This window comes from Balaenoptera borealis (genome assembly GCF_965194805.1).
Source record: "Balaenoptera borealis genome assembly, chromosome: 1".
Lineage (NCBI taxonomy): Eukaryota > Metazoa > Chordata > Mammalia > Artiodactyla > Balaenopteridae > Balaenoptera > Balaenoptera borealis.
The window spans coordinates 33,558,233-33,627,656 of NC_138860.1; the positions used below are offsets into that span (position 1 = coordinate 33,558,233).

Sequence of the window (69,424 nt, forward strand, 5' to 3'; positions counted from 1 at the left end):
AGGCATCTGCTCCTGCCATTTGCAAATCTTAAGTAATCCTCTATCGACAGCCGCCTGGCACTCCTTCCTGCCCACTTAGACTGTCCCTCCCTGCAGTGCCCTCTCATGTCAGGCCCCCTATTTTACTGCTCTAATTCAATGGCTTCTTATTGGAGGCTCTGCCTGGCTAATGGCTTCTTCCCAACTGCAGAGCTGACATTTACTTACTTGATTTCCACCCCTCCCTGTCCTCTCTGGCCTCCTTTGTGAGCAGAGCTTAGATCAGGCAGGATTTCAGATCCAGCACCTTTTTATATTCCAGTTTGGGCCTCCTTTTTTGGGAAGAGGAGGATGGCTAAGTTGAGAAGAGCATTGGAAATAGACCCTGGGCTGATCAATCCTGACACCTGCAGATAAACCCAGCTTTGTGACTTATCTGTATTCCAGAACCCCAGCTGACTCTGGGCTACCTTCCTTCGTTTGCTCTTTAACCTGGACCCCAGCCTGCTAATTTCAACTGGAACACGCTTTCTGTAGTTCATCACCTAGCATCAGACCACTGCCAAAAGAGCCGTTGCTCATTTTCATCATTGGAAAGGTTCCGGGCTGAACATTAGACCCTCTCGTCACTAGGATTTCACATTCAGAACTGCAATTTAGAGCTATGATCTTCTTAATCTGCTATCTTAGTTGTCACAATCCCAACTCATCCCCTTCTCTTCCCTGTCCCTAGATGTGAGCAGCTTTGGAGAGATGAGGGAAGTAATTCTGAAAGGATTTCACATTTGAAACATCTTCACCGTATCATCATCTTTGCATTTGTCTCTCACTCAGTCTTGTATCCCCAAACAATACAGAGAAGGAAGAAGAGCCAGTATCCCCGAAAACTTGCTCAGAATGGATAGCCACAGATTGAGTTTAAAATTCTTCTCAGATTACGGATTACGGTATGTATTTATTTATAGGCATCACTCCATAGGACAAACGAACAAGGAAGCTCCCCTTTGGTCTGGGGCCGTTTGGCAGCACGGCTTCCATCTCCAGCATCGCCTGAGCAGCTATCATTCAGGCAAGCTGTTTGCTTGCGGTCTATCATCTGTCCCCAGGGATCAGTTTTACTTGATTCTTAATTATATTCTACTCTCCACCCCCTCCAGTCCCTTTACACATGTGCCCGTGTGCTCACACATGCATATACACACACAATTCCTCTTTAATTGGGCTGTAGCAATCCCTCTCAGGCGCTTCTAATGTGGCAGACAGTTCATTCTTGGGCTGCTCTAATGGACAGCTGTCTCCCCGGGCCAACACTTCATTAGGTGTGACAGCCTGCAGCCAATAGTCACCATGCCACTCTGCTCAGGGGCTCAGGTGCAGCTCAGGAGGGAGTTTGGGAGACAAAGGGCAGAGGCAGTGGTGGTGGGATGGCCCCTGGAGCAGATGTATAAAGCAAACTGGAGTGCAGTTCACTTTCTTATACCAGGTTATGAAATTAGGAGCTGGGTTAATAAAGGAAACTCGCTTACCCAGGTGTTGCCACTGTAACCCAGAGATTGACGTTCAAGCCTCAGGAAACATCCAGAATAGCTGAGTCTTCATAGGTGGCCCACTACCTGCAAAATCAATGTGGCCTGTGTACAAACACCTCCACCCTGTGCAATCCCCCTCTTCTACTTCTAACATTCACTCTCTCTTTCCTGTCTTTGTGGGGAGAGGTCAGGGAATTAGAATATCTCCTATGTTCTAGACACTTATTACTGATATACTTGTTTATATAAACATATAAACATCAGAGTGTCGTTTACATACAATAAAATCCACAGTTTGATGGGTTTTGACAAATGCATATACCCTGATAACCACCACGCCATAAAGTATAATCTCATAACCCTCACATTTAATCCCTGTGAGATAGATTGGTGTTATTGGCTCACTTTTATAGCTGCAGAAACAGAGGACCAGAAAGATTAATAACAGTAGCAATAAGAATGGTAAACACCATATATACAATGGAATATTACTCAGCCATAAAAAGAAATGAAATGGAGGTATTTGTAATGAGGTGGATGGAGTTAGAGTCTGTCATACAGAGTGAAGTAAGTCAGAAAGAGAAAAACAAATACAGTATGCTAACACATATATACGGAATCTAAGGGGGAAAAAAAAGCCATGAAGAACCTAGTGGCAAGACGGGAATAAAGACACAGACCTACTAGAGAATGGACTTGAGGATATGGGGAGGGGGTGGGGTGAGATGTGACAGGGTAAGAGAGTGTCATGGACATATATACACTACCAAATGTAAAATAGATAGCTAGTGGGAAGCAGCCACATAGCACAGGGAGATCAGCTCGGTGCTTTGTGACCACCTAGAGGGGTGGGATGGGGAGGGTGGGAGGGAGGGAGATGCAAGAGGGAAGAGATATGGGAACATATTGTATGTGTATAACTGATTCACTTTGTTATAAAGCAGAAGCTAACACACCATTGTAAGGCAATTATACTTCAATAGAGATGTTAAAAAAAAAAAAAAAAAAAAAGAATGGTAAACACCAAGGGCCGGGCACTGTTCTGTGTACTTTACACACATATTACCTCACTTAATCCTCTCCACAATCCCATTAGTCCCATTTTACAGATGAAGAAACTTGTCCAAAGTCTCACAGCTGAATAATTGGAGTGGGATTTCTGGTGCTCAGTTGACGTTCTTACCTCAGAGAATAAAAAAATGTTCCCCTAGTTAGATTTTCTTTCACTCCAGAGAGACAATCCCCCCAAAACAGAACTCAGAGTCATAGAATGGAGAAGCCACGCGTACCACATCTCTGCCATTCCCCCCACTGGCTTTCTTTAAGCTCTGGACAGTCTGCTCTACCCTCATGGACAGAGGAGATGGGTCTTAAAATGCAGCCTTGTTTGTTTACCCCTTGAAACCCTGCACTTTTCATCTAAGAAATTTCTGTGAGCTAGCTCCTCAAGCAAAGTGATCCAAATTGCCCTAAAATGTTGGGCGTGAACTGGTAGAATGTGTCTAGCTTTGCTAGCAGTGTTGAGCTTTTTGAGGGAGCTGCTCTCCCTCTCTGAACGCTGATGCCTGCTCTATGCACAGAAGGACAAAGGTGTGGGGTGGCTATTTGGGACTCTAATACCAAAAGGTCAACCCACGCCTCTGCCTTTTATTCACAGCCCCAGCACCCCAGAACAGGGAAACCGGCAATGGTTGGATAAGGGCTGAGGTAGACATTATCTCTTTGCATAAAAGCCCTGGCCGTGAGGCTAAGGACGGCCCCTTTCTCTCTTCCCTCCTTTCTCTCCCATCTGGCAGAGGAGTCCGGCTCCCTAAATCTTTTTGTTGGTTAGTTTCCATGGCAGTTATTGTCTGTGTGTGTGAACATGTCCACCCCCTCACCCTCTCTCCCTACAGAGCAGGCCCTCACAGCTGAGGCTCGGTAGAGAGGGAGGCAGGCAAAGCCGCCAGGGCTCTGCAAGCAGGCTGAGTTCCTCCTGGTGGGGGGATCACGCCTCCTGAGCTCAGAGACCCCCCGTGCTTCCGTGCATTCAGGATGGGGCCCCCTGCGTAGGGCCTGGCTGCATCCCAGTTCATCAGCCAGAGGCAGCTGCAGGGGACTCATAATCCTGGAGGAAGCCCTTGGGATCCTAGGGACACTGTAGTCCCTGCCCCCAGCCTGCTCCTAGGAGGAGCCTCAAGCCGACCCCTACCGGGTCCTCTCCAGCCCCCTCTCCTCCTTTGTCTTTGGCAGATGATCACCTGATGTCCTTTTCCCCTGGTCAGGTAAGTTTTATTTCAATCCGTGTATGCAGAGTGTGACCTTGGCATTCCCAGTGCCTGCTGCTGGGGAGACAGGTGGCAGTGTTAGAGACAGACTGGCATGGGATTGGGAAGGGTGAGGGTCTCTAAGTGCCTTTCTTCCTCAGCTCGGCCACTCTGGCTTTGCAGTTAAAGATTCCTTCCCAGCTAGTTGTAACCTAATTAACTTCCAAGATCCCTGTCTTGGGCACAGACTGACCAACATACAGCCAACATCCAGAACTTCTAGTTCTGGTCTAAATTAAGCTCTACTTATTGAATATGAACTATGTACAAATTGCTGTGCTTGGCTTCAAAGGAATTGCAAGAATGACACACAACAGCGGTTCCCACCTTCAAAATGCTTACCACCTGGTCAGACAAATAGAACCTCTACACAAATGGTATGTGGACTCGGGGGTCAGACAATCTTGATTTCGCACCCTATTCTGGCTCTGTGACCTTGAGCAGGTCACTTAACCTCTCTAAGTCTCAGTTTCCTCATCTGCAAAATGGGGATAATAGTGCCTACCTTATAGGCTAAATTATACACACATATATATATAAAACTTAGATCTGGGGGCTTCCCTGGTGGCGCAGTGGTTGAGAATCTGCCTGCCAATGCAGGGCACACGGGTTCGAGCCCTGGTCTGGGAGGATCCCACATGCCGCGGAGCAACTGGGCCCGTGAGCCACAATTACTGAGCCTGCGCGTCTGGAGCCTGTGCTCCGCAACAAGAGAGGCCGCGATAGTGAGAGGCCCGAGCACCGCGATGAAGAGTGGCCCCCACTTGCCACAACTAGAGAAAGCCCTCGCATGGAAACGAAGACCCAACACAGCCATAAATAAAAATAAATAAATAAATAATTAAAAAAAAAAAAACTTAGATCCGTTCATGACATTAATAATCACCATATATTTGTTAACTATTATTATTAAACTCATATGAAATTTAAATTATATAAAATATGTAAAGAATTTGGAATAGTGCTCTGAATATCAGTGGTGGTTATTATCATGGAAGGCAGTTGTAAGTGCTCACACAGTTACAGATAAAGTTCTAGGAAACATGAAAAGATTGCTCTTGCCTGCCAGGATCATGCAAGGCTCCTGGAGGAGGTGGCATTGAGTTTGAGCACTGAAGAGGGAATAGGATTTCAACAAGCAGGGATGCATAAATGTAGCAGAGAGCACCAAGCCATGGTGTGGCACTAAGAAATGAGCGTTCTACTGGGTGTCAGCTCTAGAGCAGTTTGGCTGGAGACCAGGCACCGAGCCTGGCCGAGAGGCTGAGCTGGACTTTGGACCCCAGCATCTTGAGGACAAGGGCCAAGTTTGGGGTGTGACACTGTGAATACCGGAGTAACTAGCCCACCCCGGGAGGAGGGGGAGTGTGACACTTGAAAGAGATCCAGGCTGGGAACCCCAAGACCAAGGTTCAGGTCCTGGGTGAGCTTCCAGTTGAACTGGGTGCTCTGAGGTTCATGTCTTCTCCTCCTCTCGGTTTGTTTTCTCACCTGTGAAATGGGAATAATAAAACTTGGTACACCTCTCAATTTTGTTATAATTATTAACCATGGCTTATGAATGTGAAAGTATAAATCAATATGTAAAATGCAAAGTACTATTCTTCAAGATAAAGAAGAATTAGTATATCATCTGCACAGCTCTGGGGGAAATGCAGAGGAATAAATCATTTAACAAGGAGACATGAAAATCATCTAGCATAACACCTGACTCATAACAGTAGTTGAATGAATGATCTCTCCCATAACTGACTGATTGGTTAACTTATTCATTCATTAACTCAACAAGTATTCCTGGAGTCTCCACTGCATGCCAGACTTTAGGCTTGGTGATGGGAGGGAGTGGTATATAAGAGAGGTACAGACCCTGCCCTGAGACCCTTATAAGCAATTCAGGGAACTAGCAACCTGAGGACATCCCTCTGCCCCATACTAGCAGCTTCCATCCTGCTGGCCATCTTCTAGTTTCTTTCAAGGATTATTGCTATTGGACATTTATTTTATTTATTTTTAAATCAGTGTTCTTTTTTTAAAAAACTAATTTATTTAATTTATTTTTGGCTGCATTGGGTCTTCGTTGCTGCGCAGGGGCTTTCTCTAGTCGCAGTGAGCAGGGTCTACTTTTCATTGTGGTGCGCAGTCTTCTCATTGCAGTGGTTTCTCTTGTTGCAGAGCACGGGCTCTAGGGCGCGCGGGCTTCAGTAGTTGTGTCACACGGGCTCAGTAGTTGTGGCTTGCAGGCTTTAGAGTGCAGGCTTAGTAGTTGGGGAGCATGGGCTTAGTTTCTCTGCAGCATATGAGATCTTTCCAGATCTGGGCTCGAACCCATGTCTCCTGCATTGCCAGGCAGATTCTTAACCACTGCGCCACAAGAGAAGCCCCAAGATGTTTCTTTTTCATTGATTTTAGGCTCCTAAGACACACACCCCTCCGTGGGTCTTGAGAACACCTCCTCTCTGCCCTCTGCTGGTGGGGAATTGTAAGGGCTTTGCAATAAACAGCTCAATGTTCATTACTTATAAATACCACGCATTCCTGCTGCCTTCCATCACCCCTGAGATGAACTGAAATGCTTTAATCTTTAAAGAGGAATGAATTTGTAATTAGCACCTTAACTGTTATATCTGAGCCATTCCGGAGGTTTTCTATTTAAATGCAAATTGAATCTTCCCGAAGGAAAGCTAATAAGTGATGAAAGTAGATAGCAAGAGATGAGGAAGCAGGAGGAGGGAGGTGGTGCTGATGTGGAGTTGTCACCATTGTGTTGTACTCCCCACACCCATAGACCAGGCCCTGAGGCTGAGGGAGCCTGAGGTGGGGTTTGGGTCCCTGGAGCCTGAGTCTCAAGTCCACTGTTTGTGGGGATGCCCAAATCAGCAGCCATTTGGGCGGGTCCTCACTGGGCTGCTGGAAGTCATCTTAGCCTCATGGTGGCCTGGAGAAGATATTGGCTTTGGAAGAAGATATTTTCAGACAGAACTGGGTTTGAATCCAGAATCCTCTTCCAATTAGCCGTAAGAGCTTGGGCGAGTTTCCGAATTCCTCTGAGCCTCCATGCCTTCATAATGTAAGCAGCCGTTAGTGCTTGTTCCTCTCAAGATTGCTGTAAAGAGTATGTGATAAACAGAGAAAATGTGCCAAGTATACAGTAGGTGTCCAGCAAATGTTAGTTTCCTTCCATTGTCATAAGATATTGCTATGCCAACTTAACACGTCAAGGTAAGCGAGAAGCAGGTTGTCAAGAAAAAGGTGGTATAGCTCTATTTCCCTTTAAAGTAGCGTAAGTGGGGGGGGGCACAAACTTTTTCTGTAAAGGGCCAGGTAGTAAATATTTCACACTTTTCGGGCCATACACTCTCTGTTGCAACTATTCCACTCCACCATTGTAGTGGGAAAGCAGCCACAGACAACACATAAACGAATGAGTGAATGAGCATGGCTGTGTTCCAATATAACCTTATTTATAGATGATGAAATGTGAATTTCGCATAATTTTCACATATCACAAAATATTTTTCTTTGGATTTTTTTCCAACGATTAAAAATGTAAAAACCGTTCTTAGATCACATGCCATACAAAAACAGGTGGAGGGCTGGATTTGGCCCATGAGTCATGTTTGCTCATCCCTGCCCTAAAGTATTACAAGAGGCCTTCACCTAAGATTTGGGAGACTCTGCACCAAGGAACCTCTCAGAACATAACTCCTGAGGCTGGGACCACAGGGGAGGGATGTCACCCAAGGAAGGAAATAGCCCTTTGGGCCAGGACTTCCAAGGACTAAAGGATGCACAGGATCCCTGGTGATGGTCTCTGCTGGGGGGCCAGCCATTGGGTCAAGGCATGAATAGAGGTGTCATTCTACTTCTTGCCTAGTGATGTCCAGGAAGGACTGAGGGCTCGTGGGTGCTGAGCAGGCAGCCATCTCCTGGTGACAGGCTAGGGATGGGGGCTCAAGGGCTGTATCCTCAACTGGGAAAGCAGTGCAAGCTCCTTGGGCTCCTCAGACCTCCCAGGGGCACACCTGCTGAGGACAGGCCGGCCCTCTGATTCACCCAAGGCTCCGCCTGTTTCTCCCCTTTCCTGGGCTCTCTTACATCTATTCTTAAACACACACAAAGCCTGCTTGCAGCCAGCCTGTCATGCCTCTCCCCCTTCTCTGTCTCTAGCACAGAGAGAACACAGGTCACTACACCAGATGGCAACTTTGCTGCTGAGGCAGACTGCCGGTCTCCCATGGGAGGAAGGGTTAAATCAGGGGAAAGGATGATGCCAGCTCTGCAGTCCCCACCCCTTCCTCTTTAATGTGCCTCTGCCTGGTCCCTTCTCCAGAACCCCTGGGGAGGAGGGCGTGTGTGTGTCTGTGTCTGTGTGTGTGTGTGTGTGAGATGTGATGCACCAGAGGACAAGGGGAAGAGGAGAGGAGAGACAGTGCCAGAGGGAAAACCACCCTGTACCTCTATAAATGTCCCAACCAGGGTGGACAGGCACCTCTTTCCAGCTGGAGGGTGAGCCAGACATGCTTCTCTGGCACCCATGGAGGATCGTGGGCTCCCGGAGGTGGAGGTGAGCAGAGCCACGGGCTGGAGAATGAGGCTGCTCTGTTAGAAGCTGCCTGAGGCCTGGCAGGAGGAGAGAGGCAAAGAGGGCTGGGACCTCTGAGGGTAACTGCTCTCAGTTCCTGGCTCTCTAGAGGCCCCAGACTGAGTGTCATCTCACACCAGTCCAACTTGCGGGTCCCCCTCCTCCTCCTCCCAGCCCCGTAAAAGGGCCTGGAGCCTTGGATCCCACTGCACGTCAGGTTCAGCCAAAATCTGGTGCTAACAGGGAGGCGGGGAAGGAGAGTCAGGCCATGAGAAGCCCTCCTCCTAATGTAAGCAGTGATGATCAATAGAAAACTAGTAAGTGTGATTTACCAGGTGAGCAATACCCACCTGGAAACAAGGGGACTCCCCAGGGAGTGCGCCAGGACGAAGATGAGACAGCAGCCTTGCAGCCTGAGCTTTTGTCCTCCGGATGAGACAGCTTTGCTGGGAAGTGGGGGCCCATGCAGGAGGTGAGCAGGTGAGGCTTCTGTTTGAGGCAGGCCTCATTCCTGGACCTCAGAGCTCTGTGGACCGGGCTCTGTGTCCACCGCGCTGCTCACTCAGAGCCTGTCAGCAGGAGAGCCAGCCCCCCGACCTTGCCCCCTAAGTGCACACACGCAGGCACCATCCATGACAGGCAGGCTGGCCCATCTGCCAATCAATCTTCCTTGCCGATTTCCCAGCTGGAGCAGCGAGGCTGGTGTGTAAATCATTCAGAGCCCTCTCTCAGCTCTGCCAGGACATGGAGCTCTTTTTAATTAAGAAGAATGGAGGGTGATGCTGGCTCTGGAGATGGCGGTATTAACTTACTAATGGGCATTTAAAGAGCTGTGTTTGAGAGCCCTGCTGCTGCCTTCCCTAGCCTACAGCCTCTTGCTCCTCTGCAGAGCCACCCGGACCCCCGTGAAGGCTCTGCTATCCTCTACATTAGAAGCGGTAGACAATAAGCCCCCCCAGTCCCCAGCCAGGCCCTGGCCTGGTGACCTGGGACAAACGGGCCCATTTTTGCTTTTAGAGGAAGGGCCAGAACCGGGATGACTTGAGCCCTGAGTCCTCTGCCTCCTGTTCTTGCAGCTTGTGGGAGGGCAACAGGCACCCCGGAAATGTCAGGGCCCAGCAGGAAGCATGATTAGGCTTCCAGGTGGGTGCCCAGGGTCTTCAAGAAGGCAGCCCATTAGCCATAGCTGCAGCTATCACAGGCTCTATCACAGGTCCCTGTGTCCCCGGCTGAGCTGGGGGAAAATGCAGGTGGTGGCAACAACAGCGCCAAGGGAAGGCCCCCAGTAAAGTCCCTTCCGGTGACAGAACCTTGGGTAGTGGGCAGTGCCTACGACAGCCGGTGAGGCCAGACCTCTGTGTGTTTGCACCGCTCGGAAGAATGTGAGGATGTCCATTCTGGAAACTGCTGCTTTGTCACTATGGTTAAACGATTCTTTCTCTAGGGCTTGCCACCCTGCACGCCCTCTGTGGAAGAACACTCCAGCTGGGAGAGACCTCAGGCTGCCGTCTTCTTCCTCTTCTTTCTAATTTTACAGACGCCAGAATGGATATGACTCGCCCAGAGGTGCACAGCCCGGTTATGACAAGACAATGGGCTGGAACAAAGGTTTCCTGACTCACAGTCCTGTGTCTTTCCCGTTTCCAGTACCTCCCAGGGGAGGTGACACCATGGTCTCTCACCTCACCTCCTGCTGGTGTTTTAATTTTCTGATGCTCCTGGGCAGGAAATTCTTCCTTTTTTATAACCCAGATCCTCAGGCTTTATTATAAGCCCCATTTCCTCTTACAATTTCCTCAATAAACACAGGGAAGTTGCCAAGGTCTTTCAGAGAAGGTTTCTCTTCCTGCTGTCATTGTCATCCTATGCATTAAACAGAAGAGTATGCACTTCCCAATTCTTTCTTCTAAATCGTGCATTTTGTGAGTCTGAAAATCAAGATGACCACCCCCCCCTCCCCGCCCTGCCAATCCCTTACCTGTGATCCATTTTACACTTAGGTAAAATGTCCCAATTTTACCTAAATAGGCAGAAGTTGCTCGCAGGTGGACAGATGCATTTAAAACTGATACCCATTAAGTCCCTCTAGGCTCCAGGCTCTATGCTGTGTGCTCTGTGCTCTGTACTATGTACTACACTATGTGCTATGTGCTCTATGCTATACTCTGGAGTAGGAGCAAGGAGCAAGGTGGGTACTGGAAGGAGTGTGGCTAACTCAACTCTCTAATCAAGGCTGCATGGTCAGGAGGGGAAGCCCTGTTGTCTGAGGCCATCCTGTGGGACCTCAGACTGACACCCTAAGGGTGGCAGTGCCATATGAACAGATGCAGATTATGGTTGTGACTGCTGGCACCTGTGTTGCACCAGCTCCAATCAAGTCCACTTGAGCCCTAAATCCTTCCTCTGGGCTGATGTCAGGACTGGGCAGGGGGGGCTCTAATGAGGCTTTTCCATGTTGGGGGAGGAATCTACCCTTGCCTTGGTCTGCTGGCAGCCTCAGTCCTAATTGGATGAGTCACCTTCCCTCCCCAGTCCCTGAATACCAGAAGCCCAAGCTTCTGGTGAGGAATAAGAATGTGATTATCTAAAGGAGGGGCACCAGCTGTTCTCCAGATCACTATGCTGTTTAGGCTGCAGTGGAAGGAATTCCAGTTAGCTAGGAGGAAATATCCTGTCCAAGACATAGGCCCAGAAATGGTTGGATACAGGAGGGTGTGGGCCCTGGTAAGGTGCCTACCACGTGAGATTGGCACATGCTATTCGACACACTGCCTGGAGTATACAGAAAGTCAGAGGTCTGGAAACCTGCCGTCACAAGGGAGGAAAGCTCTACTCTTTATAGAGGACCTATGCCTGCCCAGGAGCCATGCCGGGCATCTCATTCCCCCCATAATGCTAGAAAGTAGATTTTCTTCTTCCCTTTTTCACAGATGAGGAACTGAGATTCAGGATGTAAGTGATTTATTAACGGTCACACAGCCAGGGGGCGGCTGAGCCAGGATTCAGGCGTCTGTCTGATTCCAGAGTCCACACACCTTCCCACTGCCCTGCGACTGTGGGGCACTGCAGAGAGAGAACTACACAGGGGAGGTGACCCAGCCTCAGGGGGCTCCGGGTGCACCCCTCCCGCAGCGTGGTACCCACAGAGGGAGTTCCATGGTGTCCACTGACAGGAGGGTAAACTGTATTTCTGAGGAGGGAGAAAGGAGCTACTGTAGAATTTAATAGCTAAACAACCCCTCTTTCCCCACCCCCACCCCAGTGTGCTCTACACTTGGAATCCCACCAGTCCCTTGAGGCCCTACACACAGATACTCCATCCATAGTCTGCCACACTGGGAATCTGCCTAGTTTACTGGGAAGAGACTGTCACCTCACCACACCCTCAGCTTCCCCAAAACCTACCACAGAGTTCAGTGAAGGCCGGCCCCTGAATAGGTAATAGACTCAATCGATGCTGAGTCAGACTGTGCATTTTCATGTATATAAATTAAGCCTTAATAAACCCAAATTGAGACTTTAAAAAAAAAATACTTACTAAGTATTTCTTGGGCTGAGCACCCCTTCAACCAATTTGACTGATGCGTTATCACAATAATTAAGACTCCAAAGTACCAAAGCCTTCATCTTTAGAGGCTTTCACAAACTTTCCCCTCCCCACTTTCCTACCTTCCCAGTACCACCTTGTAACCAAGGCAAAAACTCAAACGCTTTCTGAGAGAGAAGAGAAACCCAGACCCGATGCAACACAAGGTCTTAAAGCAGAATGATTTAGGTTGACATGAGGAAGAACTTCCTGACGGGGAAAGTGGTTACCCACTGGAATGAGCTGGTGAAGAATTAAAGGGGGTCACTGGACTCCCCACCTCTGCTTGGCACTCCACAAGTCCCCAGCTTGGTGCACTCAGCCCAGGCATGGAAACCGCAGGTGACTCAGGGAATCTTAAGTGGCGGTTGCTAGGTTACAAGCTTCCTCAACGTGCATTCAGTGTAAGGACTAAAGGATGTCACCTGGCTGGGAGGAAGAGCTATGGGGGAAGGAGTGGGGGAGATGGAGAAAAGCCAGGACTTCCAAAACAAGGAATTAGGCCATGGCCTGGAAGGCATCCTGTTCTTAGTACTTTTCCAAGGGTCTGAGTCCCACAGTCCTCACAGAGGGTGTTGCTTGCAGGACATGAACAGTGAGTTAGAATGGGGCCTATTCTGGGGCTGGATTCTAGTCCTTTCCCAGCTATGCTGCCTGGCACAGACAGTATGGCAATGGGGAGAGGACAGTCACTGAAACCTTTGCGGTCTGGGCTCCTTCCTTCACTGTAATTGGACAGAAAGCCACGTGAGAGTAGTGAAGTTTGATGTCCTTAATAATGCACAATTCTTTCATTTGTGATTTAATTATGATAAAGTGAAAGAGCACTGGATTTGGAATTCACAAACTAGACCCACCCTGAACGGCTCACATGGTCATAAGTCAGTTACTTCATTTCACTAAGTCTCAGAGTCCTCATCTGTAAAAAAGGGGTGCTAATACCTGCCTGACAACCTTTCCTAGGGTTTTTAAGATTACGAGAAAGTGGGTGTGCGAGGGCTTAGTTTAGCTTGAGTTATGCAAACATAAAGTAGTATGAACTTTATATACCTGCTCACTGAGCTGTCCCAGCTGGGGTGGGTGGAGGTACAAGAAGCCTTGCCTCACTGCTTTGGGAAAAGGCTCCATGGGCAAGAGAGGCTGAAGGTGGACCCTCAACAAGCCCCTCTGAGGAACGCGTATGGCTTTCAATCCTCTTGATCACCCTGTCGTGATTTTGTGAAGACAGTTTAAATTGATGGTTGAGGGTTTGTTCCCTGTTCCTCCAGGCAGATTGTGATCTCCAGGAAGAAGAGAAATGTTTGATGTTTCCTGTGAAACTTCATTAATTCAGACCACATTTTTTGGAATTTGTGTTCTTATTGAATAAACAGAACACAAATTTCGGGGAGGGGGAAATTTCCCCCCTTACTCCTCTTGAGTTCTTTTGGCTGGTCTAATAATTAAATTGACAAGATTATCAGGAGGGGAAAAAAACCCAATTTAATTCACATGCACAGAGGTCCCATAGAAACGGGACCCCCGAAGTGCCAAAGCAGGCTGTTTATATATCATTTTTAGACAAACAGTTATTTGTGAAGACGTACCAAAGGGGCTTGCGCTTGGGGTACAGACTAATGAAGTAACAAAATCTGTTTATACAGTTTTCTTAGCCTTGAATTCCCTAACTCTGCTGATAAGTAAGGATGCTTTCTCTCTCCTGGTATGAGGAGGATACTTTCACATGGGAGATTTTTTCCCACTTTTGGGGGAAAGAAGGGGTACAGAGTGTTTTTTTAATATCAAATGTTTTTTCCCACCGGCTGTTTCTCAAGTAACTTTAACTTAAAATAATCAATATGCCATTGTGGTATACCTTGGGGTGGCCTGCTCTGAGCCCCAACACAACTGTCCTCTGTGAAGGTTCTTAGAGGTACTTACTATGTAAGTACAGAGAATTCGAACTAAAAAGCAGTGGAATTTCTAAGCCAAGAACTCAAGATGTTAAGATGGGCCTATGAGCTGTTAAGAGGTACTGTGACCTCTGTTTCTCACAGGAAGCCATTTCTAAGTGAGGGGCAAAATGTTTGCGCTTGTTCTCAGTTTTTCTTTTTCTTGGTTTTGTTGACAGTAGTTGTAGTAGTAATGGTATTCATAGTGATTTACCAGCCCCTTGCTGTGTGTCAGGAGCTGAACTGAACACTTTACAAATATCATCTCATTTTTAAAAAAAATAAATTTATTTATTTATTTATTTTTGGCTGTGTTGGGTCTCCATTGCTGTGCGTGGGCTTCCTCTAGTTGCGACGAGCAGGGGCTACTCTTCGTTGTGGTGCTCGGGCTCTAGGCGTGCGGGCTCCCGTAGTTGTGGCTCACGGGCTCTAGAGAGCAGGCTCAGTAGTTGTGGTGCACGGGCTTAGTTGCTCCGCAGCATGTGGGATCTTCCCGGACCAGGACTTGAACCCGTGTCCCCTGCATTGGCAGGCAGATTCTTAACCGCTGCACCATCAGGGAAGTCCCAAAAATATCATCTCATTTAATCTTCACAAAAATCTACAAGGATATATCTATACCATGGAATGCTACTCAGAAATAAAAAGGAATGAACTAGTGATACATGCAACAACTTGGATGAATCTCCACAGAATTATGCTGGGAGCAAAAAAAGCCAATACCCAAAGGTTACATACTGTAAGTTTCTGTTTATATAACGTTCTTGAAATGACAAAATTATGGAAATGGAGAACAGATTAGTGGTTGCCAGGGGTTGGAGAGAGAGGGGTGAGAGGGAAGAAGGTATGGGTATAAAAAGGCAAAATGTACACCTGAAACTAACACAGTGTTGTAAATCAACTATACTTCAATTAAAAAAAAAAAAGGCAACGTGAAGGGTTCTTGTGGTGATGGAAATATTCTAAATCTTGACTGATCAATTTCCATATCCTGGCTATGATATTATTGTACTATATGTTTTGCAAGATGTTACCATTGAGAGAAAATGGGTAAAAGGTGTTATTTCTTACAACTGCATGTGAATCCACAATTTATCTCAAAATACAAAGTTTAATCTAAATAAAATAAGGAAACTGAGCCTCGGAGTAGTTAAATAATTTCAGAGCCAGAATTCAAACCCAGGTCTGTCAGACTCCCAAGCCTGAGCATTTCAACACTTGGTTCTATTCAAGGGAACCATGTGGGAGGACCCCACAAGCCTGCAGTTCATCACACCAGGTGGCTCACTGGTGTCATGGGCAATTTTTTTACTGGGGACTACTGTCCTGATAAGGCCATTACAGAATGGCTTGAAAGAATTATTTGGCAAGACCTGTGGGTTGGTGCTGAGGGCCAAGATTTGATAACCAGGTTTTCCCTTCCTAAGGTGTGATGTGGGAGGGACCACTCACGTGTTTGCGTTTCCACTTTTGTCTCTGGCTGTGTGTCCACATAACTGTGCACTTTCTGTCAGTTTCTCCGTGGATATGACCATTTCCGGGTGGAGGGTGAGGTGATGTGTAAATTATGCATCTGTACGCAGGTCGGTGTGTACATTGTTCGGATGCACCCGTGTCAGGTCTGCGTGCGTCACACCCACATAACTTGCTTCTATTAGGTTAAACCATTTGATAATACCTCCCCCAAAGCAAAGCCGACTATTGAGCCAGGCTGTCACGAACTGGGTTTGTGTACTGTAGATAAACTGGGTAATTGGACTCTCCGCCTCCTCATCCAAAACAAACACTCACAAACCGCCCACCCCCACCCTGGAGGGAGTCTAGTCCCCGTCATCTGGGTACTTGGCTCTAGTGCCCCGCTTTCCCTGAACAGTAGGCAAGGTGAGCGTCTCCCACCGGGCCCTTTCCCTCCCCCGCAGGCCGGGCGCCGCCAGGGCTTCTGTAAAGAGGTCAGGGCTCGCTTCGCCGCGGGCGCACGCGGGTTCCTGCACAGGTGTGGCGGCTGATGGTGGGGATGTGCGTGGAGCAGGCTCGCCGGCCTCCCCGCACCCCACCCTCCGGCGGCGGCTCCGCTTCTCCTTCCTGCTGCTCATTTAGTCTCCTCTTCTGCGTGTGACAGCGGTGTGCGGACCGGGGAAGGACAGAGCGCCCTCTACCCTGCTCCCCGCGTCGCTCTCGGGTAATGCGCTGCTTGCGCCTCGCCGCCGCACTCCTCTGGCCTGGCTGTGTAAGTGGCGCGGGGGCAGGGACGGGAGTTGGCGGGGAGGAAGAGCCGGGGGAGGCAGGCGGCGGCGCCGAAAGGTGTTAACTCCTTGCTTCGCCGGGAGGCAGCCTGGCACCCTGAACCCCGGAACGCCCCCGACCCCGGACGCGTTCCACGCGTTCCACGGGTTTCCGACCAGCTGGCTGGGAGCGGCGGGGGACAAAGCGGTGCGGGTTTGATGCCGCCGCGGGGTGGCGCCCTCGCCGCCGCGTCTTCCCTTGAAAGTTGGCGGGGGGTTGGGAGCCCGCTCGCCCGCCCACGCCAGGAGGCCCGGGCGCCGGGCCCGGCTGCCCTTGATTCGCCCCATTCCTCCCGCAGGGCCAGGCTCGGACGCCGCCGGACCGCTGAGTCTTGAGGGACAGTGAAGCGCTGGCCGGCGTCGGGGCCCTTGCCGGGGGTCGGGCGGGAGCCGGCGAACAGGAGCGAGATGGAGGCGGCGAGAGGGGGCGCGGAGTAGCCGGCGGACCCCTGGCTCGCACCTCCCCCGGCGCTCCGCGGGGGCGCGGCGGGCGGGGCCCCCGGGGCTGCCATGGAGGTGCCCAACGTCAAGGACTTCCAGTGGAAGCGCCTGGCGCCACTGCCCAGCCGCCGGGTCTACTGCTCCCTGCTGGAAACCGGGGGGCAGGTCTATGCCATCGGGGGATGTGACGACAAAGGCGTCCCCGTGGACTGCTTTGAGGTCTACTCCCCCGAGGCCGACCAGTGGACCGACCTGCGCCCCCTGCCCACAGCCCGGGCCGGGGTGGCTGTCACCGCCCTGGGGAAGCGGATCATGGTGATCGGGGGTGTGGGCACCAGTCAGCTGCCTCTGAAGGTCGTGGAGATGTACAACATCGATGAGGGCAAGTGGAAGAAGAGGAGCATGCTGCGCGAGGCCGCCATGGGCATTTCTGTCACGGCCAAAGGCGAGTGGGGCCAGGGCTGAGGGCGGGCAGAGAGAAGGGAGCGGGGGGCCACGGGGAAAGGGATGGAAGCCAACACCGAGTTGGAGGCCACTATCACACTCCTGATCCCCAGTTGATCTTTACAATGGACACTAAAACTAGAGACCCGCTGGCCTTATTTTACAGATGGGAAAATTGAGACTCAGCAAGTGAAGCGTCTAGTAAATCCATATGATGCCAGAGCTCCACTCCACCCCACCAGGTTCCTCCCAGCAAGCTGGGCAGGCCGGGCCAGAGGGGAGAGCCAAAGGGGGTTAGTGCAATGTCCCTGTACATCCCTTCATTCAGCAGAATGATTGGGCCTTCCACCCACAGCACCAAATCCCCTGAAATCTTCCTTGCAAGCGCCACCACCTCCAGACAATTATTTGGGGCCCTGGGGATGTTCATGCCATCCTCGTACCATCACCAGGCCCCACTGGGAGGGCTTTGGGACCTGATTCCAGGACCTTCTCCCCACCATCTGCCTCCTAATCTCAGAGACACTGATGAGTGGACACCAGAATGTTCCTGAGGGTCGTGCTTCTGTGGCATCTTGCCCAGGTTCACTAGGTTCTCAGGGCATGCATGTGCTGATCACATAGCTTTGATTCTCATTTTGCTTTTTCCAAGCCCATCATTTCTTCCTTTTCAGGCCTGGTACAGCCCAGAGCACAGAGGGGGGCTCTGAAAGCTCTTTTGCTAAAACACACAGGGTTTTATGGAAAATGGCCCAGCAGGAGTTAGGAGACCCCAAGTTCAGATCAGACAGGCTTAGTGGGATGCAACCTTCCCTTCTTCTCTTGCAAAACCATTTCAGCTGCCTGTCAGGTCTACTGTAGATCAGAAACCAGTATTTCTTGAGCACCTGCTCTGTCCCTGGCACAGTTCTAGGTCCCAGGGAGGAAGGAAAGAGGCAGAAGATCTGATCCCTGCCTTTAGGAGCCCGGGTCTTACCAATGAAGGTCAGAGAGAGAAACTCTTAACTCAAAATCCCTGAGGGCAGAGTAGCCAATGGGGCCTCCTGAATTCCCAGTAAGAAAGATGGAAGGCACGGAGGCCCATGGGGAAATAGAGAGGGAAAGGGTAGTCCTTTATCTGCAGATCTCAATAAGTGGGGCTGAATGATTAAGAACCAACATTTATTGAGTCCTTACCATAGGTGCCTTATAGGTATTAACCCCTTTGACCCTCACAACCTGTCTGATGAGGTAAGTGCTATTATTATCCTCATTTTAGAGAGAAGCAATGTGAGGCCCAGAGAGGTTAAGTAACTTGCCCAAGGTTACGCAGCTAGCAGGTGATGGTCGAGTCTGTGCTCTTAACTATGGCATTGAATGGGTTCAATAGTTAGTTTACTAAGAATTTACATGCCTGTGTGCCATGCTTTCTAGCAGATGCTGGGGCCACAGATTAACAAATCTCAAAAACCTAACAATCTATTGAAAGAAGAAACATACAAAGGTTATTTCAGTAACGTGTGGCAAGTAGGGTGATGCAGGTGCCACAGGAGGTCCTGAGCCGCCGCTCTCAGCCCAGCCTTGCAGTTCAGGGACACCCAGGTGACTCTGAAAGAATGAGTAAGAATTGGGTGCAGGAATGGTAATGTGGTCTGGATGTGAGGGTTCCCAGCTGGAGGTGTCCGGGTGAAAACAGGAATAGAAGAGGCGGAGTTTGTGTAAGGTAAATTTCTCATTAGCAGGCCCCATCTCCCAGCCACAGGCTAGGGTTGGGATTTTTTTCCCTCTCTTTAGTAAGATTGGAAAGTAGAAAGAAGTAGTACTCATCCCTGCAATCCCCTTGAAGAATGAAAGTCTCATAGAGCCAGAAGCGGGGAGGACTGGCTACTAGGAGACAGAATCCCGGGTAGGGGTGAGTCCCTGGGTAAAAAGAGGGCCCTGGGGGTAGGGCTGTGTCCTTAACAGGCTGCGTGAGGTACTGGGGTGAGGCCCAGGGAAACATGGAGGCGTTGCCTATCCTCTCTGCTGCGCTGTGTCACCTGCAGCCAAGAGCAGTAGAGAGTGGGGGGGAACTCACTTCTCTGGGCAGGGCTTCTTATAGGGGCCAGTTTTCTCTCCTCCAAAGCCTCTCTCCCTCATTCACCCCTAGCCCATTCAGTGCAGGGTGCCTCCTGGAGCCCAGAGCTTTCCTGTGCATGAAGGAGGATAGCCTTCTCCTATCCGGACAAAGAAAGAGACGGCAGCAGGCCAGTGTCCCACAAGGCCAATAACAGCAGGGCTGACCTCATTTCCAAAGGCTCCTGCTAGGTCTAGAGAGTTCTGATCTGGGAGTGCCTGGGGAAGAGGCCACTATTGGAGGGTATCAGAGGAATACCCCTCCTCTTTGGCATCCCTCTGGCTGCCCAGGAAGGAGGAGAATGGAGGGGATAAGACCTGCAAAGTGTTGTCCAGGCCCAGACTCCACTGCAGTCTACCTCTGTGCGAGTATTTCGGGTTTAACCAAGGGCCAGACACCAAGGGAGGCTAAGGCATGTAGGCCTGACATGGCTTCAAGAAGACCCAGGCTTGACTGTGGCAGGAACTTTTAATGGTGCCACCAACCCATTCTCGGGCAGAGCGGTGGTTGGGACCTGGCCGGGCTTCAGTGCTTGTGTTCCAGGGGTTAACAGAGCCTGGCCATGGTAGGAGCTGAGTACAGTGGGCCTGTCTCATAGTGTCTGTTGTATGGCCTTTCTCCTTAGATTACCGAGTGTACGCGGCAGGCGGGATGGGCCTGGACCTCCGTCCACACAACCACCTCCAACACTATGACATGCTCAAGGACATGTGGGTGTCTCTAGCACCCATGCCCACCCCGAGATATGCTGCCACCTCATTCTTGCGAGGTTCCAAGATCTATGTGCTGGGTAAGGACAGGTTGTCTGGCCCACGTCTGGCCCTTCTTCCCTCCCCCGGGTCAGTTCCGGTTGGAAGCAGTGCCTGTGTGCTGAGCATCTCCTGGGCAGTGGGGGTTAATCATGCTGCCCCACCCCTCAGGGAGCTTCCTATATGATCTGATAACAGTCAGAAGGGGAAACCCAGCCCCAGTCCTCAGGGACTTACTCTTCTGCCCAACCTTCGCCCTACTCTGGCCTCCAGGGGGACGACAGTCCAAGTACGCGGTCAACGCCTTCGAGGTCTTTGACATCGAGACTCGCTCCTGGACCAAGTTCCCCAACATTCCCTGCAAGCGGGCCTTCTCCAGCTTTGTGACCCTAGATGACCGCTTGTACAGCCTGGGTGGCCTGCGGCAGGGTCGGCTCTACCAGCAGCCCAAGTTCCTCCGGACAATGGACGTGTTCGACATGGAACAGGGTAAGCTGGGCACCAGTCCCCGGCTGCGCACCTCCCTTCTGGCTGAATCCCCCACCTTACCCCCATCCCATCCATCCACCCAGGCTCACTTACCCAGCTGGGTGAGCCTTTCAGAGTCTGAACACCCTTCTCCATTCAAGGCTACTCCTGGGATCAAATTCTTTCATCTGTACAGGGTTCCCTTTGATTGGTTGGTTGGTTGTTTTTATCAAAGCCTTTTCCACCTATTGTCCATTCTTACAACATCCAGCCATAGTCAGGTGAGGAAGGGCTTTTTCCTGTTTTTTACTCGTGAAAAAACAGAAGGATCCTGACTCTGACGCTCTCTGCCTCTAGTCAGCCTCCTTTCCAGCTTAAAGCCCATGAGAACAGAGGTAGAACAAGGTGATTTGTCATAAGAGATTATGGTTCCTTGGATTGCAGCAAGCATGGGAGAGGGTAGAGTGTCATTTCAAACAGCAGGAGACATTGTATGTGCACTGAGCACACAGGGTAGATGGAGTGGAGATGCTGCCTTGGGTGAGAGCAGTTTGGGACTCATGTGTATTTGGAGGAGCAGGTGGTCAGCATCTGATTCTCTCTGTGTATCTCCTGCCATCATGCATGGCCTGTAGGGGGATGGCTGAAGATGGAGCGCTCATTCTTCCTTAAGAAGCGGCGGGCAGACTTTGTGGCCGGCTCTCTGAGTGGACGGGTCATAGTGGCTGGAGGACTTGGTAAGGATAGATCTTCCGGGCTGGCACTGTGGTTCTGGTGCTTGGATTCTAGGCACTCTGCATGAGCAGGAGAGGGTGCTGGCTCCTTGCACACCACCTGCCTACTGCTTTACTCCAAAGAATTTCAAAGCACTCCCCTCCTCCCAGCCTAGATGTCATGTCTCCATGGACGGGCCTCAGTTGCTGTCTATCTGTCCTCTTACACAGGAGAAACTGAGGCCCAGAGAGCATAAGGGGCATACTGATAACCATGTGACACAGGCTTGCCAAGCACAGGTCCCTGGGGCCCTATCCAGGAATGACTGGAGGTGAAAGTGTGGCAGGGATTGGCCTTGGTCCTCTTTCTCTTCTCCCTGGATACCCAGCTCTCTCACAGAGTAGAAAAGCAGTCTGATCAAATCAGTTATTCTAATGAATTCAGGATTTGCTGTATAAGACCTCCCAGAGATTAGGGTATTTTGAAGGCGGGACCCCAACATCAACAGGGGAGAGACAGATGGGCAGCGGAGCTTCCAGGAACCCAGAGTTTACTCAGTGTGGACAGACACCCTATTTACCCACACAGGAAAGCAGCTTGATGTAAGCTAGACCATGTGAGCAGCTTTCTTAGTAAAGGGCAGAAGAGAGGCAGTAGTGTCTAGAAACTTCTGGTAAAAGCAGGCGGTGGGGAAAGAAAGTTACTCTTGAGATGAAAAGACAGAGAAGGCAGGAAGAACAAAGCAGCTGTTTGACAAAAGGGTGGGGAAGGAGCAATTCTGTAGCCAAGGAATTTGAGGTTGATTGGCTTCTGCTTGCGCTTCCAGAGGCGGGGAGCCAGATGGGGGGACTTCCCCGGGGCAGATAGGTGACTGGACTCCTTTGTAAGGTCCGGTTCCCTTGGCACTTTCAGGGAACCAACCCACTGTCCTGGAGACGGCAGAGGCTTTCCACCCGGGGAAAAACAAGTGGGAGGTCCTCCCCGCCATGCCCACGCCCCGCTGTGCCTGCTCCAGCATCGTTGTCAAGAACTGCCTCCTGGCCGTGGGGGGTGTCAACCAGGGTCTGAGCGATGCGGTGGAAGCCCTGTGTGTCTCTGACTCCTAGCTGGCTCTGGGCCCAGCCACCGTGTCCTGGACCGGATCACCCCACTCTGGACAAGAGGAATGATCTCATCAAAGTAGTTTGGGCTGCTTCCCCGGATGCCAGCTCCTGTCAGCAGCCAGTGGGGTTAGGCCCTAGGGCTCTAAATGACCTCTCCACCTCCAAACCCTACCAATCCGAGAAAACTGTAAGAAGTCTCGATGACTCTGCCATCCCCCTTCCCCTGTTGGAGCTCAGGTGACCTCTGGGGAGAGTCCTCACTTACTGCTCAAGCAGAGAAAGGTAGGTAGCAGGAGTATATGCTACCTCCCTTCCTGTGGGTTTACCTCTCCCATCTCCAGGATAGGGGGTAGGCAGGGCAGTTCTGACCCAGAGGATAGCTACTTGTAGCTGTCCTTTCCCTGGATCTGCGCTAGTCTGAAGGTCTCTTGGGATGGAAGATGGAGAAGGGTTGCAGGGGTCCCAACCCCTCTTCTCTCCATTGGTCTACATCCCTTCCCCCTTTGGTGACCAACTGTGGGCCTGCCCTGGACCTCATCTACTCAGCAAGAATTGGCCCTGAAGCTGGAGGCGGCTGACTTGGAAGGGAAGTCGGGTTCACGTGCACTGGTCCAGGTCAGAAGCCCTGGCCAGGAAGGACCCATGCCTCTCGGGGTCCTGATGGGAATGTAATGATGGGACTGGAGCAGACTCCCAGCCCAGGGTCTGCTCCCCACTCTTCTCCTCACTTCATTTCTCCTTCGGTCACCCCTCCCCACCAGAGGCACCAGAGGCACCCCTCCCCTTTGTCACTGACAGCCCCAGAGTGTTTCTGTGTGAAACCTTATTTACACTGTGGCATCAAAATCCACAAAGGATGGATTAATTGCACTCTGGTTAACAGCAGCAGCACAATGATTAAAATCTATATTCCTATCTTCTGTGGCACGCTGATGCAGGGGCGGGGTGGACGGTGTCTTGATATGCGGAGGGGACCGCATGAAACAGTCCCTCTGACATTCTCAGGCTAAATGGGGCCCCAAGGGACCACTTGTTCTTGGCTGTTCCCTCTGAGGAGGTTCTACCTTCAAACCACCCTGCCCCGACCAGTCACCTCACTCCTAGGAAAACAGCACACTTTCCTCTCCTGAGCGTTGATGCCCACAGGCGTGTTGGGAAAAGGCTGCACTCATTAACTGACTTCTTCGCTGGGTTACTCCTATGACTGGCCTCAGTTCATTCAGCTCGAGCTCATTTCTGTCTTGCCCACAGTAGAAAGGTAATTGCTCACTGATGTAAAAACGTGAAGGACATGCCTCCTTTTAGCTGGTATAGCCGCTTTCTGATTCCAAGTTATTTTTAAAAGCTGTGCTAACAAGGGGGATACAAAGATGAAAAAAATACGTGCCCTGGAGGGGTGGGGGGGGGGTCAGAGAGCACTCACCACACGCTGGTATGATTATTTCTCCTGAAGCAGGAACACCCGTCTGAGGGGTCAGGGGGAGACTCCTGGAGGAGGTAACACCTCCACTGAACCTTCACAGACAAGCGGAACCAGGGTCCTTATGGGACAGTCGTTTTGCCTCCCTTTCTCTCGTACCTGATCTTTTTCTTTACTTGGGCACTGGAAGGACACTGCCACCTGCTGGCCCAGCCTTTCCCTCCCACCTTGGCATCCTGTGGCCACGGGTGCCCCCTGCGGAGCAGACTGCAGAGAGGCCTTCCCTACTGCTTCCAGACCCCCACCCCCAGCCCATTTCCGTTGAGCCCCCTGAAGTGACTGTTAGAAAGAGGGGCTGGGGGAGCAGGTTAGGGGAAGCATTGCAAAGCCCAGCCCTCCATTGCACTTCAGTCTCTGCACTGCCTGCTCCCACCGTCCCCAACCCATCCCCAAGAAAGGCATTTACAAATGGGGTCCCTCCACCCCTTCTAACAGGAAGCCTAGCCTTGTGTGTAGGAGGCTTTCCAAGCACACAAGATGGCACCAGACCTGTGGATGGGACTGCGGCATTTTAAATAGTTGGGGTACCTTATGGCTGTAGCCAGCCCTAAAGGTTCTTCCCATTATGAGAATGGGGGACTGACCGCTGCAACCTGTGAGGGCCACTCAGGGCTCAAGCTGGTATCTGCTGAGGACTCACCTCTTGGAGGTCCATGCTGGGAAGACTTTGGGTGTGGCTCACCGAGGAGCGAGGGAAATAGGGGGTGTCAGCGGCACACCTCATGGCTGTACCTCATGGTGCTGCAGAGGCCGCTCAGGATCTGGGGTCCAATGGCCTGGCTCTGGGCCTCACTTCCCTCCCCGCCATAGGCCTTCTCATCCCCGTCCCTCTCTGGGAAGTTCCCTCCCCTCTCTTGTCTTCATTTCCCAATGTGGAAAACCAAAGCAATGACAATGCCATCTCACAAGTTGGCAAAGCACCAGCTTCAATCCTCAGATCAACTCTGTGGAGAAGGCAGTATCCTCATGTCTTGCACATGAAACAACTAAGCCTCCAAGAGGTTATATAACTTGTCCAAGGTCACAAGCTAGTAAGTGACCGAACCAAGTCTGATTCTAAAACCTGTGACCACAGTACTGCATTGCCTCAAATGGAATAGCACGTAGGAAAGGGGAAAAAATCAGCTGCTCTGTACTATGTAAGGGTTCAGAATGTCAAACCTGGAAAGATGGAGGGCTCCAAACATTCCTTTTGTTTCCCAAGGAATGAGTATGAGGATTAGCAAGGAAAGATTGGGAGGGGCTCCCTAACGTGAAATGAGCATAGAATATTCCTAAATTTACATCCCAGGAAAGTTCTCTTCTGGCTCTGTGACTGTGTCAGCTATTCCAAAGCATTGTTTGACACTGAACTCCAGTTATGTGTCTGGCATGGTGCTGGACTTGGGATTCCTGCCCTCCAGTCGTTGCAGTCTTGGGAGGGAGACGGGGACTAAATCTGCAGTTAGTATTTGATGAGACAAGTGTCAGCCTTTGCTAGTGCAACCCAGAGGTGCCCCATCCTTACTGGTTACAGAGAACTGAGAGGAACTGAGGGGATCAGAGAGGTTTCCAGAAAACAAATCTCAAACTGCACTTTGAAAGAAGAGGGAGGACAGCCAGGCAGAGGAGGATGACCCCAGGCTTTGAAGCAAGAAATATGGGTTCAAATAATTGTCATGTGCGGATTGATCTTGGGTACGTTGTTAACCCCTGAATCTCAGTTTCCTTATTTGTAAAATGAACAAAATAAGGCCTCACTGAGGTTAAGAGCTACCTGCTATACACAAAATGATTTGCATATATAAGGTGAGTAGCTGCATTATTATTTGTTGTTGTTGACGGAGAGACAGAGGTGTTCTCAAGTCCACTGAGGGACAACATGCACATTGCAGAGAATCTAGGGAGATGGGCTGGAAGTACAGGCAGGGCAGATCAAGAGGCCTTACGTGCCTTGCTAAGGAGTCTGGACTTTATCCATATGGGAAACTGGGAGCAAATTAAGGATTTTAAGTGGAGAAGCATCATGATCAGATTTGTGCCATTGGAACATAGGATAAGCCAAGTTCCTCTTCTGAGGAAAACGAAGTAAGTAAAATCACCAAGGCACCATCTAAGATCAGAAAGAACCTCAGGGACTTCCCTGGTGGGGTAGTGGTTAAGAATCCGCCTGCCAATGCAGGGGACCCAGGTCCAAGAAGATCCCACATGCGGCGGAGCAATTAAGCCTGTGCGCCACAACTACTGAAGCCCGTGCGCCCAGAGCCCACGCTCCGCAACAAGGGAAGCCACCGCAATGAGAAGCCCACGCGCCACAACGAAGAGTAGCCCCCGCTCACGGCAACTAGAGAAAGCCCGCATGCAACGATGAAGACCCAACACAGCCAAAAAAATAATAAATAAATAAACAAATTTTTTTTTTTTTTTAAAAAGAAAGAACCCCAGTTGGGGTTGGTATCCTCAGAAAAACACGTGGGCCGAGCTTGTCAGGCCTCCTCTGGAGGAAGGTCCATCTGCTGGGCAATTAAAGTGCCAGGAGGGTTTAGAACCACAGAAAGTGGACAAGTCCCTCCCTTCCATGGCTTCTTCTCCTCCAGAATTTCTAATGATCTCTTGCATTTGCTTTGAGCTTTCTGGCCCACAGATACCCTGAACAGGAGGTGGGGTGCCATCGGCCTTTTCCAACCCCCATCTTGTAGAAGAAGAAACAGAACCGGGAACCCTATGACTAACCCAAGTGGCACAACTAACAAGTGATGGAACGGAGATTCTAATCCAGCTGCCAGGGTGGAGGGGAGTGCACATCCCCACCGCCCGCCATTCTGAGCTCTGCAGTAAGAGATGGCATCCCCGCCCCTGGGTGGCGGCAGAACAGGACCAAAGCCTCAGGCCAGGCTTGGTGAGATCAAAGAGTTGCGTGGGCAGGCGCTTCTTGTTGGGATTAGACAACTGCAGAAGTGAAGGCATGAGGCAGAGCACAAGCAAGAGCTGAAGAGACGGGCACATAAAAGGACCCAGACAGGTTGGGCAGATAAGTTTCCATTTTATTAGTTTCCTAGGGCTGCCATAACAAAATACTGCAGACTGGTGGCTTCAAAAACAACAGAAATGTATTGCCTCACAATTCTAGAAGTCTGAAATCAAGAGGGAGGGGGAACCTTCCTTGCCTCTTCCTGGCTCTGAGGACTGAGCTGATCTGGGAAGGCTTCCTGGAGGAGACTGCTGTTATAACTGGGCCTCAAGGGAAGGGAGACTTGGGTGCCAAAGTGCACACAGGAGTGGGGAGTGATGTGAAAAAAGATTAGAAGGCAAGCTGGAGCCTGTGCCGACCTTGAATAGTGGGTCGATGCCTCGAGAAGAAGGGTTTGAGGAAGGTCGGCATCAGTGTGATATGATGGTTGTGGCCGCCTCTCCAAGCACACCCCTCTCCATCGGCGGTGCCAGGAGTGACGGGGGTGGGAGTGGGAAGTAGGGGGGAGGAGCCCATCTCTGGGAAAGGGTGGCGAGCCAGCTGGCTGCAAGGGCACAGTGTCTCTAGAGTGCCCTGTGTTACGTTCTTGTAGAGTCTGCATTCTCCCTCAGGATGTGACCCTTTAATAATTTAAACTGTGGGGTGTTTTCCCAAATATCCAGTTCATTTGAGCTCCCCAGGCAGGTGTGTGCCTGGTTCAAAGAACCCCCAGAGCCCACGTGTTCCTGATGGCATGAAGCAGAGCACCAAGAAACCACCGTCCGCAGCCCAGAGGCCAAAGTGTCCGTCTTTCCAAGAGTAATGGACCCCTTTACAGATTATGTGCAGTTGGTATTTCATACCAGACAAGCTTCCTGCGACTCCACCCAGCATGCTCTGGGCCAGCCTGAGCCCTGCACATGCGCACACTCACAAACATACACACACACACACTCACCTCTCTCCCTTTCCCCTCCCCTCTCTCTTTCATGCTCACACACACCTCACACACCCACATCACACACCCACATACCCCTCAGTCTTACACAGACCTTACATGTACACTCGCAGATTTATACTCACATAATCACTCATGCTCACATACACAACTCACACACCTCACTCTTATGCTTCACACTTGCCTCACGCCCTTACAATATAGCTCACACTCACACATGCCTTAAACTCTTACACCTACACACTTCAAATACACCCCACACTTTTACACATCTGCATGCACCTCACACGCATGTGCACACCCGTTCACGCACATGTTTATGCTCTTACACACGCCTTGCATTCACACGTATGCCCCTCACACTTACACTCTGGTACACACGCTGGGAGCAGGCGCCCGGGCTCAGCACCCCTTCAGTGTGGATGGTGAGTTGCCAGCTCTGGAGCATCCACTGCTTTGACATCCACACTGCTGGCCCCTCCAGAACCTCGTGCACAGTTTGCTGTAACAGCCAGGGGGACCTTTGCACCCTCAATTCCCTAGGACCTTAGGAAAGACTGGGATCCATCTATTTTACAGGGGAGGAAACTGAGACCCAAAGGAGTCCTGTGGCTTTCCCAAGTTGTCACAAGTTCCGTAAACGGGGCAGGGCGGGGCGGGCGGGGGGAACCGTTTGTGGCTTCCCTGCTTACCTTCACGTGCTCAGCACCTGGTCCGTGCCCGGCACGCAGCCAGCACTTGATAAACCTGGACTGAGACGGTGAATGGGTGAAGGGAAAGAACGGGGAAAGATCCTGGTGCCCCCGTCCAATTCCTAATTTAGCCAGACTGAATTCTTGAGACTTTTCTTTTTTTCATGCAAAACCTCCCAGCCGCCTACCTCCTCTGAAGAGGAAATATCTGGCAGATGACTCAGAAGGTCAATGGGGTGAGGGGCTGGAGGCCCGGAAGTGTCTGAAGACTTGATGCCTGAGGTGACACTTTAGAAGTGGTGGCTTTTCTAGGTGGTTCAGGGAGAACTCTGTCTCCCCCAGGCTCGTGGGGTCCGCCTCCCCCTCCCCACACCCTCCACATTGCTGCAGTGTGGAGACGGGGCGGGCGAGGAACTCCGGGCTTGCGGTTGGTGGCTCCAGCCTCGGTCAGCCTCGGAAGGGAGGGTGTGGATGTGCCAGGAGGTGAGGGACTCCTGAGGCCCCATTCACTGTCGCCAGAAGGTGGCCCACCTTGCCTGCCTTATCTGGAGGACCAGAAGGAGGACTTTGGGGTGACCGGCCTCCCATTCAACAGACAACGGGCCTTGGTCCTAATCTCAGTTTAGCAATTCACATTCTTAAAAACAAACGTTTGTAAGGCAATAATAATTTACAAGCCTCTTTCCCAGGCTCCCCACTCCAGATCCAGCGTCCCCATCTGTAGGAGAAGGGACTGGATTGGAGCTGCCCTTCCAAACTGGTCTTACTCTGCCTCAGACCTCAGGTCCCAGCACCTCGGGGAAGCCAGCTCAACCCTGGGTGGAAAACGACCATCTCATCCCTCGCCTCCAACCCCCTCCACATGGCGGCTGAATTCCTCTGCCCTTTCAGTAACCGTTCTCATCTGCAAACCTGCCTGCACCATCACAGCTGAAACACCCACCCTCAGCTGCCCCTGGTCCTCCAGGTGATTCCCAGCCTCCGTCTTGACTTCTAAGACCCTTCACAAAAGTCCTGCCCTTCCAGCCTCCCCTCCTTACCTCTGCCAAGTGTGGCTTGTGGGAGACCACTGGGAGCAGGCAGTTCCCTAAACTGTCCCTGCTGTTCCCCTCCCAACCCTGCCCCAGCCCATCCCTCCCCGCAGAATGCAGAATACCCCCTCCTTGTGTACCCCCACCTCACCCCCATACACACAGGGATCCTCAGGACACGGTGAGATTGTTAACCCTCGTGGGCCCAGAGCATCACCGCGCTGGGCACCAGAGCCTAAATGTGTAACAAGTGACTGAATGGAATAAATGTGTAGCAAACGACCAAACAGAATGAAAGTCAGACAACCAAGGGCCCAGAGAGCACCAGCTTTGAGAGTAACCTTTACAAAGCCCCCCTTCCTCTGAGCACATCTGGCTGGTATGAGGAACCAGAGCCAGGAAATCAGCAGTATTTTTCAAATCCCCCTGCTTATGGGGTGGGTTCTCTCTCCCCTTCTCCCCGGGCTCTGACAGGAGTGATAGGTCAGAATTGGGCTTTCCATAAGCTGTGGGTGACAGCCTATTAATCCAGGCTGGTGGTAGCAGCCCCAGCACCAGATTGTGCTAGTGTCATTCAGGGCCAAGAGAAATGCTAGCTCCCGCCTTCCCTTCCCAAGGGCCAGGAGCTGGTGACCTGGCTAAAGAATGTGCTTGGCTAGGGGTTTACATTCCAGGATCAGTTTGGGAGGCAAAGGGCTTAGGTTGCCAGTGGGAGCCAAGCACGGGCAGGGAGGCGGCACCGGGCAGACCTTCCTCCCTCGTCCCTCCTGGGCATACCTCCCATGCCCTGCCCTGTCTGGTCCTGCCTGGACCTCTTTGGACCTCCCTGAGTGCATGGTGGCGGCTGTGGAGGCAGGGCCAGGAGGAGGAAGACACTCAGCCCCCTCAAGGGAGCAGCGTTTAAATGGAGTATAAAGTACTGAGTCCTAAGCCACAGTACCCACAGCCATATGCTGGGGAGCCTTTTCCAGTTTACAAAGAGGCTCCACGTTCAGGATCTCCTTTGGCTAATAGGAACTGAGGCTTGAAGGGACTGAGTCACCCGCCCTAGGTCATGTGGCCAGCAAGGGGCAGAGCTCGGTATGGAAACCCATTCTCTGACTGCCATTCTGAGGCTCATGTACCCCCTTCTTCATCTATATCAACAGCCTGTGTACCCCAGAATCTAACCCAAGGCCCTGACTTCACAGGGTCAGTGAAGGATCAGTGAGTATGAAAGTATTGACCCCTGTAATGACAGGGGTTTATTTTTATTTACTTATTCTCCATCTCATTCCATCAAGGATCTCAGATGACTAATGGCAACAACACACCAGGGTTAGTTGGTGGAAAGTACTTGGTGACTGGGTACCCAGTGGAGGAATCCCATGAAAGCTTTTGGCCCAGTCATAAGCATAGGTGCCCCCCTCTACCTCCCAACCCCACAGCAATGGGAATTACACAACCTCAGAGATTGAGAAAAGAACATAGAAGTGAGGGGCAGAAAAGGAGCTCTTTTTGTTTTGCCGTTAACAATGGGGTAAGGAGACCCCTTTCCAAAGTACTGACTAGAAGCCCTAGACTTTAAAGCTACACAAATATCCACCCACCCCACCTCCCAACTCTCAACAAGAACCCTTGTCTGGCATTAAAAAACAAGCAGTGAGAGTAATTCAAAGGCCCTTCCTTTTCTCCCACCAAGTGAGACTGCTCCCTCCCTCCCCCAGCACAGAGCTCCAGCCTTGGGCAGTTTCAATGACCACTTCCTAGCGCTGAACGCTGAACTTATCTTAACAGTCCTTTGTCCCAGATCAGATCAGCTGTAGCTCAGGGGGACAGCCCCTTGCTGTCATAGCTCCCATTCACACAAACACACACTTGGGTCTCAGCCAGAATGGGGGTTGCGGGGAGCGGACTTGGGAGGACCAGAGCCCAGCAAAACCCCAAGCAGACTGAGAGGAAACCATCAGTCTGACAGCTTCACATCTTGTTTCATCCCACAGCAAGCCCACGAGGGGTCCTGAGGCACGTTTCAGGTTGAGTGAACTATGACTTAGAGAGCTTAGTCTACTTGAGACTTGGGTAAATCAAGAATCCTCTCCAAGCCAAAGTATGATGGTTGAGAATGCTATTTCTGGAGCCAGATTGCGTAGGCTCCAATCTGGTTCCACCACTTGCCAGCTCTGTAACCCCATGTGGGCAGGTATTTAATTTCTCTGTGTCTCAGTTTCCTCATCTGTGCAATGGGGATAATCATATGTTAGAACCTATTTCATAGAATTGTGGTGAGGACTGAATTCATTCATACAGTGACTAGCACACAGTAAGTGTATTAGCTGTGCAAAAGATAATAATTCTTATCCAGAGAGTTGCCGAGAGATAAGGGATAGTCATAGTCAGTTAGTGGCAGAGCAGAGCCTGGAGCCCAGGGTGTCAGACTCCTGAGCCAAAACATCATGCCAGGGGTGGGAGCGGGAATGGGGGTCCTGAGTGTCCTGTAGTGAGGGAATCAGTTGCCAGGTGGGCAAAATAACAGGTATGACTGAGATTTCTAATTTGTCCCTACTTAAACATTGCAGAGAAGTTACAGCAGAGTTGAAATGGAACTCAGAGTTGATTTATCCAAATCCCTTTCTATAGATGAGGAAACTGCCCCCCAAAGAGAAAGTCCTTGGCCATGACCACAATGTGGGTAGTGGTAAAAGAGGAGCTGGAACCCAGGACTCCTTTTTTTTTTTTGGCTGTACCGCACAACTTGCGGGGTTCCCCGACCAGGGATTGAACCCGGGCCCTCGGCAGTGAAAGCGAGGAGTCTTAACCATTGGACCACCAGGGAATTCCCTGGAATCAGGGACTCGTGACTCCTGTCCGTCTGTGTGTAATTTCCCTGCTGCTCCAGGTGGGAGACAGTGCAAACTCTCTGGCTTGGGGAGCAGAGCTAGCTTCTCCTTGGTCACATCCCTCCCAGGCCTGGCCTGTGAATAACATTCAATTTCCCATTGTAATTGAGAGCCTGGGGACTGTTTTCAGTGTTTGCAGCACAAAATTCCCCAGACTCCTGGTAAGGCTTACTAAATTTATATTGTAAGCGGCTCACCAGTTCCATCTTGTATTTCCGAAGCCCATGTGGGCACCACAAGACAATGTGATTCTTAGGGACTTGAGTTGTGATGTAAGACTGACAGGGTTTGCCTCCCAGCTGTGTTACTCGTAGCTAGGACTGAGTGGTCTTGGACATGACACTATATCTAAGATGCTTAGAACCAGGGCTGGCTCAATAAATGTCAGATAACATTATACCTATTATTGTAGTTGCTCAGTATATATTTGTTGAATGAATGAATGAATGAATTAAATGAACAAATTGCTCATTAAATGAACAAATTGCCTAAGCGGACCTCCACTTGGAGTCACAGCATCGGGCATCCCATAAAAGTTGCTAGGCTTAGTTCGGTCAGCAGAGGGCAGCATTGATTCAAGCATCTCAAATTGCCAGAGACTTGCAGAATTCACAATCCTGTTTTCGGATGCCCAACTCCCAATCTTGGAGGGCCACTTCTAACGTGCAGGTTCTTAACCAAGCAGTTCCACCAGTCCCTGAGAAAGAAAGGTCAGCACCTTCAAGGCCATATTGTCCACCACCTGAGAGTGTCAGTTACAGAGGGCTGTAGCTCAGAGCTCTGAGGAAGGGAAATATAATGGTTGAGGTCTCAGGCAAAGAGGTGGTAAGCTGAGCCCTTTAGCCTGCTGCAGCCCTTTTTCCAGAGAGAAGGAAAGAGGGGCCCAGGCATCTATACTGAGATAAATCCCAAGGCAGGAGATGCTCTAGGGCCTGGGAGCTCCCCTGCAGATCATCAGATCCAGAAAGTGCTTAGCTGGCCCTCTACTTTCCTGCCCCCACTACTCTCTCATCATCTCCCCTCACTCCTACCCCAGCCCCACCCCATCCCTGAAGGTCTTTCATCACAGTTTACCCTCCCTTCAAGGTCCAGCTGGCCTCCTGTGAGGCCCTCCCTCAAACCCCTGAGCCAGAATAAGACCCATCCTTTCAGTCCCACATGGCATTTTGTACCTGCCTTTTTTTTTTTTTAATACATACATAGTTTAAATTTATTATAGTTTTCATCTCTCCAAGGGAATGACTGAATTAACAGTGTAGATATGGGGATGTGAAATTTATGGTATGAGACCAGACATAGGGTAGTTGCAAGAAGTTGCTTATTTTTTGGTTAACACTCATAAAACTTTTTCCCTCATATTTTCTTCAAGCATTTTTAAAAATAAATTTATTTATTTAATTTTGGCTGTATTGGGTCTTCGTTGCTGTGCACGGGCTTTCTCTAGTTGCGGCGAGCCGGGGTGGGGGGGAGCTGCTCTTCGTTGAGGTGCGCGGGCTTCTCATTGCGCGGGCTTCAGTAGTTGTGGCTTGCGGGCTCTAGAGCGCAGGCTCAGTAGTTGTGGTGCACGGGCTTAGTTGCTCCGCGACATGTGGGATCTTCCCGGACCAGGGCTCAAACCTGTGTCCCTTACATTGGCAGGCAGATTCTTAACCACTGCGCCACCAGGGAAGTTCCTTCAAGCATTTAAGTGCCTCTCTTGTGCCCTAAATTTGTGCTACTGACCAAACCACCTATCTAACCTTCTTCTTAGCTTTTATTTTACTTTTTAAAAATTTTTATTGGAGTATAGTTGACTTACAGTGTTGTGTTATGTACGTGTCTTGAGAGCCTTCCCACTTTCTGCTTTGGATTAGATGGTACTTTATTTATCTTATTTCCCTTACTAAACTGTAAACTTCCTGAGAGCAGGGAGCTAATTCTTAGTTGCCCCTCAAGAGTCATCTTAGATGTATTTCTTTTTCAGTAGAAATACCCCAAAGCGTGGCCTTGGTACCCTCACCTGCCCTCCCACGAGCACCCTGCACTTCACACATCACAGCAGTCCTTACCCTGAGCCACATTAACATCCTCTTCTGCTGGTCTGGACACACACAGACACACACAGATTGTGAAGTGTGCAAGGACTGGCACAGATGTTTGTTCCTAACTCTCCCAAGCGAAGCACCTAGTAGGCTCAATAAATGGTTAATCCCAGAGCCCCTCACACAGTGATCACCAATAGTAGGCTTACCCCCAGCGCCCCGCAACTGGCTGGTGGGGCGGGCAGGATTGAGATGGCTCAGCTCAGCCCAGATTCCTGGGCACATCCGAGCACATGACCCAGGAATTCCCCAATATCTGCCGGCAGCCAAGTCCCCTGACGTAATCAGATTCTCTGTCAGGCATTCTCACTCTGAGACAGACCAGGTCTCCCTTTAAGGAATCTGAGCATTGAGTTTCAGCAGTTAAGATCATTTCCGAGTTGTATGCTGTTCCGGCTCTGTGTCTGTTTGTCTGCCTCCCTGGCCTGTCTGCTGTAGGCAGACAGCAGCCAGGTCCATTCATCACTAAAGCCCTCTCTTGTAGTTCCTTAGAGGCCGGCAGGCTGCATCTTGACTGGAACTGAGATCTCTTTTCTCTGCAGACTTTGGCTATCATGGCTTGCCCCCTAAATGGGGATTCACATTCTGATCAAAGGAAGCTGAAGTGAGGGCGGGGAACGTCCAAGAGGTACGGGAGATCTACCCCCAACTCCCCACCGCCCCCCCCACCCCTGCAATAGTCAGTTTAGCTGGAAACAGAGGGAAATCACTTTAGCCTTTGAATTCCACTGCACATGCATTCCTTTAGTTCATAAGCATCTATTGAGTGCCTTTTTTGTGCCTAGCAGTGGGCTAAGTGTTAGGGATACCTGGAATCTAGATAAGGTCTAGATTAATCTAGATTTCATAGAAGTCTTGATTAAGCTTGAAAGGGAATTTTAGGCTCATCTGTATGATTCTTTCATCTTACTTATGAGAAAATATTGATTCATTTGGCTAACTGTCTCACATCCTTCAGGTCTCAGCTTAAAAGGCTCTGTCTGCAGGAAACTGCCCCAGACCAACCTCCTCCTCTCTGGGCTAGGGGCTCCCTCCTGTTATATACCCCAAGGGCATTCTGTTCTTCCCCCATTGTGGACACATCTTCCTCTGTCTAGGATTTGCTTATTTCTCACTAGACTGAGAACTCTCAGAGACCATGTCTACCCTGGCACCATCATATCCATAGGCCAGCACCTAGTGGGCACCAGTATTTGTAGAATGACTAAGTGATGGGGTAAAAGGCCACAGACATGGTTGGTGTCAGTCAGAACTAGAACTCAGGGCTCCTAACACTCAGCCCTGTGTTTGCTCTTATATTACCCATGCTTCCTCTTGAGAGCCCTAATCTATCTAGATGGCCCCAGCTACCTGGGCCCCAGGAATGGATGCAGATCTCATTGGGGAAAGGAAACAGCACGTCGGGGGAACTTTCACCTGGGCCTCATTCTATTTTCACAGATAACCCAGGGGAGGCCGGCAGAGAGAAGAATGCCAAACTGGCTACCACCTCCTGTGGTCCTCCAGATTTGGGGAGGCAGGGTTGGTTTCCTGCATAAGTGGATCATCTCCAGCTATAAAGGAAGCCAACGGCCCCATTCTCCCTCCCTAACTCTCAATAGAAAGGATCAGTGGAAGTGGGAAAGCGGGCAGACACTAAATATAAATTTCAGTCACTGGGGATCTAGTCCTTCTTGATCTTCAGCATGTCCTGAATACACAGCTGGAGGCACCATCCTCCCGAAGCCTCTGAATCCCAGCTCTGCCAGTTTCTCACCAGTTGTGTGGCCTTGGGCACAGGATTGAGCTACCAGGAAGACTCAAGGGGAGATGTTCCTTTCTCCCCATTACACTCCACATCTAGATGGAGGAGAGCCTGTAGATATTCTCATTTCACTCTAAATGACACTCAGTATGGGGATTCTGGACCTGGGGATTCTGCTCCAGGCCTTAAAAACCAAGCCATATGTCATGACCTACCTGGCTCCAAAATCACAGAAAGGAAAACTTGAGTGGGCAGCTATTTACAGGTTTAGGGACACAAGTTAAATAGTAGGAGTGTAATATATATATATTTTTTTAATATTTATTTATTTATTTATGGCTGTGTTGGGTCTTCGTTTCTGTGCGAGGGCTCTCCCTAGTTGTGGCAAGTGGGGACCACTCTTCATCGCAGTGCGCGGGCCTCTCACTATCGCAGCCTCTCCTGTTGTGGAGCACAGGCTCCAGACGCGCAGGCTCAGTAGTTGTGGCTCACGGGCCCAGCCGCTCCGCGGCATGTGGGATCTTCCCAGACCAGGGCTCGAACCCGTGTCCCCTGCATTGGCAGGCAGATTCTCAACCACTGCGCCACCAGGGAAGCCCTATATTTTTTAATGAATGAATGTTTCCCTTTGTTTCTCTCCACCTCCTCCCAATGCTTCGTAAATTCCACCACATCTTGAGGGACCCACTCAAACTTAGAGCCTTATTTGCTGAAGAAGTAAGAACTTTCCAGAACTGCATTTCTGGGATACAAGTAAGGTTGATCCAACTGAAGACAGCTGAATACAGAACCCTGAAACAGCTCTCCCCTAGCCCTCCAACTTGACAGTCCGCCTCCATCCCATTCCATCCCTCCTTCCTCCTTATGGTCTTAAAGAAGTGGTCAACTGACTTTACAGATTTTGACTTGAGAGAAGCAAATTACTCAGGATGGGGAAATACTTTGGTGACCTCTAGTACTGTCAGATTGCCCCTTGCTAACTGAAAACAGCACAATGGAAAGACAACAGGTGCCTCTAACCAGGACCAAGAGCCTCTCAGGGGCAAGAGCTGTTCCAGGGCCCCTCAAAATTTCTGGACCCCAGTGGTATCAACCCCCGCCGCCACTCACCCAACCCCCCCCAACACCCCCCCCCAACATCTCCGCCCCGCCCCGCGTAGCCGCCCCTGGCGTAAGGTATTCCCCTTGCCTGCCCCTCAGGGGCCCAGGTGGGCGGGGCTCCATTGACACCTTTCCCAGCCGCTCCGGGAGGAGGCGGAGCCGGGGACCCGGCAAGCCAACGCTGGCGGCCCTGGTCACGCGCCGCCGGCGATCAGGCCAATGGGCGCCGGGGGGTGTGGCCAGAGCCTCTGCTTCACGGCGTTTATAACAACTTGGAATTCGGCGCCTGGTTGCGCGCTTTGGTGCGGCAGTGGATTCTCGCGCTGGGGGTGGGCAGGCGCCCCGAGCTCTAGCTCTCTCCGCGCAGCCGATTCCCCCCTCCGCCCTCGCTCACCTGCTCGCCATGGAGTCCTTGGCTTTTCCCCGGCGCCTCGGCCCGGCTCCCTCGGCCACCGCTGCCCTGGCCGCGGAGCTCGTTCGGCCTTTGACCGACGGGCTCCTCAAGTCGCCCAAGCCCCTCATGAAGAAGCAGGCAGTGAAGCGGCACCACCACAAGCACAACCTGCGACACCGCTACGAGTTCCTGGAGACCCTGGGCAAGGGGACCTACGGGAAGGTGAAGAAGGCGCGGGAGAGCTCGGGGCGCCTGGTGAGTGCGGCTCCCTCTCGCGGCGCCAGCCGGCCGGGCTCGGGACTTAGCCCCAGGAGGCGGGTGATGGAGGGTGGGCCGGGAGCTAGTGCCTTGCTCGGTGGAGTTGCCCGCGTTCAGTCTTTACCGCGCTGAGGTTGCGTATGTGTATGGGGTGCTGGTAGTGTTCACTGTAGATTTGTCTGTCCATGGTTGTAGGGACAATGGTCGTGGACCTGAGAACCTCACCAACTCCGGTTAGCAAGTGATGATTGCCAAATAAGTGAGGCGGGGTGCATAGAGGACGAAAAGTGTCCTGAGATGAGAAGGCTTCCTAAAGACGATGAGACTTAAGTGGATTTTGCTTGTAACAGACTATCCTATAGAGTGGGATGGGAAGAGGAAGTAGAAGGCACCTGATCTTAGCAAGGGGTTAGTAAATGTGTGTAGTTGAATGAAAAAGTGAATGAAGTGTCCAGTTCCTCAATTCAGTTCTAATAGTCTGGCAGCCCAGCATACTGTGGAGATATCACCCCCTCCCGGGGGGCGCGGGTGGGTTTGACATTTAGGTCCTTTCCAGGTCTAAGATTGAGTCAGAGTTTCATTATGATGGGTTTTTAATTCTGGTAAATGTGAAACCAGGCTCTGGTGAAAGATCCACTGTGCCCCAAGATACCTTTGGGTTTGGGGCCTTTTCAGGTATGTGTCCTGTTAATTTGGGATGTGTGTGTGTGTATATAGTAGTAGTAATCTGTGGTACCTTGTGTAATTTACTTTATCTCTGTACTCTGTTTCCCTTCTGCAAAAATGAAGAAAACACAGCCTCCCTCACAGCTGCTATGAGGATTGAATGAGATACAAATATGAATTTAAATTGTTGCTGACAATAGAACCCGCAATGAGAACTGGTATTTATATTTGAAAAGGCCAGCTCCGAAGGGATAGCAGTTTTGGCAAAAGTTAACAATGGTCCCCAAACTTGAGTTTAATGTGCCTAGGAATCACCTGGGTGCTTGTTTAAAATACTTCTCCTCTAGTTCCACACCCAGAGGATTTTATTCTGAAGGTGTAGGATGGGGCCAAATAACCTGTATTTGGGGGGACGGCTGCTCCCTGCAGGCTTGGCATGCGGGATCAGGATGCAGGTCAAACCTGTGCCCCCTGCAGTGGAATCGCAGAACCTTAATCACTGGACCGCCAGGGAAGGCCCTAAATACTCTGTATTTTAACAAGCCTTTTAGGGCAGGTGGTTTAGGGATTGTTTTGCCAAATCCAGTTGGGTGCTGGTTATGAGATGTGCGTGTATATGTGTGTGCCTGCGTGGGTGGCCATGGTTTGCCCTATCAGCTATGGCAGCAGTTACCTCCCCAGATTGTTTGCTTTTGCAGCCAGTAGCTGGTTTGAAATTCAAGAAGTCATTTCATTGGTGAAGGAGAGTGGATGCTGGGGAAAGGGAGTGGATTATGGCCTCATCAACAGGACCGAGTATGTTTTTCCTGCTAACACCTGGCACGGTCCCCAGTTGCCTGCTGCCAGGTTACAGCTATTGGGCAATCATGTACTTCCTGGCTTTCCTTTTCTTTCTCTTTCTATAAAGTGTGAGGGCCCGGTGAGGCTCCAGGCTGGAGACAGCTGGGCCCAGGCTTTGTCAGGGGCTCAGCTGGAAAATAGCTGCTTGTGGCTCTTGCCTCTTTTGGGGGGCAGACTGGATTGGGGGGACTGGGGTGGCCTGGAAACTGAGACTGAAGTTCAGAAATCCAATTAAGCTCTTGACCTGGGTCACCTCATGTGTGTCTCTGTGTGTGTGTGTGAAAGAGAGAAAAGGAGAGATCATTGATTCTGGAATGAGATAAACCAGCTTTCAGTTTTCAAACCTCAGTGGCTGTAGGCAGAGATTCCAACTCTTATTACATCAGAACAGAGAGAATTCAGAAGGTGCTCCCTGGCTTCATGTCTCTTGTTGTATGCAGGGAGCCAAGATCAGGAGGAGTGGGACCTGCCCTAAAGCTCCCTGATCCATAGACCACCCTGTACTTCTGCTGGGAGCTTGCTCAGGGTCTCCCTCCTCCTTGGAGAGCAGCTCTACGCGCTGCTAATGGTTTCTCAAAATTCTGGAGAGGAATCCTCCCCCCACCGCACCCCCATTCCTGTCTCTTCACTGTCCTCCCTGAAGAGAGACCAACCTGGTGCCCACAACCTCCCCTCAAAGTGAACTGAGGGTTCAGAGGAAAGCCCGCTGGGTGACTTCCATCTCAATTTCTCTCCACCACATTTCGCATTCCCACCCTGCCTGGATAGGAGTCTCAGGGGCCAGATGGGATTGTCCGGAGGGAGGGGCAGGTGGGCAGGACTAATGGCTCCTCCAGGAGGGCATCAAAGGAAAAACCAATATTTGCTCTGGATCTTCTAGCTCTGACTACACTCCTGGTATCCACATGGCATTTCCTCCTTTGACTCTCGCAGCTCTCCTGACCACCCCTCCCCTAAAAAGAAAAACACCTGCTAGGGTCCCTGGAACGGTGGCATCCCCCAAAGCCTTTAGGTTGATCTGCATGGAATTTGTACTCCATGAGGAGCACAGGGGAGTCCAAGGGGACAGTGATCTGGGGCAGGGGTACTTCTGTCTCATATATTGGATTGTTGCGTGGGATTTCAAAATGTCTGAAAGTGACTGAGATGGTCTGATTCCTTCATTGACAGATGGGGACACTGAGGCCCAGAGAGGGAAGGTGACATGTCCTGTGGCTGGTTAGTGGCATGCCTGCAACATAGGCTCCTGACTTGACCACCCCAGGCGCTAGATGACCAATACTGAGTCTTGGACTGGGAGTTGGCTTTGGGCTGAGCCCAGGCTTGCCTCAGTGTGCTTTGTCATTCCAACAGCTAGCTCCGACTGCCTTTCCCAGAGCTCCTGGCACGCTGAGGGTGGGAGGAGTCACTGGGAACAACCCCCACCCCCATACATACTGACAGCGTCGAGAGATGAGAGATCCCGAGTAGGTGAGCTACACTACATTCAAGGCTTTTACTTTGTGAGGAAGACTGCTCAGCTCGGCATCAGAGTGCAAGCATTCAAAATCCTGGCTCCACTGCTTACCAGCCGTGTGACCTCTGTGTATCTCAGTTTCCTCATCTGTAAAGTGGGGATTATAATAATTCCTACCTCGTGTGGTCCTCATAGGATTAAATAAGATAATATATGTAAAGTGCTCAGCACAGTAGCTGACACACACAGTGTTATTATCCCAGCAAGGCTGGCTTTGTTGAGGTCCTACCCTCCCTCTCCTGGGGGAGGGAGAGTCCCCCCACCCTGGGTCTGTCCTGCCCTGAGCAAGAGAATGGCTTGTGCTCAGCTTCCCTAAGCCCTTTGGTCTCTACTTTGTTCAAAGTTCCAGTCTCTCCTTTAGCCCCTGATCCAGAGAAGGGCTTCCGCCTGGCCAGCTGCCAGAGGCCTCTTCTGTGTGATGCTGGCCTCCCAGCTCCTCCTGCACCTGCCTGCTCAGCAGCAGGGAGGGAGACTCCAGCTGCAGGTGACTCTTGTCCTTGGGCTCTGGCCAAACCACACAAGAGGGCTGGGCAGGGAAGCACCTTGCCTGGCAGCCTGGCAGAGTGGGCAAAGAAAGGGTGGGCACAGCATGGGGTTTAGGGGAAGCAGCTCAGCCTCCCCTCGGAGCCCATTCCTGCTCCCAGCCTGGTTCTCTGGCAGGCTTGGTGGGATGGTGAGCCATCCCCACTCTGCCAGCCCTGGCCAGCCCAGCCCAACCTCTCCTCCATTATCTAAATGGGTCATCCTCCAGCTCCTTGCCCCACCTCCCAGAGGCAGCTGCTCCGTGAAAGGCCAAAAAGGAGTCAAGGATCTTGGCTCCAACTCTGGGTGATAGCTATGACCAGAGATGCCCAGCTTGTACCCTCTCTCCCGGCACCTGAAACCAGTACCTCTAGATCTTCTTTTTCTAAGACCTTTCTGCCATCCTCTCCTGAACCCAGATTATTCTTTTTTTTGTTTTGTTTTGTTTTGTTTTGTTTTGTTTTGTTTTTTCCAGATTATTCTTGATCTGAGTTCCTGTGGGGACTGGGAGGAGAGAAGGTAGTGTTTAACCAATTGAGCCCCAGCACCCATCTCTCCAACGTCTTTGTATATCTGTAAGTGGGATGAGGGTGGCTGGTGGTACTGCACAGCCTGGCCCATGGCAGGGTGTGGGGCATTCCCTTCTCCAGGGGTAGGAAGCAGGGAGCCGGAGGCAGGGCAGAGCATCTGCAAGGAACTTTTGTCTTCTGAGGTGGTGGCTTCTCCAGGCAACACCCCTCCATCTTGGGTCCTGACAGCCTTGATATGTTGAGGAACCTCGGAAGAGTCACCTTTCTGGACTTTAGTGTTTGCCATTTGCAAAATGGGATAAGGAGTTAGCCCTGCTGCCTTTCCAGCATGCAGGGCCACAGGGGCAAGAAAATCACTGGGCTGGTATCAGTAGGAATTTTGCTCAGGCAGGTAAACATAGATATAGCATGGGGCCTCTGAATAAACCTATTATAACAATCCTTGGCTAGCACCTTCCTGGCATAGTAGCACGTGACCCATTTCTGAAGAAGCTCAGCAGAGAATGCTAGAGTTTGGAAGGGAGCTTAGAGATCCTAATGTGCAAATTCGTGTATAGTTCCTTTCCTTTCTTTCTGGCCTGTGCTCAAACCTTTCTCTCTGCCTGAAATGCCCTTGTTGCACTGCCCCCCTCAAAGGCCTGCCCGCCTCAGCTTGGCAGACCCCACTCTTCCTTCAAGATCTAAAACAGAGTTTTCTCCCAGGGGTGATTTGCCCTGCTCCTCCAGGCAAAGGAAGCTCTCCAGTGCTCCTGGAGCCCCTGGGCATGCAGGGATCTCAACCGTCATGTTCATCACACTAGACTGGACCAAGGGCCTTGGCGCGGGGACTATCCAATTTTTGTCTGAATCCCCAACACCTACCATAGCGCCAGGCACGTAGTAGGCATTCAGCAAATGTTTGGAGAATAAATGTCCTTTTATTTTTCAGATGAGGACATTAAAACTAGCCAGGCCAGTTAACCGGATCATTTAGTGACTTGTCCTGAGTTACGTAGCTCCAAAGGGGCAAATAAAGACTAGATACCTGGGCTCTTGACACCCCTCCACTGATCTGGTGTTCACATTTATATTCTCATTGTTGTGCCTCGGTTTCCTGCCCCCTCTGAGTAGGGTGGCCGTATAATATAACATCTCAACTTGAATACTTTGTGGAGTAAAAGGGGGCACTATTAATAATTCTACGGGATGACCCAGGATTGTCCCCAGGGAGGTGGCCTTCCTACCTCTGGGTGATCCATTCAGCGATTGTTTTTCTCTTCCTTTCCTCTAGTCACTGTATTTTAATTCTAAAGAATGGTTGCTCAACTATCTTGCAGATGAGAACAAAGGTCCCTCAAAATGAGTTCTCATAAACATGGTTGACTATCCACCCATGCCTTGGAAAAAGGGCAGAAAGTCTTATCTGGGCACTGGTTCCATCAGTCAGGGATCAGCCCAATGACTTAACCAATAAATATTTATTTGTGATTTGTGTTCACCAGTAAACAGTTGAGGTCTGTCCAGTGGGACTAGGATAGGTGGGGGAACAGTGGCCCAGCCCCACCAGGGCAGTGATACATGGCTCTTCTTGTCTGTCACCTGCTTGGGGACTGGTGGAGGCCTGATGACATAACTTGCTTCTTTCCTGGGAAGTGCCAGCCAAGCTGTGGTCTCCTAAGACCTAATATAGACAATGGGGGGGGGGGCGGTCCTTGACCTCACCCCCTGAGGCCAGAGCATGAGCTTGCAGGAGGACGGAACTGTCCACTGAGGATGAACAATTCTGATTTTAAACCGTAGGCTTCCAGAGTTGAAAGAAACAGATCTCAGGATCTAACTTGTACACCCTCTACCCATGCAGGGACTCCTTCTAGCACCCCTCAGAGCCCTTTATTTTTTTGAAACCTCATTTCTTTTAGGCCTTGTCTTCTTTAGAGCTCTGCTCCCTAGCCCACGATGATTTATCTCATTGTATATGTTTGTGTGTGTACAATTGTGCATCCAAGATATGCCTAGTTTTTGCATATGTGTGTATCTTAAGCTCTCAGATATTTGTTTCATTATCTAGGTATGTGATTTACATGTGATTTTTTTTTTTTTTACTATCTATTAATTCAGTTTCATGGGCCTTTATCTGAAGAGCTCATGGCATTTTATCTATTGTCTGATTTTTTTTTTTAACAGGAGAAAAACAAATTTAATTTCACATGTACAGGAACCCCCCCAAATATGTGGTTCCCCAACAGTCTGGCAGTTGAGGCTTACATGCCATCCTGAGCTAAGGAGAAGGGGTTAGGGGTCTGGCACTTGAAAGGGGAGGAAGGCAATTCACAGAAAGATGGGAAGAGCAAATGCTTGGTAGATAAATGTTTGCTGGGCCATGCAGATAAGTCTTTCTGATGAAAAAAGTTATCTCTGCTAATAGCTCTCTCTCTGGTACAAGCCTCCTATCTAAATTCTTTAATGCAGTTCAGCAAGGGATAAAAAGCTCTTCTTGAGTCTGCTGAGCCTTCATTGTCTTCAGCTCGAAATCATCCACATGCCAAAGTGACAGTTTGGGGTAGCCTGCCCTGAGCCCCACCACCAAGTAATACAATTACGTTTCGGTGCAGGCATTTATGTTCATATTTATTATCATCATAGCCTTTAAAGTCTTGGCAAACATGTTCAGTTGCCACTGGATTGGTGTGTCCTCATGTACAAATAACAACTCTCTTTCATTTGTACCTAGAGTTCATTTTTTGCAGTTATAAGACCATACTTCTTTTCTGCAGTGATAATTCATAACTGAAAAATTATTAGAACATTATCTGATATATCAAGACAGTTGCAGCTCTGGAGCTTCTATGTAGGAGAGACTTTAATGGCTCTAGTGGGTTGGAATTAGGAGCAACAGGAGTTGTCTTGAAGCTTCACTGTATTGTCTGATTTTTAAAACAAAGAATTTAGAGAGAAAAGAACTAGTTCATAGAATCTCCCCTTCAGGGAGAGAAAAAGGGTATGGAGAGGTGTTCAGGAACCAAGCTCCAGGCTGGTTGGAGGAGGATTTAAGCCCCTTCCCCCCATCCCCACCCCCTGGTCAATTCTAAGCCAGGGGTTTTTCTGCTTAGCTCATTGGGGTGGTTTGGAGCAGAAGGGGTGGGGGGCGTGAAGAGAGCGCCTGAGGCGCAGCCCGGCCCCTGCAGCTGCAGCGTGGGCCCCTCCAGGGGCTTGGGCAGGAGACTCCATGGTGACCGTCCCTCCTGCTGCCATTGTCCTGCCTGCCCTGCTCTGGGAGGGCGAGAGAGCCGGGCCTCCGCTCTTTCATGGATGCAGCTCCAGGAGAGGAGCGGGGTGGAGGGCACGCCATCCCTGGCCCGTTGCTGGGGTGACCAGGCCCAGGGCATTGTGAGCTGCTCCTCTTAGAGGATTACGGCTGTTCCGCATTCTTGTCTGAGGGGGACGAAGGCCCGAGGCCCGCGGTCCGGAGCGGAGCCGGAAGCCTTTGTCTGCCTCCAGAGCCCTGTGAAAGGGGGATTAGCGGCCCCGCCCCTTGGGCTCTGGGTTCCCTTTTTTCTGCCTCCTTTTGAACCTTGAGGGGAGGCGAACCCTCCTGGGAAATGAACGAGAAACTGTTTTCCTCAGCCTGTGCCTTGGGATTTCTCATAACTTGCCCGGCTCCTATGAAGGGGAAGTCTTATATTTACCATTTGTGTCCTTGGACAGGACTTGTTGGGAACTGACCAGCCCTGTGACACCCCCACCCCATACCCGCCCAGCACCTGCTGCCAGCGTTGTAGCCTCCGAGGGCCCTGGGGCATTTATATGGTCATTTCACAGAGTCAAAGCAGGAAAGCACCCCAGACATCTTAGTCCAGCCTGTTTATTTCACAGAAAACGAGGCTGGGGGAGGGCATGGGCCTTGCCCGTGAGCACAGCAACAGAGCCTGGAGGGCCCAGGTCCCCTGACTCACCACGCGGTGTCTTCCCCACACTGCATGCGCCGTTGGTACTCTGTCACCATCGCTGCTCAGTGAAGTAGAACAGAGAAGGGGGCGAGCTGCCTCAGCCTCTAAGAGCTTTGCTTAAACTGCTTCTTGGCAGTTCATTCTCCACTTCCTCTTGCCTCCCTCCACCCTTCCTGAACCCACCACATGTACCAGCCAGAGAGTTTAATCCTTAAATGGCATTTTCACCTTTATGGACAAGCTAGCAAAGCCCAGAGGACTCTGTTTAACTGTCTAGTTGTTTGTTTGTTGCTGGGGGAGAGACATTACTAACTTAGACCGAAGAGACTAGCATTTTTTTCATAATGTTTTTGGGTGATTTTTTTGTGTGTGTGGTAAAACATATATAACATAAAAGGTTCCCTCCAGCCTCTCTGCTGCCCGCCCCAGTGAAGGATGGAGAGGCTTCTCTGGGTGCACGCTGTGGCCTTTGTAGCAGCTGTAGGCAGATCACCAGGGTCAGGGCTCCCAGAGTGTCCTCAGGGACACCTTTACCTGCCAGACCTTTCTCCTCACTCTCCTGCATTCTCTGCTCCCAGGTGGCCATCAAGTTGATCCAGAAAGACAAAATCAAAGATGAACAAGATCTGATGCACATTCGGCGAGAGATTGAGATCATGTCATCACTCAACCACCCCCACGTCATTGCCATCCACGAAGGTACAGAGGCGGAGCATTTGAAGCTGTGTGTGTGTGTGTTTGTGTGTGTCCAGTCGGAACAAATGACACAGAGGTAAAAAAGACACAGGCTTTAGGCTTGGGCAAAAGCTGGATTTGAAACCCAGCTATGTGACTTTGGGCAACTAATTTAATTTAGTCTCTGGGCCTCAGTTCCTCCTTTGTAAAATGGGATAATCCCACCTACATCACACGGTTGTTGCAAAGATCAAATTAAATGTCACCAGGGAATTCCCTGGTGGTCCAGTGGTTAGGACTCTGTGCTTCCACCTCAGAGGGCACGGGTTTGATCCCTGGCCAGGGAACTAAGATCCCGCGTGCCCTGTGGCACTGCCGAAAAAAGAATTCAAATTAAATGTCACCAAGTGCTCCGCTCATGGGAGGAACTCCACAGATTGTAGGCATTTTTGTTCTTAGGTTTTCTGTACTGGAACACTGTCTCCCCAGACCAATGAGATCCTTAGCAATCTGGGGGAGGCTGGAACATACAGGGACCTGCACCTGTCTCAGGTGTGTGGGTGCTGTTTTTCTTCATACATCCAAGAGCCAGGCCTCCTGTCCTCTGAATCATTCCCGCCATGGGGCTGGCTCCTACTTCTCGTCTCTTGAAGCCTCCTCTTGCTCTGACATCAGTGCTGGCTTTCCACTACAGCTGCCCTGTTCCCTGTGACCCAGACAACAAAGTGAGCAAAAGAGGGTGATGAGGGAAAGAGGGGGAGCAGCCTCCCACACACACCTGTCTGCTTCCAGCCTTTACATAATATCAGTTGGACAGGAAGCGAGGAATGGCAGGAGCAGCAGGACGGAGGGAAGGGAGCCTGTGGCTTTGCCCTCGGTCTGAATATTCCTGGTAGGAAGGAAGAGAGGTCTCCTCTCTCAAGTTCTCTTTAGGGGAAGACTAAGGGCAGAGCCACTGACATGGCCCTGTGGCCTGAGCCTGTCCCATGAGGAGCCCCGGCAGGTGGCTGGAAGGCTAATTGTTTCTCTGTTTATTTCCCCCAGGGAGGAGTGGGCAGATGACAGAGTATTGGTTAAGCCAGGCTAAGCTTGGTGATTGGGCTGTGTGTGTGTGTGTGTGTGTGTGTGTGTGTGTGTGTGTGTGTGTGTGAATTCTTCCCCCCACCCATATCTACAGCTAGGTGTGGGAACTGAGCTCTGAAGCTTAGGCTGTAGCTGCTACCTACTGCACCTTCAGATTCAGCAGATGTTGGGGTGTCATAGTTACTGTGTATCTGGTAGAGCTCCCCCAGATCCATCCCCATCCACAGACTTTAAGAGATATGGACTGGGGGGAAGGCTGCAGTCCTAGGAACTGACTTCTAACATAGCTGCTCTCCAAAATGTGCCCTGGCTGGCTCCTGACCCCCAATTTTATGGCACAAAGCTTGCACACATCCTGCAGAGATGTGGAGAACCACAGGGGTGGAGCCTCAGCTAGGCACCCCCCAGCAGTCTGGGCCACTGTGCTCCCCTAGGAAAAAGCACAGTCCTCCTGGCCATGTATCCAACTGCCTGGGAGCTGGGACTCTTCTTGGGAGAAGCCTCCTCTCTTAGCTCCTTCTCACAGGCTAGACAGTAATCTCTCTGGGGCTGGCTGAGCAAGCCAAACTCATAGGACTCGTTTGACACAAAGATGCAATGTCACAGACATACATGTTTTGACACACACCCTGCTGAAGGGCCAGTTTGGTGAACCAGCCATTCTCTACTTTTCCAGGAGGCAAGACAAGGCCTGAGGTGGCCATAGGACCCCTGCCTCACATGGAGATGAGCCGGCTGGAGTAGGCTGACTGCCAGGAGCCCAGCCAGTCAATTAATTACCAAACATTTATTGATCGTTTCTATGTACAAAGCCCCAGCCTGGATATTCTGGACGGGAAGTCAAAGATGTTAAGGGTGATAAATATCTCAGCTCTCCATGGTACTTTACAGTTTACAAAGCACTTTCATATACTTTTATCCCTCTTCTGAGCCTCGAGTCAGGCATTATTATGGGCATTATTTTTCAAGTTTATGCATGAGGATGCTGATAATAAATATAACAGTAGGTACAGTCTATTGAGTGCTTGCTTGTATGTCAGAGCCCACACCAGCGTGCTCAGCCAGCCTGAGAGCTGTGACTAACTTTTATCTATTTCTCGCCCCAGCTCTGTGACGTTGCTATCATTATCCCTCTTCAAATCAGGAAACTGAGGCACACTGATTGAATAACTTGCCATGGTCACCCAGCTAGTAGATGATGGGGCCAGGATTCAAATCCCAAACCTACATTCTTACTGATGTATCTAGAAGAGATTTGCCCAAGGTCACGAGGCAAAAAAGTACTGGATTCTGAACCAGAGAGCCTGATTTTTCATTCTCATCCAGTGATGTCTCAGAATTTGCAGGGTAGTGTTAAGAATCCTCAGAAGCCTGAACTTCCAAGGAAAGGGAGGGTGAGCCAGTTCCCTTGGCCTTAATTCGTTGCTACTGGAAGGTGTTGGGAGCATCAAAGGGCACTGTCCTGCCTCGTTAGCAGATGTCTCTGGTGGGAGGTCCTGTCTGGTTTGGGGACCTGGGAGTGACACGTGTTCCCTAGTGGGGAGCAGTGCACTCTGGAGGGGCCTGACATTCCTGCCTTGCTCTGCCCCAGTGTTTGAGAACAGCAGCAAGATCGTGATCGTCATGGAGTACGCCAGCCGGGGCGACCTATACGACTACATCAGTGAGCGGCAGCGGCTCAGCGAGCGCGAAGCCAGGCATTTCTTCCGGCAGATCGTCTCCGCCGTGCACTACTGCCACCAGGTGAGCGGCACCTGCCTCAGCCCTGTGCTGAGGGGGTGGTCCCTGGGGCTCGGGGGCTGGTTTCACCAGAGAGATTTCATGACTGGTCCAGGATCACACAGGGAGATCGAAAGAGGCAAGACTCAATTCTGGACTCAGCCTAGGGAACGTTGGTGTCTCTGGCTTCAAGTCTCTTGGCTGGGGTTGGAAGGACCATGATTTGTTGTAGTATGTACCAGTAAAGATGGGCCTCCCAGCCTACCTGTGCTCACCCCCACTCAGCCCCCCTTTGTGTTTCCCTCACTGTCCAGACCAGGTCCTCATGTCCTTCCCTCCCTGGTGGCCTTCCCCTGACCCTCATCCCTCCCTCTTTCAGAACAGGGTTGTCCACCGGGATCTCAAGCTGGAGAACATCCTCTTAGATGCCAATGGAAATATCAAGGTGAGCCTCACTTCTTGTTTAAAGCTGCTTCTCTCCCCCTCCCCAGCCTGTCTGCACTGTCCCTTGCCAAGCATCTCTAAGCCCCTAGGGGGTTCCAGAAGGAGTTGAGCAAAGCTCAGACTCTTATATGGGTACTGATAAGGACCTTAGCCATCATCCATTTCAGTACCTCATTCTATGGATTGAAAGCTGAGGCCTTACGATAAGCAGTGAATTGCATAAGGTCCCATGGCTAGCGAGTTGCTGAGCCTCAGCTAGAACCAAAGTCTTCTGACTCCCTGACCAGTGCTCTTGACGTCACAAGGCTGAAGTAGTCTAGATCTAAGGTTGGCTTCTGCTCACGGCCTTGGGACTGGCATAGAGAGGCCATGGCCTGAGTTCTCCCCACCTGCATGCATGCACATACACGCACGCATGCGCACTTTAATCTGCCGCAATTAGGTAGCCCTTTAGCACCTTTCACCACAGCAAGCACTCCAGAGCCAGCTTCCTGCTTTCTGCAGCTGCTGAATTCCCGTGTCTAAGTAGTTAAATTTAGGCCTGAGAAGTTCAGGTTGATGTGATAAACTCAGGTCTCAGGGCTGGAAGGGGAAATGGCAAGGGCTGGCCCCTGCAGATACCTGGAAGGGCTCTGACTCTGCAGTCGGACCCTCCTCAGAATCTTCCCGAACCCAGATCATAGTCCTTTCCCCAGTGACCCCTGACCTGTGCCCTGAGGCGCCCTGGCACTGAGTTCATTTTCCTTACCAATTCCCGGAGTAGGTGGGGCTCTCTTTGATGTTGACCAGGGAGGGGGAAGCCAGAGCCAATAAATCCACACAACCCAGGCAGGCACGAACTTTCCCATCTGCACCAATCATCTGCCTCATTATAGGCTTCAACTGATAACTGCTTGATAGGAGGGCAATAAAACCCATAAATGAAGGAGCCAGAGTTCATAAACAACTTCTCCCCACCCTGGGCACACATGACCCTCTGCTGGGGATGAAGAGGTTGGGAGCAAAAGGGCATTGGCCTCAGCCTTTGTCTGAGGATAGCTGGCGGAAGGGTCCTTCTGAGGAATGAGAAGATGGGCTTGGGGCCCCTCAAACCCTCAATATCAGAGGGCTCAGGAAGTCCTGTAAGAAGATCCCTTCTCCTGGGCTATAACCATGGCCGTAATCTTTGTTCTTCCTTCAGTACTGCTTCTCAGCTTTACGGGGCTGACCCCAGTCCCGCCACCATGTTCCTGTCCGGGTGTGGGCAGAGAGATGTATTCTTTGATGGGAAGGGCAGCCCAAGCCCAAGTCATGGGGTAGCTTGCTTCTGAGGTTCATGGCATTGGCATGAGACATTGTCTGTCCCCCTCCAACTGGTAGACCCTTCCTTCAGTCAATAAGTGGCCATTAGTCCCACCCATGAGTCACAGCTGTGCTAGGAGTTGCAGGAGGGGTGGGGGCAGGAGGTCGGCATGGGGAGCATATTGATGTGGCAGTATGAGGAGACGGAACTGACAAGCAGGGGCTACCATGAGCCACTGGAAATTGTAGGGCTTCATGGGAGGAGGAGATCTCAGGGCAATGGAAGGCTTCCTGGAGGAGGTGGGCTTGCTGGGTCAGGAGGATGTGTGTAGGCAGAGAGAGCATCCCTGGAGTAGAGTACAGCATGAGCAAAGGGGCCTGGGGAACAGTGAGGACCCTGGAGCTCCCGCACACCTCTGCCCAGGCTCTCCTCATTGACACAACTTCCAAAGGGCTCTTTCTTCCAGGGCCTGAGCTGTGTTGGTGGTGCCTGGTATGGGGTAGGGGTCATGGGCACCCTTTCCTCCTGCTAGGGCCTGGGTTTCCCCGGGGTCTGGCGGGGGGCAGACCAGGAGCTATAGAACAACACAGGCCTTGGTGTGACCCCTGCCTGTGTTTGACCCAATTCTGCAGATCGCTGACTTTGGCCTCTCCAACCTCTACCACCAAGGCAAGTTCCTGCAGACATTCTGTGGGAGCCCCCTCTATGCCTCGCCCGAAATCGTCAATGGGAAGCCCTACACGGGCCCAGAGGTGAGTGTCTGGACTCCTCTGCCAGCCTGCCTCAGCTTAGATCCTGAGAGAGGGATGCGCTAGTTTTCTAGTTATTCCCTTTCTCAGATCACAGAACTCACTTCCCCACCAAAGTAGTGTGTGGCCGGGTCTCTAGTGGGAGTGGCAAAACTGGAACAAGAGCTTAAGTCTTCTGACCCCCAGTCTGGTTCTGGGCCCCTCACCTTCCACATTCCCATTACCTTTCCCAGCCCCAGCCAGCCTCCCTGGAGGGATGGCATCTGTCATAGCCACCACTCCTGGCCCAGAAGGGATGACCTCGTCACTGATCTTGTGTTTGTGGCTGCTTCTCCCAGGGGGAGGCAAATGACAACAGCTCTCCCCATGAACCTCAGTGCCTTCTGCAGTGTCACCCTCTCTGCCCCTGGTACTAGAAGGAGGTGGTCCTCAGATACCCTGGGCTCTGAGTTCTCCAGCATGGGCTCCCTTTTCCCCACGGTATTGAAGGTGAGGCTGGAAGCCCTCTAGCCTGTGGCGTGAGGAAGTCCTGGCTGATCCTCTCTCTCCCTCAGGTGGACAGCTGGTCCCTGGGTGTTCTCCTGTACATCCTGGTGCACGGCTCCATGCCCTTTGATGGGCAGGACCATAAGACGCTGGTGAAACAGATCAGCAGTGGGGCCTACCGGCAGCCGCCTAAACCCTCTGGTGAGTGAGAGGTGTAGGTGTTCTCATCTAGGTGCTGGGTGTCCTTTGCTAATTCCTGAGGCACGAATTAAACAGTGACAGTAAAGTGAAGAGGGCAGCCCACTGTAGATGGAGTGTACCTTCCACCTCAACTCCTGCTGTCATCTCTTTGCCTCCTATGTCTGTGACCTCCGAGGAAGGAAGGGATAGCTCCTTCCTTCCTTTATGGGCAAGCTTTATCATATTTGGAAAGTGCTTCCTAAGGTCTAACTTAGATCCTCTTTGCTACAATTGTCTCATTTCCTACTGCTTTTGTCCTTGTCCTTAGAAATCTTTTTGTCCTTTCACGTACGCTGTATAAGGCAAGAAGAAAGGTGTGAGGACCTTGGTTTACTCTTGAGCAGTCCCTACTCTCAGAGGGTTGCATGTCAGTGGAGCAAAGGGGGATACACACTAACACATAAACATGGCTGTGGTCCTGAGGGGTGGTGGGATGGAAGAGGAAATCGACAGTCAATCCAGGAAAACTGGAGACTGGGGAGCCGGCCCGGGCTGCGGCGTGTATGGAGCCCTAGGTGGGAGTGGCATATCTGACACAGGAGTGAGCAGTGTCTTAGCACAAATGGGGGTAAGCCAGTGAGGGGGACTGTGGGTGCCCATGCTCATGGCTATGGATCTGAAACCCTTCTTCTTCTTTTAGATGCCAGTGGCCTGATCCGGTGGCTATTAATGGTGAACCCTACCCGCCGGGCCACCCTGGAAGATGTGGCCAGTCACTGGTGGGTCAACTGGGGCTATGCCACCCGTGTCGGGGAGCAGGAAGGTCTGCACGAGGGAAGGCACACCGGCGGCGACTCTGGCCGGGCCTCCGTGGCTGACTGGCTCCGGCGGTCCTCCCGCCCCCTCCTGGAGAACGGGGCCAAGGTCTGCAGCTTCTTCAAGCAGCATGCGCCTGGAGGCGGGAGTCTCGCCCCTGGCCTGGAGCGCCAGCATTCACTCAAGAAGTCCCGCAAAGAGAATGACATGGCCCAGACTCTCCAGGGGGAACCAGCCGCTGACACCTCCCCTCGCCCTGGCAAGGGCAACCTCAAGCTGCCGAAAAGCATCCTCAAGAAGAAGGCATCAACCTCCTCGGAAGGGGCAAGGGAGGGCCCTGAGCTTGGCCCCGTCCCTGTGAGCCCAGGACAGGCTGCCCCCCTGCTCCCCAAGAAGGGCATCCTCAAGAAGTCTCGCCAGCGGGAATCCGGCTACTACTCCTCTCCTGAACCCAGTGAGTCTGGGGAGCTCTTGGATGCAGGGGACGTGTTTGTCAGTGCGGACGCCGTGGAGCACACGCCCCCCCAAGCCTCAGGGCTGCTGCGCCATCGCAAGGGCATCCTCAAACACAACGGCAAGTTCTCCCACGCGGCCCTGGAGCTCACAACCCACACCACCTTCGGTTCTTTGGATGAACTGGCCTCACCTCACCCTCCAGCCCGGGCCAGCCGCCCCTCGGGGGCAGTGAGTGAGGACAGCATCCTGTCCTCTGAGTCCTTTGACCAGCTAGACTTGCCCGAACGGTTCACTGAGCCCCCACTGCGGGGCTGTGTGTCTGTGGACAACCTCACGGGGCTTGAGGAGCCCCCCTCAGAGGGTCCTGGGAGCAGGCGCCTGAGATGCTGGCGGCAGGACCCCCTGGGGGATAGCTGTTTTTCCCTGATGGACTGCCCGGAGGTGACAGAGGCCTACCAGCAGGCACTGGGGGTCTGCTCAAAGCTCAGCTGAAGGTGGGGGGCACTGCCCCATCCCGGCTAGCTCTAAGATGCAGCTGGCTGCACCCTGAGGGGAAACTGCCTTCTTCCCTGCCTCCCAGGACCAGCATCCCAGCCCAGAAGGCTGAGATGGTTTGCAATTGAGCCCTGGGGAGGGCTGGATGTGGGAAGTGGGCAAGTGAAGTGCACTGAAGGTTCAATGTCTTCAGCCCCATGGATCCAAGAAGGTAGTAGAAGGGAAATGAGTAGAGAAGTAGAGAGGAAGGCCCAAGGCTGAGTCCAGGTTGCCTGTTTCTTGTACACATAGTAGGGCCACAGAGAGCTGGAAAGAGCGCTCTCAGCGCCCAGCTCCTATAAAGGGTAAGTTTTGTGCCTGGTACCTTCCTGCCAAGGTGGGGATGGAAACTCTTTATTCACATACACATTCCCATCTCCGCCGACCACTCAAACTGGAGTGTGGCACCCACTAATGTGCCTGGGGTGCCCTGGGAATGGTCTTCTAGAGTGTGCCCTTCCTTATTTATCTGAGCAGTAAAAGAACACAGCCTCTGTTTCCTCAAAGGTTCTCTCCCCTTTCACATCCTCCAAACCTGGCCCAAGCCTCCTGGAGTCGCTGCTATGAATCTAAAAGACTTGAAAAGGCTCAGGCTGCTATTGGACATCATCTCAAGGGGCCCAGATTCCGCTGGACCCCACCTTGGACCTCAAAGACTCTGAACTTCTCTAGCCTCCAAGCTGCTCCTGCTACTGAGAATGGATGTATCTGTTTCTCTGGGCTTTCAGGGCCTAGAATGTTCTTATTTATTTTTATGTTTTCAGCTCTGCATTTTTAAAATAGTGAATCTTACTGTTTTCAATAATGTGAATACTATGTTCTGGGGAAACGCACTATGACATCTAAGTTTTGTGTACAGGGAGATATTTTTGCAATGATTCCCTACTGATAAAGGGGAAGCCGGGGGCCTTTTATAAATCTACATGTCCCATCGCACTATCTGGAAGGGTTCTCTGGCTCCCTCACTCCACGCCCTGATTCTATCTACCTGATGGTCCCTCTTCCCTTCTGTGGTGGTTAGAAAGAGCCACCCCATTAAAAACCAGAACGATGATTGGAAAATAGCTTCTGTGGTTCTATTTGGGGAAGTGGGGCACAGGTCTTCGAGTTTTCTCTTAACACACACTCCCTTGGGCTCTCACAGGTGGAAAAAAGAGAACCTGCTTAATAAAAACAAAACACACACCAAAAACCGAGCTCTTAGCTCCAAGGGACTCCCTGTTATACCTCCATCAGCGGTTCTGCCCTTGTAAACACACAGCAGGGAGGGTGCCCTGGACTGAGGGTCCCAATTTGCTCCTCCTGCCTTTAGCACTAAAGAACTGGGTTTGGCAGATTATACAGCCCTGCCCCCACCCTTCCCCCTCCTCTCCCATCCCTCCCCCATCTAGCTCCGTCCCCTGCTGCTTGTAGGCACCTCCACCGCCTTTATTCTCTCCCTCCAAAGAAATCCCTTTCCCTCCAATGCAGGCAGCTGCTCCCCACTCCGCCCCCCAACCGCCTGACTCTTAGAGGAAGTAAAGAATGCGTGGAATGCCCCCCTCGTTGGCCGTCCCTCTCCACCCCCTGCAGAGCATTCCCCGGACGCCCGCTCCATTGAGAAACTCCCAGGCTCTGAGGGCTAGGATGAAAGGGAGGGTAAGGACAAAGTGCAGGCAGGCAGCCGGCTGGCTCCAGCTTCAAGCAGGCTCCCTCCCCCATACCTCACCCGGCTCTGGTGGCTCTGGTGTTCGCAGGCCCCCAAACAGTCTGCTCCCCGTACACCTGCCCTCCGCCAGCCTTCCGTGCCTGCCGGTGTGGAGCATCTGCACTGCCCTCCCGCTCCCTGCATCTGGGGAGCTGGCAAAGTTGCTGAGTCTGGGGAAGAAGTGGGGAGGCCAGGCAACTATGGGATCAGGATGGGAGAGTAAACAAGAAACCGTTTAGGCTACAAATGGGGGTATTTCAGTCTGATAATTTTGAAAAGGCTCCATGTCTCCTGGTGATGGGGTTCCCACCTCCAGCCTTTTCATGGAGACTTTTCAAAGCTCTTGCAGCCCCGAGGCTCCACCACTTGAAAACAAGGCAGGTCCAACTGAGTGCTGGAGCTCTGGGCTAGACTGTGGGTAGACACAGGAAAAATATAAGGGAGGGTCTTTACCCAAGAAGCATAGAGTTCAGATGTGGAGTTAACTGTGTTCATTTATTCATTGACTCAGGAATCAAGCCCTACTGTGTGCTCAGCTCCGTGGAAGACAGAGGTAATTGCTCTGTTTCTGGCGCAACGCATAAGATCCTAACCTCAGAGAGGTTGCAGACTGAACAGCAAGCCAGCATGCATAAAAATAAGTAAAATTCAACAGAAAAATTTTTAGTTCAGAGAATGTTGAAGGGGAGTTGGGATGATGAGAAAGAAGAATTGCAACTTAGGAGATAACAGGGCTACCATTTATTAAGTGCTTACGTATCAAACACTTGATATGTTATGTAATGCCCAGGAAAGCCTTGTTAGTTCGGTACAATTTTTATCATTCTTGGGTCACAGAGGAAGAAATTGAGACTCAAAAACATAAAGTAACTTCCCTAGTTAGCAGGTGGGAAAACTCAACTCAAATCCAGGTCTGAGGGATGCCAAATCTTAGCGGAGTGGGCGATGGGGGGCTCATTTAAACTAGATTGGGTTTGGAGAGTTGGGAGAATATCAGTGAATGGAACTACAAATACTTATTGAGACACTATTACATGCCACACTCTTGTCCAGGCACAAGGAGTATGGCAATTCCTTCTGCCCCAAATGCCTTCCCCTTACCTCCAAAGCCCCAAAAGGGAGCTGGGAAATAAAGGGTGAGTGAGAACACGGAGAAGCTAGAGTGGGGAGACAGGACGGGAGGAGAGAAGGGACGCCAAGCCCCTGCAGCCCATCCTACTAGCACTGCTGGCGGGGTGGATTTCTAGGAAGAGGAGGGTATGCAAAGGTACTTGGTCCTGAGATCTTTGTCCTCTTTGAGGTCTGTTTGCTTAACTTCTTCCAAGCCAGGGGCTGGGAGGGGTGGGCAGGAGAGGGCATGGATGTGGCGGAAGCCCGCTGGGGAAAGAGACTCTGGGTGGGAAGAGAATGTCTATTACTCCAGCCCCTAGAGACCCAGGCTCAGGGATTCCATTTGCACGGAGCTTCCCCTCACTTGCCAGGATGCTTCATACCAAAAACATTCCAGAAAGCAGGCTCAAAGAGATGACTCTGGGCCCCAGGGGTGGAAGGCTGGAGCCCTAGGAATATTTAGTGCCACATCAGTGCTTCTGGAATGTGAATAACCCAGACAACCACCGGGGGCAACTTTGGGAGACAGGAAAGGGCCTTCAGAAACCAAGACAAGAAAGTCTTGGTCAGAATTCTCACCTTACCCTCAGCCCTTTCCTGGGGCAAGTCCATCCAGGCTGTCCCTGAGTGGAAACCCCCTCACTGGGTAGTACCGAGGCTCCTCTGCGCAGAGCGGGGAGACCCCCACGGCAGGCATGTCAGGAGGAGCCCTTCCCTTCTCCCCAGACCCCATCCAGTCAGGCTGCCTTGGACCTTCTGATGGGCTGGTGGGAAGGGGAAATGGCACTTCAACAGTCCCCCGCGTGACACAGCGCCCACATCCCACCAGAGCTTCTGCTCAGCTCTGCAAGTCAGAATCCAGAGACTCACTGACAGCCAGAGCATGTCTGGACCGCGATGAACCCAGGACAAAGGGCTAGCTGAGGAGCCTGGGCATTTTTAAGAGGAGACTGGGGTTGGGGGGATACAGCTGTATACAAAACGGACAAAAATCTCTACCCTTATAGGGTTTCCATTCTAGTGGAGGAAGATAGACAAAGCAATAGATATAATAAATAGGTGAATTATATAGTATATTAACAGGTCATAAGCATGAGGAGAATGGGAAGGGGACAGGGAATAACGTTTTAAATTGGGGTGATCAGAGAAGGACTCATCGAGAAGGTGGCATTTGTGCAAAGACCTGAAGGAGGGAGGTGCTAACCACATAGATATTTGGGGGAACAGTGTTCCAGGTGGAGGGAACAGACAATACAAATGCCTTAAGGTGGGAGCAGATCAGGCAAGTTCTAAAACAACCATTGTGGTTTTCGGGCGAGCAACGCGGCACCTGCCATGCCGGTGGTGATGGTTCTGCCGTGGCCCGCAGCCCAGGGACTCCTCCGGAAATGTTGGGAGCAGCTGCAGCGGAAACTTCGGCAGAGCCGGCCAGGCTTTCCCAGTCTTCAATGGGGACCAGCATTAGCGGTCCAAGGTCCAGCTATACTTACAGAACCAGCAAATGATACCAATGGAAGTAAGGAGATTTCCAGCTTCTTGGAGAGCATCTTTTGGATGGCAGCTCCCCAAAACAGACGCAGCATTGAAGTTAACAGGTGTAGGAGAAGAAACCCTCATAAGCTTATTAAAGTTAAGAACAATAGAGACATTTCTCCTGAATGTGGTCACCTGAAACAGAAACACGTCCTCTGTGGCTATTGCTATGAGAAGGTGTGTAAAGAGACAGCGGAAATCAGACGACAGATAGAGAAGCAAGAGGGAGGCCCTTTCAAGGCTCCTACCGTGGAGACCATGGTGCTGTACTTGGGGGAGACACCCTCCAAGCAAGATCAGGGCAAGAGGATCATTGAGAGAGAACGGAAGCGGTCATCCTGGTTCACCCAGAATTGACACCAAACATGTTTCAAGAGGATAACTTCACATAAGACGTTTCTCCTGAAAAAGAGGAAGATTCTTTGTTTTTATGTTGGTTGTGTGCTTGTTTTTAAATCATCAGCATAGCCTAAAACATTCTTTATAAGCAGTTAGTTTTTTGTGGGTAATTTGAAGAATGCATCAGGAGTAAAGTCTGAAAATGTTTGTTTACGCAGAGGCTCAGTGGATTTATGTGTCTGTTTCTATTATACTATGAAGTTTTAGTAAACAGAATTTTCAGGACAGAAAAATAAAACCTAATTTAAAATTCGTAGCCAGAATTATGCGTCTGGGCTCTGGTGTTGTTTGTTTGCCACTGGTTTTTCTTACAAGAATACTTACACAAATGCTTTTGTTTAAGTAACACCTGAAAATAGGTTATTTAAATTCTGGGTGTCGCTTTTTTAAGATGGTAGATGTAGCAGTAAGAAAAAGTTCGTTCTGTTTGGTTTTTTTTTGTTTGTTTGTTTTAGCAAATTAAAATTGCCTTTGTGTGGCACTTTAAAAAAAAACAAAAACAAAAACAGCCATTGAGGCTGGAACAGAGTGAGTGAAGGAGAAAGTAGCAGAGAGAGGGTCAAGATAGGCAGCAGGGGTCGGGGAGTAGAGCACCTAGTGCCTTGTGAGCCATTACACAGGTTATGGTTTTTTTCTGAGTGAAATGGGGAGCCAGTGGGAAGTTTAGAGCAAAAGGAATGGCATAATCTGACTAAGGATTTTTTTTGTTAATTCCTCTGGCTGCTTGTTGAGAACAGCCAGGGGATGGGGGTGGCCTGAAGGACTTGAGGGATGGCGTGTCCACTATTCGAGAGGGGGAAAGGAAGGTTGCAGGTGGAGGGGGGTGGGGGAAGCCAGGGAGTGCTTCGACCTCCAGGGGCGATAAGAGGTATAAGGAGTCTGGAATTTGGGAAAGAGATGTGAGTTGGAGATAGAGATTTAGGAGTTGTTGCTAGGAAAGAATTTCTGCTTTGGGTGGAAAATCACCTTAGTTGATCTCTGAAGTCTCTGAGTTCTAAAGGTTCTAGGGTTTTATTGAATAGGAAAGCAGTTATTTGTATAGCCGATCAGTTGTTTGTGAAAGCTTGACAGCGGGGGAGGTGGGTGTTGCTGAGTTGGGAAGGCAGTTCTGTCTGTTTGGAAGACAACTTCCTCTCCTGAGGAAGACAACGGGGCTTCTCCCAGCCTTGGGAGAAGGCTGGGGGGCAGGGTTGGGGGGGGAACAGTCCATTGTAGAACCGAGTCTTCCTGTGCGAGAGGGCTGTACTAAAAGACTTCTCAAGACCCTCCCGCTCTGAAACTTTACGACTGTGCATCTTCTAAGGCTTTTACAGATTTTACAAGAACATTGGAAATGTCACCCTTGGGCCAGGGCTCTGCCTCTGACACTGGCAGAGGGGATGGGAGTTGCCTTGTACAACCCAGGCCCCAAAGAACAAGCCAGCTCCCGGATTCCCAGTTCTCTTCCTGTGTTTCAGAGCTTCCTGCTTCAGATCACTGGGGAGCTTGAGCGCAGCCCACAGGGGCCTGGGAATCTGCATTTTTAACAAGCCTGGTGAGTGGCTCTGATGACACCAAAGTTTGAGAACTGACTCCAGGTGAGAGCCTTAACTTACCTCTACAGAGCTGCTGCCTTTAGAGGAATTTTATGCCACTGGGCACACAGCTTCTCTCTGGGATACAAACCTCTCTTTCTCCCTCTCTCACTCTTATTCTGCCTCCTTTTGGCTCTAAAATCCTCCCTTCGCTGATTGTTTCTCAGAAGAATTCCCCATTGCTTTTCAGGCTCTTCCCTCCTCACTCCAGCCACCAGTCCTCTCCCCCAGCTAATCCCACCTTCTCAATTTCACCTTTTCCCCTCTGGGGGCATTTAGGTCAAGTTGGGGGAATGAGTCATCCTAGGGTTGGGGAGGGGGGCTTTAAGTCCATAAATGGGCAAAAACTCTGATTTCAGGTCTCAGTCTCTAGGAAAGAGCCAATTTCTCCCCCACTGTCCCCCGCCCCCAAAGGAATTCCCCAGAGAAAAGGAAGGCATTGGGAGAGGTGTTGACCAATGAAATTTTAGAAACAGCAGTTTTTTAGGAGATAGGAGACTGACTCAGCTTCCCTGATAAACAGACAGTGCCGGCCAGGATTTTCCCAGCCCAAGAGGCCAAAATCCCATTTCCGGGTGGAAACGAGGGCCCAGCCAGCACCACCCCCTCCCTACTCCTCACTGCTTTCCCCTCCTAGGAGAATGCAGCTCCAGGCGGCGCTGACCTGGGCTCAGCACAGGCACTCAGCTATCCCAGCAGGGCTGACCACATGCCTCACCCAGACCCCGGGGAAAGGTTGCAGTGACCTTTTAAATTTCCCCGGCTGGATTCTGAATCACCCTCCAGCCTGGCCTGCAGTGTCTTCCTGATCCTTGGCTGTGCCCATCAAGCAGGTGGGCCCCTGGTTGGTAGCAGGCCAGCCGCTGGCATGGAGGGAGCCCCCCTGTGCTAAGGGACCCCTGGCTTGCTCTGCCTCCCAGCCCAGTGCCCAGTTCTCTGTGAATGGAAAAGCCGTTGGCCAGGTGGCACCTGGGGAGAGCTGGCTGTCTCCTCCTCAGAGCCTCACACAGTGGCCAGGTCTCCCTTGAGACCCTTTCACAATTCAGGGTCTGGGCCTCACGTGGCTGCTCAGAAACCTTGCTTGCAACAGGCCCAGGAGACTAGGGGGCAGACTCACAAAGCTCCAGGAGATGAACAGACCCAGCCAGAATGTCAATTGTTGATTTATAATGAAAAATATAACTGCTGTGAAACCAACCAGACACTCGGGTTTGCTGATGAGCACATTCGCTGTCTGTTGGCCATTTCACACGAGGGGAAGCCGAGATTCAGTGGGAAGGTTACTCGGGGAGCACGGGAGCTGGGCAGGGAACGCTGTGACCATGAACGGTCTTCGTGGAGTACCAGCCTCTCAGCCAGGCCGCACCAGGTGGCCGTGTTCAGGACGCGCTTCCCCAGTACAGCTCTGGAGGACATCCCACACATGTATTTGTTGCCCCAGAGACAAGCTCCTGGCTTAGCACGTTCCTCCTTTAGGCAGAACACAGTGCAGTCACTTAGAGAGCCCCTTTCACAGCACACTCACACCAGTCCTGTTGCCCCAAGGATTAAACTGGATGACTCATGAATGTGCTTTGTAAGCAACGCCTCCCCAAAGAAACTAAGGAGTGGGAGAAGGTACTCAATAAATGTTTAATAAAGGGCCTCCACCTGCTCTCCCGGCCCCAGCCCCTTAGAAATGGGACTCTGATAGTTGAATCAGTGAAAAGCCATCCCCTAATAAACCCATCCATGTGTATTGAGACCTTACTTTGTTCTAGGTGCTGTGGAAAATACAGAAGCAATAAAGGCATGGTTCCCCCCTTCAAGGAATTTGTATATAATAAAGTTGAAGCTATAAAATAACACCTACAGGATGATCGTGAACAGCCCAGAGGTGAGTGTGCTAAGGGTGTATGTCTGGTACAAAAAATGTGTAGGACACTAGTGTTCCATTGGACTTGGTTGTAATGGGACCACTTGTGTGGACGAGGGATGGACCACTGGCTGTTTTGGGTCCCCACTCTTTTGTCACTAGATTGGTCAGTAAAGGAATAAGCCCCCCACTAACTAAAGTCTCTAGGTGTCTAGGCCCCAAGGCAGGGTCTCACTTGAGTCCACTCAGTTGAAATGTGAGGGCCCAGCCGTCCTTCCTCACAACCACTAGCCGTGGCAGGAAATGAGAGAGAGGGTCAGAATGAGCAGATGAACACCAGGGAGGGACGGGGAAGTAAGGTGGTCAGCTCCCTCCTTACCAGCCATGGTTGGGGCCGGTTGGGGCAGCGAGGACATTGGTTCTTTGACCATGTCCCCAGGAGCCCATCCATTCTTTTCTCCCTGCCTGGAGGAGTTTACCTTCTTTAGAGCCTCTCAGAGCCTTAAGATGAGGCAGAATTGTCTCTCTCTCTCTAACTCAGCTTGGTCCACTTCATAACTTGTGTGCCACCCCTAGGTCCCTTGGGTCCGAGTCTTTCTAGACCCATTTTTTTTCATCCCTGCTAAGGCACTAGGCAAGATCCGGCCTCAGCCACCTCCCACCCCCACTACCTATCTCAGAAATAAGAACCAGCTTGGAATCACATTAAATTATGTGTGCAGTGTGTCATATCCACCCCAAATCAATGTCAGGGGCAAGGTTGCTGCTACTGATCGCCACTGAAGCCTCTGGTGTTGCTCTAGTGCACCAGCTCTCAAAGTGTGGTCAGGGACCCCTGGGGGTTCCCCAAGTCCTTTCAGAGGAAAACAAGGTCAAAACTGTTTTCATCATAATATGAAAACATCATTTGCCTTTTTACTTTCATTCTCTCATGAGTGCACAGTGGAATTTTCCAGAAGCTTCATGGTGTGTGATATTATAACAGACCAGATGCTGAAGGAGACATAAGACTCCAACTCTGCACAGCAATGTGAACATACTTAATACACTCAAACTACACACTTAAAACAGTTCGGATGATAAATTTTATGTTATGTATTTTGTTACCACAATTAAATTTTTTAATTTTAAAGAAAAGAATCTGTCTCTTTTTCATTAAGCCAAACATTAAAAACATTTGCAAAAAATGTAGAACAATGCCACTCTTCTCACTATTTTTTTTGTTTGTTTTGGAAAATATAGCAAGTTTTTGTGAAAATGTTTTGTATATGTAAATGTGTAATGAGTTATTACTGTCACTTTTTTAAACTTATTTTAAAATAAATTAATAAATATTTTTTAATTTCTAATATGATAAACATCAGTTCACCCATATAAATGCTCTTTGAGTGTCCTCAATAAGTTTTTAGAGTATAAAGGGATCCTGAGACCAAAACATTTAATAACTGCTGCTCTACTGAGAAGGAATACAGCAGGTAGGGTTGCCAGATAAAATACAGGATTCCCAGTTAAATTTGAATTTCACATAAACAATGAATACTTTTTTAGTGTAATATTACCTAAAACATGCTGAACTAAAAAATTATTTGTTGTTTATGTGAAATTCAAATTATAAATGGGTATTCTGTATTTTTATTTGCTAAATCTGGCAACCCTGACAGCGGGAAAGATTTAGGTTAGACTGAGAACTTGAGTCAGATGTTGGGATTCTGACCCAGGAAAGGATGGAGAATTTCTGACAACTTTGAGAAAAACGAATGGGTCTGCGGGCCCTAAATGCTGAGGGCTGGGGGTTACAGCCAGGAGGGGCCGCGGGGACAAAGGGTCTTCCCTGAGCTGGGCCCGAGACTCACTCCAAGAAACCCAGGCAGCTGGAGGATGAGCAAAAGCAGTGGAAAGTGAGACCCAACGTTGGGAGGACTGAGGTCTCCGGAGGATGTCAAAAACATGAGGCAGTGAGGTCATTCGGCCCCCCTGACCTCTGCTAAAAATAGTTGTGGTTGCCATAGGGGTGAGAGCTGTCAGGAAGCCAGGGGTGAATCTCCATGTCTGGTTGGGGCTGTGCAGAGATATAGCTGGGGCGGTTGGGCCGTCAGGCCAGGTGGCAGGAAACCTAAGACACACGTTTGGGGCTAGAAATAACAGAGACAAAGAACTAGTCTTAGGAGCAGCCCAGGGGAGAAGGACCCACACCTCCAGCTAGAATGGAGGCCAATGACAGGTCCCTCCTCCCATCAGCATAGGGAAGCTCTAAGAAGCTCTTTCCTTTAAGAGAGGCAGGGGTGCCCCAGAAATAAGACTAGGAGGGAGGTTTTGGTGCTTTTTTAAAAAATTATTTTATTTTTTTGCCTTCAACATGTATTTAGCATTACTCTATACTTGGCATTGTACCCAGCCCTGAGGATTCTGAATTGAATAAATGTGGTTCCCACCCTCCAGAGTCCGGTGGAGGAGAAAGATGCATAAAACCAACACAAATTTATGAACTCTTTTTGATAAGAGTTAATGATCAAAGGCCCGAGCAGCAACCCACCCACTGCACGCCAGGCCCCTCCCTTTAGCAACCCCCAGCCCCAGCCCGGGCTGCAAACCAGCTGAGGGTGGAGAACCACCCAGATGCCTGCAGAGCAACACGCCAAGTTCCAGACCCTTTCTCTGCCCACACATCTCTGCCAACTGTTTGGAGCAAAGGAAAATAACCCAGTTTGGGGAAAGACATAAAAATGACAGTATTCTTTCTTGATCCTTCTCCCTCGCCACGTCCCAGCCTGGGAAAACCTGTTAGATGCTTCTTGAGAGGGTTTCTAAAGGCCATTATTGGCTTCCAGTTAAAGTGGGTGAGTGTGTGTATTGAGGCGGGCTGGCTTTCGTTGACCATGGAGGTTTGGGACCCAGTTCGAAGTCACAGAACAGGTAGAGACAAAAGACAGTCAGTCATTTCTGGTGTCTAGAGCTTACTGAACAAACATGGATTGAGCCCCTGTTGCCAGGGACCAGGGTGGGATGTTGAGTCCAGAGCTCCAGCCTGCTAGGGGCACCGTCATTACACAGGACATTGGGGAAAGCTTCATGGAGGGAGTGAGCTGAGTGTTGCAGGCTGAGGAGTTTTCTGAGTCAAGTAGAGGGGTTTTTAAGGAGAAAGAATTCCTTGCAAACTTAAACACTGACCTCAGACAGTCAAGTCTGGTGCCTGTATGTAAACCTCATTCTCTCAGATGTGCTCCAGTATCCTGACTGCCACCCGCTCTCCAGCCCCATTTTATCCTCGGATATGCCCCCGCCAAGTAAGGTGTGTGCTGTCTAGGGAGAGGCAGGGTCCAGGGGCTCTTTTTCTGTCCCCCGGGTTCCTGGGGTTCAGGCTCCAGGCCTGGTTTCTGCCCTTGTCTCTCCTCTCTCACAAGCTGCAGCCTGGTAGCTTGGCCCCTCACTGCTGTGCCACGAAGGAGGCTGTTAGAAGCACAGCTCAGCACGGGGGCAGGTTGGGTGTGTCTCTCTGGAGCAGCAGCAGGAGCCCGCTGGGCACGGTCAGGATCGGTCAGGACCAATCTCCCCTGAGGCCAAGGGCAGCCATTTCTCTGTTGTGTCTTCCCCACGGTCGGACAGACTGTGTTGGCTCCTCTGAGGCCCCATGTGAGAAGGAGAGTGTTGGCTCTGCCCAGATTGGCTGTGTGACCTTGGTCAAGTCAGTGGACGTTGACCTCCTATTTGTTCAAGTATAATCTGTACTCTAAGGTCTGTCCGAGGCAGTATGTGTGAACACACTTTGTGAGCTGTAAAGCACAGCACTGGTGTGAAAGGCTGTTACTTTGTGGGAGTCCTGAGCCCCCATGGTTAGAACAGGGAGGCTGTCTCAGAGTTTACTTTTCAGGCATCATCTTCCAGATGGGGATTCCTAACCTGGGGTCCCGATGTTCTGCAGGGAGTCCTGGTGGCATTTGTAGGTTTTTTGAGAAAGTACGTTTTCTAGGAAGATGATGCAGAGCTTTTCATCAGACCCTCAAGAGAGTGGACAAGTGAAGACCTGTTGAGAGCCACTGCCTGAGCCTTGGGCTTCATCCCTGGGGGTCATCTGCCAGGGAACCCCGACCCAGGAAGGCCGAGGGGCCTCCGAATCGTTGGAGGCAACAGTCACGCAGGCTGAGTGACCTATGTGTACCCACTCAACAAGGACATGTCTAAACAGCCACATGAATCCAAAATCGCCAAGGAGGTGTTTGCTGAGCCCAAGTTCAATGCAGGCCAGCAAGACAATAGAGCTCATGGGATCTATATCATGCCAAAGTCTAGGAGGTGATTGATTGTTCTGTACTGTTCTCTATGTTGGCCTGATTTTGACTGGAATGCCAAGTCCCATTCTAGATACCATGTTACTATAAGAATGCAGATAAATGGAAATATTTCCAGGGGACACAGGTCAAGCTGTCAAAATGTCTTGAAACCAGTCTTAGGAGGAATGACTAAAAGAACTGAGGGTATTTGGCTCAGAGCAAAGAATTACAGAGTAGATGGAGACTGCGAGTGGACATTAAATTCTTGAAGTGCTGTCTAGTGGATTCTATAGGGAGGCAGATAGTAACTCAGTAAAAGGAAATATTTTCTAACAGTGAGCTTCATGGGGTGCTTGGACTGGAACTCCCCACTACCCCACATATTTGGTCTTTTGGAAGGGAAGAAATTACAGGGTCTAAGCTCTATCCCAGAAGAAGAGGAAGAAGAGACAATGACCATTCCTCCCGTGGGACTCAGGGAGAATGGGTGTTGCCTTGTAGAGGGGAGAAGGGGCAGGGCAGGGAACAGCAAGCCAGATCTGGGCCGCTGTGGCCTCTGCCTGCTTTCACAAAGGAGTCTTCTCTGACTGCCTGGATCAACTGTGGTCGAACCCCTTCCTCCATGGACCCTGCTGTCTTGCACACAGCGGGGAGCAGGGCTGGGTGAGGAGAGAGGAAGCTGATGGCCAGAAAGGCTGGTCTCCAGCCCCGTTGAAAGACAGGATGGGCTGTCCTAGGCAGGCCAGAGGGGTGGGGATGGGAAGATGGCTCACTGGTGAATCACCCATGGCCATTGTCTGCTCCTGCTCCCTCTGGGGAGGGTTGCTGGGGGAGACAAGCCTCTGGCCAGCTGGGCCGATGAGGACAGGTTTCCCACTCCTGTCCTCACAGCTCTTGGGGCCCTCCTGGCCCACCACCCAGCAGGGGAGGGCCTGTGAGCTGGCCTTGGATGGATGTTGAGGGGAGTTCGTCCAACTCCGCTCACCCTTCACGAAGGATGGGGGTCCCACAGAGGAGCCCAGAGACGTGGTCTGCAGGGGAAGCTGCCCGGCCCTGTCTGGCACAGCCGAGGAATCTGGCAGGTGTGCCCCCTCTCTAGTGACCTCACCTGAGCCTGCCAGGCACACCCTCCCTGCCACACCCTTCCTAAACCTCCTTCCAAACCTGCCCTCACCCAGCAGGCCTGTCGAGCACCACGCCCCACCTCGGGGCCCCAGGGGAGCCTAGGGAGAGTGAGGTAACTGCGGGTCAGCCCCTCACCAGGGCCTGGTCTGGTCTGAGGCACAGGGCTGGCCTCCTGCCTCCAGTCGAGTCTGGGTCCCTGATGACTTCTGGGGTTGGAGGTCACAGAAGTGCAAAATGACAGACTGTCAGGGTTGTTATATATACGGAGAAACTGAGGTCTGCAGAGAGCAGACACAAGCAGCAGGACACCCAGTCTGCAGTGGGAAGCTGGGGGACCGCATGACAGGAGACTGCTGCCCTCCTGGCTCTGGCAGGCCTCTGACTTGGGAAAAGTCTGAGGTTTAGAGCCACCTGACAGTTCTCCTGCTGCCTCCCTTGCTTCTTTGCTTTTTTGGACCCATATGAAGGTGTTCTGGAGGGTAGGAGCGAGGTTAAGAAAGGGATGGCCCTGTGGGGTCAGCAGCGTGGGCTTTGGAGCCAGACAGACATAGGTTAGAACCCTGGTTCCTGCCACCTCCTGCCAGCAGGACCTTGAGAAGTACCTAGGTCTCGCTGAGCCTCAGTTTTCTCATCTGCAAAATGACAATAATTACTATCTCGAAATGCAGAATGTGTTACATCTATTATCTCATTTAACTCTCACAGCAAACAGTTTGAGGTAGATATTATCTCCAACCTTCAGATGAGAAAACTGAGGCTCAGATACATCGTGCAGGATCTCGGGAATCCTGATGAGTGGTAGAGCTGGGACATAACCTGTGACTGTCTGATCCCAGGGCCCGCGCTCTGGATCACTCTGCTATTCTGCCGTGGCCTCCGAGGATGGCTGGGAGAAATGACGGGGGTGAGGTAACAAGATATAGCACCCCTTCCCCAGGACCTGATGAGGTGTCGCAGGGAGCAGGGCTGGGTGAGGGAAGAGGAGAGAGGGGCTTCTGGGTCCAAAGCAGAGGCCACTGCGAGGGTCCCGGGCCTGTGGCACTTCGGGTTAGTGGAAGGGGAGGGACCGGAAGTCTTCTCGAAGGTGGATGAGGGCAGAGCCAGTGAAATAGAGATTCTGTGGTTAAAGCAGCCCCTCAGTGTCGCTGAGACCGTGGGGCTGAGGGAAAGGCAGACTCAGGAGGAACACGTGCCAAGCTGCTGGCAGGGCTTTCCCCTGCGGAGGGACAACATTTTTACTCTCCAGCCCCCATATTGTTTGCATTTTTTACACCGACTGTGCATTATTTGAATTTTCTTTTAAAGGAAAAATAAAGGCTAGAAAGATGTATGTCAAATGCTAATAGTGGGTGGAGGGCATCATCTGTGACTGAAGTTCCCTCAAATTTTCTACGACAAACATGTATTAATCATTCTCAGGAAATATTATTTAAATGAGATTATACATGTCAAGTGTCTGGAACAGCACTTCTGCCATGATGGAAATGCGTTCCATCTGTGCTGTCCAGTACGGCAGACACCAGCCACACGTAGCTCCTGAGCACTTGAAATGTAGCTAGTGCAGCCGAGGAAATGAATTTTTAATTTTATTGAATTTTAATTAACTTACATTTAATTTTAAGTAGGCCTGGCCTTTGAGGGTTCAGTAAGACAGACAGTGGATGATGATGCCGGGCTTTATTTATTTATTTTG

At 51.0% G+C, this 69,424-nt stretch overlaps 2 protein-coding genes and 1 pseudogene across 6 annotated transcripts; all 3 read left to right on the plus strand.

The window, feature by feature from the left end:
• Positions 1–15,761: 15,761 nt before the first annotated feature.
• Positions 15,762–23,129, plus strand: KLHDC8A (kelch domain containing 8A). 3 transcript variants are annotated; one of them, XM_082396925.1, is made up of 6 exons: positions 15,775–16,140; positions 16,495–17,081; positions 19,801–19,965; positions 20,198–20,413; positions 21,028–21,129; positions 22,019–23,129. In XM_082396925.1, the coding sequence occupies exons 2-6, from the start codon at positions 16,706–16,708 to the stop codon at positions 22,210–22,212; spliced, it is 1,053 nt and encodes a 350-aa protein (XP_082253051.1). In that variant the 5' UTR covers positions 15,775–16,140; positions 16,495–16,705; the 3' UTR covers positions 22,213–23,129. The 3 variants fall into 3 exon arrangements, with proteins under 3 accessions (XP_082253053.1, XP_082253052.1, XP_082253051.1); XM_082396927.1 differs by lacking the exon at positions 19,801–19,965 and having other exon boundaries at positions 15,762–16,140; XM_082396926.1 differs by lacking the exon at positions 21,028–21,129 and having other exon boundaries at positions 15,767–16,140.
• A 14,235-nt stretch (positions 23,130–37,364) lies between these two features.
• On the plus strand, positions 37,365–55,242 carry NUAK2 (NUAK family kinase 2). Of its 2 annotated transcripts, XM_082396687.1 has the most exons (7): positions 37,368–37,753; positions 46,335–46,455; positions 49,106–49,257; positions 49,613–49,678; positions 51,592–51,711; positions 52,263–52,395; positions 53,075–55,242. In XM_082396687.1, the coding sequence occupies exons 1-7, from the start codon at positions 37,508–37,510 to the stop codon at positions 54,136–54,138; spliced, it is 1,902 nt and encodes a 633-aa protein (XP_082252813.1). In that variant the 5' UTR covers positions 37,368–37,507; the 3' UTR covers positions 54,139–55,242. The 2 variants fall into 2 exon arrangements, with proteins under 2 accessions (XP_082252814.1, XP_082252813.1); XM_082396688.1 differs by lacking the exons at positions 51,592–51,711; positions 52,263–52,395 and having other exon boundaries at positions 37,365–37,753; positions 49,618–49,678.
• A 144-nt stretch (positions 55,243–55,386) lies between these two features.
• Positions 55,387–59,175, plus strand: LOC309631067 (large ribosomal subunit protein bL32m pseudogene; annotated as a pseudogene). The gene has a single exon. The product of its transcript is annotated as a large ribosomal subunit protein bL32m pseudogene (transcript).
• The last annotated feature ends 10,249 nt before the right edge of the window (positions 59,176–69,424 follow it).

What these genes read in the sequence shown, in the direction of transcription:
- KLHDC8A (XM_082396925.1), top strand. Translation starts at nt 16,706, where the DNA reads ATGGAGGTGCCCAACGTCAAGGACTTCCAGTGGAAGCGCCTGGCGCCA. An exon ending in TTCCAAGATCTATGTGCTGG is followed by an intron (nt 19,966 to 20,197) that starts GTAAGGACAGGT and finishes TCTGGCCTCCAG; the next exon opens with GGGGACGACAGTCCAAGTAC. An exon ending in CATAGTGGCTGGAGGACTTG is followed by an intron (nt 21,130 to 22,018) that starts GTAAGGATAGAT and finishes TGGCACTTTCAG; the next exon opens with GGAACCAACCCACTGTCCTG.
- NUAK2 (XM_082396687.1), top strand. Translation starts at nt 37,508, where the DNA reads ATGGAGTCCTTGGCTTTTCCCCGGCGCCTCGGCCCGGCTCCCTCGGCC. An exon ending in GGGAGAGCTCGGGGCGCCTG is followed by an intron (nt 37,754 to 46,334) that starts GTGAGTGCGGCT and finishes CTCTGCTCCCAG; the next exon opens with GTGGCCATCAAGTTGATCCA. An exon ending in AGCCCTACACGGGCCCAGAG is followed by an intron (nt 51,712 to 52,262) that starts GTGAGTGTCTGG and finishes TCTCTCCCTCAG; the next exon opens with GTGGACAGCTGGTCCCTGGG.